The 70,133-nt window shown below is 49.7% G+C and overlaps 3 protein-coding genes across 9 annotated transcripts; 2 read left to right on the top strand and 1 right to left on the bottom strand.

Annotated features, from left to right (window-relative positions):
• Positions 1-5,618: 5,618 nt before the first annotated feature.
• Positions 5,619-26,138, top strand: GML (glycosylphosphatidylinositol anchored molecule like). Of its 7 annotated transcripts, none has more exons than XM_033202844.1 (5): positions 5,619-5,829; positions 6,664-6,778; positions 19,722-19,816; positions 20,425-20,532; positions 25,685-26,138. In XM_033202844.1, the coding sequence occupies exons 3-5, from the start codon at positions 19,744-19,746 to the stop codon at positions 25,978-25,980; spliced, it is 477 nt and encodes a 158-aa protein (XP_033058735.1). In that variant the 5' UTR covers positions 5,619-5,829; positions 6,664-6,778; positions 19,722-19,743; the 3' UTR covers positions 25,981-26,138. The 7 variants fall into 7 exon arrangements, with proteins under 7 accessions (XP_033058735.1, XP_033058736.1, XP_033058737.1 ...); XM_033202845.1 differs by lacking the exon at positions 5,619-5,829 and adding an exon at positions 6,363-6,380; XM_033202846.1 differs by lacking the exons at positions 5,619-5,829; positions 6,664-6,778 and adding an exon at positions 7,839-7,925.
• A 15,314-nt stretch (positions 26,139-41,452) lies between these two features.
• On the top strand, positions 41,453-47,422 carry LOC117079172 (cytochrome P450 11B1, mitochondrial-like). Its single transcript, XM_033202839.1, is given in 5 exon segments — positions 41,453-41,691; positions 42,079-42,234; positions 46,329-46,528; positions 46,672-46,875; positions 47,162-47,422. Coding segments are annotated over 5 exon segments (981 nt in total). The 3' UTR covers positions 47,344-47,422.
• Positions 47,423-60,685: 13,263 nt separating this feature from the next.
• Positions 60,686-68,456, bottom strand: LOC117079174 (cytochrome P450 11B1, mitochondrial). Its single transcript, XM_033202849.1, has 9 exons — positions 68,179-68,456; positions 67,636-67,791; positions 65,136-65,335; positions 64,789-64,992; positions 64,347-64,501; positions 63,807-63,977; positions 63,339-63,416; positions 63,065-63,262; positions 60,686-62,603 (listed from the first exon to the last, which is right to left on the bottom strand). Exons 1-9 carry the CDS (start codon positions 68,415-68,417, stop codon positions 62,490-62,492), a joined length of 1,515 nt encoding a protein of 504 aa, XP_033058740.1. The 5' UTR covers positions 68,418-68,456; the 3' UTR covers positions 60,686-62,489.
• Positions 68,457-70,133: the final 1,677 nt, after the last annotated feature.

Consider the following 70,133-nt stretch of genomic DNA (forward strand, 5'->3'; position numbering starts at 1 on the left):
GAGGCAGGGATACGTTTGTTCCTCAGTGTGGGGTGCGGCTGGTATTTTCCAGGAGCAAGGAGGTGGCAAACTAGATAAACAAGGGTGTCTAGGCTTCCCTCTCAGCTCCCAGCAGGCTTCAGGGCTCACCTGGGACAGCTCGGCTTGCCTTCCCTGCAGACTGGGGCTGAGCCACGGCTTGCTCCTGCAGGGCCTACAACTGGGGGCACTGGAGGTGGCCCCGGAAGGGTCATTAGGAGCTCACCAGCCAGGCAGAGAACATCCGCAAGGGCTTCTGTCTCCGAGCACACTGCCTTGAAGTGCTCTGCCCACGATGTGGGATGGAAATTCAGCACCCCCCTGACCACAGCCTGGCAGGCAGATAGATGAGTTACCCTGTTTAAGGTGGTGCCCAGGGACAGCCTCCAGCTCACCATCACTCAGGCTGCCTCTTGGAGCCCCCGCTGGCAAAGTGCAAATGTGGCTTGCAGAGTTGCCTCTGAAACCAAGTACAGAGGGTGGGAATGGAGCCAAACTCATAACTGAACCACCAGCACCCCCGCTGGGCAGCCCTGGCAGTGCACCCTCGGGGTCCTTCAGCCGAGAGGAGGAGCTGGCCCCACCTGCCAGCCCTAGGGTGCTCCCAACTGATGATGGGGCATGGCGGGGGCTGCTCCTCCGTGGCCTCCTCTTAGGGCAGCTTTGGCTGGGAGGTCTCAGGCTGGCTGACGTCTCAGAATGGCCCCGCCGTCCAGGAGGCCCCCCTCCTTCTGTGACTGTCAGAGCTATGCAGTGTCCCACAGCTCTCGCCTCCCACTCCTGTTCCCTCTCATCCTTCACAGGCGTTTCTGGCAAAATGTTCCTGCACATGGAATCCTGCTTTGGCATCTGGTGTGAACCACAGCATCCAGTACACCCCAAACCTCTCCACCACAGCCCCATCTGCTCTGCAGACGCCCCCGGCTTCAGCCCTGCACCTCTTCCTCCCCTTCCTGTCTCACACGCATATACAATACATACACACACACTCACATACACAGTCCAGACACACAGACATGTACTCACACACAAGCACAGGCACACACATACACATATACCCACAAATGCACACATGCACGCATTCACACAAAATACACACACACATTCACACACATAGACGTTACTTACACAAGCACATGCGCACATGTACACACACTCCTACACATGCACACACACACAGGCATGCACTCACAAGCATATGCATACACATGCACACATATACACACTTACAGATGTGCACTCACACAAAATACACACACAGACACACACGCATGCACTCACACAAACACACAGACTGCACTCACGTGCACACTCACAGACACATTCACAATAGACATACACACACACACAGGTACACACATTCCCGCACATGCACACTCACACACACAATGCATTCATACAGTACACTCACACACAGAGAAGCACTCACACAAGCATATTCACACGTACATCTACTCACACACGTACACACACAAGCACACTCACACATCACAGTGACACACACTGGCTCACATGTGCACTCACACATAACACATCCTCTTTCACACACTGACACTCAAACATTTACACACACACACGCACACATTTGCATTTACTCGCATACACTCACATTCACACATTTGCATGTGAATACACCTGTAAGCACATATACACTTGGGCACGCACCTGCACACTATTCAGACTGCACTCACACACCAACCCCGGAGCGCACCAGGCTTGGTCCAGCCCCCGAGTGCTGCCCCCACGACTGACCAAGGCTAGTGTGGGAGGGAGGGAGGAAGCTGTCCTGCCCCCAGAGGGAAGATGAGGGCCATTCCAGAGCTTAGCCACCCCGCTGCATCTCATCACGAGCAGGGCCAGGGAGGCCCAGCGGCTTTGGGGGGTCAGATTCAATGGACCAGGCAGGAGGAGGGTAGGGCCTGCGGCTCCCCTGCCATGGCCACACTGTGTGCTGAGATGCCTGGCTCTGGGCTCTGGCAGACCAGGTTTTTGCAGTGTGGGCTGCGTGGCCATCTCCTTCCTCTCCTTAGCACTCTTCATCCATGAAGTGGGGATCATGATCCCTCCAGCCCCAAGTTGTCCCCAGAATTAAAGGGGCATGTGTGTGTCTGGCAGAGTCCTGGGACCAAGGAAAACCCCAGAGAAACAGAGGAACAGTGCTGTGAAGAGGAAGTGTTGGCTGTGGGGGCCTGATCCAAGTCACCTAGGACAACAGGGGGCAAGAGGGACCCGGGCCCAGGGAGCCGTGGAGCCGGGGAAGATGGGGAGAAGGAGGTTTGTGGCTGGCTGGCTTCACTGGGCACCCCGCAGAGCCTCCTCTGCTGCCCGCCCGCTGCTCCCCGATACTGTGCAGGACCTGGAGTTTCCTCACCTGCAGGATGGGACCATCGCACCTGCCTCTGCTTGCCTCTCCCTCTCGTTCCCAAACTGCGCGGCTCTCGGCACCCGCTTTGTACCACTCCCAGCACCCAGAAAACACATCTAGAAGAGCAGCGCAGCTCACGGGCCCTGGCAGGCTGTGGGGGCTGTGACGGGGCCCAGCAGACCGTGGGGACCATGAGCATCATCCGAGAGTAACCTGCAACCTGGCCATGCTCCGTCCTCCTGGGGACCCGACTGGTGGTTCTCGGTCTCGGTGGTTCTGGGGCCCACAGGCTTCAGATCTGGCCCCAGTCTCCCATCTTCCACTCTTCTCCACAGACTCACTTTGCCTGAAAAATAGGCTAATGCTGCCTGCTCTACTGGCCAGCCAGGGGGTTCTGTTGGTGAAATGAGAGCCCATAGGCTGGAAAGTGTTTGAAACTTTTGAAGGCCCAAGTCTGGAGGGCAGGTCCCAAAGTCCACTCAGATCCTGAGTTCACTGGGTCAGCCTCGGGGTGGGGCTCTCGGTCCCGGAAGGGGAACTGGCTGGTGAAGCCCAGGGCAGTGGATTCAAGTCTAAGTCCACCCCTGTGGATGTGGGGCCTGAGCGAACCACTCAACCCTCTCAGAGTCCCTCATGAGGCTCCCAATTTCTGGCCTGCCAGGGCATGACCTCCCTGGAGACCCTCACTCCAGATGCCTAGAAGTCAGTGACCCTGCAGCAAGAGGGAGAGGAGCCTGCAGCCAGGGTTCCCCTGGTGGATGCCACAGGGCCGTGCCGACACATGGCCCAGACTCCTTTTAGCAAAGGCCTCCTCTGGATGTGTTTGCCAAGTGCTGGGGGTGGTAAGAAGGGGGTGCCAAGAGCTGTGCAGTTTGGGAGTGAGAGGGGGTGGGAGAAGAGAGAGGGCCTGGGTGCCAAGGGGAAGTTGTACTGAGGGGGAGGCTGCCAATAGCGCTGGGCCCCAAAGCCTCTGCTGGGCTTCCGGGAAGCAAACAGCTAAGTGTCCTGCTCCCCCTAGCCCAGCTAAGAAAGACCCTTGAGGGCTGCAGGCAGCCGCAGAGGCTGCACAGGCTTGGGGCCTGAGGCACAGCCCGGGCAGGCCAGGACAGTCGCCGTGCCCCTCACAGGCCTGGGGAGGGTAAGGCGCAGCCCAGCAGGCTGTCCCCAGAGACCCCAGCTGCCTTCTGGGCCAGGAGACAGGACTCGCAGTCCTTGTTTCCAGGTTGGCTGGGGGACGCCCTGGGGGAGGTGGGCAGGAGGAGGACGTGGCTAAGAGATGGGGTGGGGGCTGTGGCCTCTCCAGGAGTATTCCCGAGAGAAGTCCCCAGACTGAACCGGCTTTGTGAGGCCACCCACTCTTGCTGCCTGTTGGGGACCCCTGGAGTGGCATCCCACCTCGCACTTCTGTGGGACCCTCAGACACAGCTGTCACCGTTGCTGAATGAATGTCCCTGGCCACACCGGCAGCTGGACCATGGCCACACCTCACCGAAGGCCAGAGGTACAACTCACAGGAGGGGCAGAGGCGGGATGCTGCGCACTGGTGGGAGGAGGGTACGGAGATGGACTCTACCCAGTTGCGACAAATTCAGGAGTTTCCCGAAGGGACTAGGGACTATGACTTCTGTAGACAAGGCCAAAACATCTAGGGGAGGCCAGGTGCACACCCCTTGGATCAAGGGTGTGACCCAGGGCAGGCAAGTGGGTACCTGGGCTGGGTCTGCAGGCTGAGAGCCAGCCCTGTCTGCTGAGGGCCCTGAGGGCAGGAGGTGGTCTGCCTGACAGCACGTCTGCCCACAGAGGGACCCCCTCAGGAGGGCTTTCTTCTGCACAAGGTGCTTCTTGTCCTGAGCACCTTGGGGAAACTGAGGCAGGAGGTAGTGTGGAGCGGTGAGTAGCTTGGCAGGGGTGCCTCTTCACCAGCTCATGCCACAAAGCCTGCCTACCCCAGCCTCCAGCTCTCATGGGCCTTGGGAACCCTCCGGGCACTCCCACAGCCCACCCCCAGGAAAGCCTGGCTCACAGGTAGTAACCAGAGCACACTCCTATTACAGTGAGTCCCACAACACCCATACCTGGATGCTGGCCAAGCTCAGGTGCCTGCCACTGCCACTGACTGTGCCCTGCCTGCAGGTCTCCCTCATTCTACCCTCTCCTCAGATTCTCTCCTCTGCCTCCTCCAGGAAGCCTCCCATGACACCACCCAGAGCCCTCTTGTCCCTGAATTCCTGGGGTTCTTTTGGCTTTGAGGATAAGTAGGTGCGGAGTTGTTATGCCCTTAGGTGCAAGCTGTGCCAGTGCCCAGCCTCCCCAATGGCCTTCCTAGGGCCCACCCTGCAAACCTCTGCTGTATCTTCCAGATACAACCTCACCCATGAAGGGAAGCCACGCCTGCAACCCTTAGGGTCAGAAACCAAGATGCCCTGCAGGCTCTGCACCTGGCTCTGGAGCCTAAGATCCCTCGAAGCAGGGCAGTGCTGCCTCTCTACAGCTTGGTCCTGCCCATGGTGGGTCCTTGGTTCAGTCATTCATTCATTCCCTCCCCTCCCCACTGCCCCATGTCACAGACAGGCTGGCTGGGCTCTGTGCCGGGGCTGGGCCAAATCCTGCATGTGCAGAAGGACCCCATGAAAGCCTGCCCACAGCAAGGTCAGTCAGAAGGGATGGCTGAGGCACAAGGGGTGGGGCTTACAGCCCAGGTGGGGGCAGCAGCATAGGGTGCAGGAGCCCAGAGGGAGGGTACGGGGCCATCGAGCAAAGTCAGCCTGCAGAAGGCCGTTCCTGCCCAGTCCAGGTGCAGAGCCTCACTGGGACCTGGGAGAGCAAAGGGACAGGCAAGGTCACGCTTGCGGGCGGTGTGGGGCTTCTCTGTTGGGCCTAGACCTTGAGTTCACACCCCTTTGCCAGGTTGGGAGAGGGCGTAGGCTGGGGACAGAGTGGGTCGAGCAGGTGTGGGATTTCCCTTGGATCTCTTCCTCCTGCAGCTTGGAGGATGCCAGCAGGGGCCGGCGTTGAGGAGGCCCTCGGGTGGCATCACCAGCATGGCTCTGAGGGTCTCTATTTCCAGAGCTCTGCATCTGTGAGCTCAGGTACCCATCCCAGTCAGCGAGGGAGAAGGCAGGCCGCTTTTCAGTGGACACACGCCGGTGGCCTCGGGTCCCACTGCTCCACCTCTCCCAGTGGAAGGCCACTCCCAATGTGCTGAGTCCACTTGGCAGAAAGGAAGCACTTTCCCTGAGCCTGCAGGACTCCGCCCAGAGCCTGGTGCTTGGAAGGCTCTGGGACCATGTGGGCCCAGGGGGCCTGCAGCTGCCTCCGGAGGCTGGAATGCCTGGGGGAAGCACCACCGTGCTGGTTCTGCTGCAGAGGCTGGGCTGGCATGTGGGCTGGGGCTTGTCCTAACACTGGGACCCTGGCAGGTCTCTGGGGTTGCAAGCAGGAAGCAGGTAAGGCTCCTACACTACAGCCTGTATGAGGTCATATAAGGTAAAGCATTCATTTATTCATTTGTTCTGCAAGTATTTATTTACTTCCTACATGCTGGACACTGTGCTGGGTATTCGCCACAGTAGCCTTGACTGGCATCCAGAGGGCCAGCAGCTTTCACAGGAAGGGCACACAGCTTGGGGGCCATGGGGGTGATAAGAATGTAGGCCTGAGATGGTGGGAAATGGCTCCTGCACAGAAAATGTGCTTCCCGTAGTCCCAGGCAGCGTAGAAGGCCTACTGAGGAGCGCTGGAACAGAATCCTGCTCCTAAGCCTGGCTGTGCTCTCCCAGTGTGAGGTCTTTGGTTGCCGTCCAGGTCACCGTCATCCTCCTTACAACAGGGGCCCTGGGCAGCCAACCTTGGCAATACTCATGCAGATCTAATAAAACCATGCCAGCAGAAACCCTCCGCCCCCCTGCCTGGCCACCTCATGCCGGTGCCTGGTTGGAGGCTGCACATCTTTGGCTGGGGTTTGCTCTCGGCCTGGATTCCATTTTCTCCCAGCAAGGTAGGTGGGCGTCAGGGTGTGCAGAGGGGGTGTTTTTCTAGCACTGATGCAGTGGCTGGCATGCTTCTTCATACATGGCATGTGGCATCAACAATTTAAATCTCCACCTCCGGGTGTGATTTTTAGCATTAAAATGAGGAAGGGGTAACTCCAGGTTGGAATTTAAGTCTAACTACATACTCAGGGCTTCAGGTAAGTCCCTAGCCCCCTACTTCAGGGGGCTGATTGACTGAAAGTCAGGTGAGCTAGAGCTTGAGTAAGGGGCTTTGTTCTTCTCCCTTAGACCAGGTCACCACAGGAAGTCAGCCAACCTGCTTCATTGCCCCTGAGACATTTCATCTTCATCTTAAGGGATTTTGGGCAAACGTCTCTTCTTCCGGAGCTACTTCCTGCTGAAGGCAAGTGTCATTCCTACACCTTTACCTTTATCTGAGAGGAATGGAACTCTCCTGCAGCTTAAGGGGCCGATGTGCTAGGGCTGAGGGCTTCTGGAACACACTGGAAGCATGCACGGTCAGTAAAGTTGTTGCAATCTAGAACACAAAAGGTTTCCCAGGAAGTTAAACAAGCATGGTCCAAAAATCAAAAGAAAGATAACTGCCGACGGTCCTAAGGAAGGAAGAAACCAGCTTGTAGAGAGAGAGGTGCTGAGGCAGCAGTTGGAACTGACTCCTCTGCTGGGCCCCGTTGTCTGATGGTAGATTGCTTGGCTGTTCACCTCTGCTTGCCCTGTAGTATTTATCTAAGCACAGCAGGAGGTGTTCGTGACTATGCATACATCTCCTTGTTCTGCCGGTAGGTAACCCAGGGCCAATGGTTATCCAACACCGCATTATTGAGAGAATTGAGGGAGGGCTTCACGCCTTCTAGAGCCTGCCCAGTCTGGTGCACTACATGACCAATCTGTCATGTCAGGTCTCTCCAAGGGGCTGCTAGGCCAATAGTCAGGCCTATTCCTGCTAGCACCATGCCAAGGCCTTGCCTTGCTTAGACAGAGGCCTGATGTTGGGGAGTGCAGTTGTGGTTACTCCATTTATCCCTATCAATCCCAAGGCACATTTATCTGTGAATCATACATTGTCTCTGCAAGAATAGGCCTGAGCCAACAGAGGAAAAGTATAGGGAAAGCAGGCAGTGGACCACAGGAGGTTATTAGGGTGGCCTCAAGGGAAAACAATTCCAAGAGGAGCACAAATTCGAATGTCCCCTGGTGTCATTGAGAATGGTGAGGTTCAGGTTATGAATTGTGCAGTTGGTGGGCAGCAAGCCAGGGTCCTGATGATAGTCTGCATATGCCCTGGTATATATCATTTATATATGGTATATATCATTTATATATGGTATATATGATTTATATATGGATGTTACTTAACCATTGCTGTCTTCCAGAGGCAGCTTCTTGAACAAATACTTGGGGTCCTCTACAGGTTTACAGGAGTAGACTGTTTTCTCCAAGCAGGCTTGTTGTCCATTGGAAGCAAAAGATTTCATTCTAGAGACAAGTCCTTCCAACTGTACAGCTGTTGCAGTGGCCAAGGAAACCTGGTATGATGGACTCTTTCATCTCTCAGTAAACTGAGCCTCTGGGCTTCCTTCTCGCCATGTCTTGAGTAGGACCTGTGCACTTGGGCTAGCGGGGAAATGATCTGAAACTCCATGACCTGGCTGAGGTCACATCTTATTATCATATCGGGAGATCGCCTGCTGAACTTGTCCCAAGTTAATGATGTATTTTACAGCCTGATTTAAGTCTTTGTCTAGAAGAAAATGGCTAGGAAGAGGCTAGTAACAAGAGGAGCAGGTTGGGTAGATTTGTTCTGTCCCGGCTTCTCAGGATGGAATGAGCAGTCCCTTTCCCAGTGCCCCTCCTTCCTATAGTGGGAACATGGGTTACAGGAGCCAAGGGGCCAAGCCACTCTGTCTGAGCCGCCTGTTTGGCAGCTTCACCAGCTCAGCTGTCTCCTTGGCTGGTTAAAGAATTGCCTGCTGGGGCCCTTCATGGTGCGTGACAGCTACCTGGGCAGGGAGCTGAACTGCCTCAAGAAGGGACAGAATCACTTTTTTATGTTTTGTGGGGGAGCTCCTAGCACTCCACAACCTCCTCTTTCCACACACTAGGAATCCATACTCAGAGGCAAGATATACATTAAGTCTTTTTCCTTCCCTGAGTTAAAGAGCCCTGACTAGGGATCTGAGCTCTGCTTCCCGAGTGGAAGTGCTTGGGGCAAGGGCTTTTGCTTCTACAACATGGTTCAGGCCAACAGCAGCATAGCTTGCCTTCTGGACTCCATTTTCTACAAAGCCACTCCCAGATGTAAACAATTCTTTGTCTGCATTTTCTAACGGGGAGTCCTGCAGGTCCATTTGGCTAGAATAGGTCTGGTCTAAAGTGTCCACACAAGTGTGTTTGTGTCTCTGAAGTGGGTGAGGGAACTGGGGCGGCAGGATTCAAGGTCTAACACACCTTTAAGGCTCAGTCGAGGGTGTCTAGCAGCAGGGCCTGCTATAAAGTTGGGCTTCCCCAGCCAGTGGGGCTCTTTTATTTCTAACACATTCGGGACCTGGTGAGGAGTGTCAGCCTGAAGGGGTTGGCCTCATGTGAGTTGGGAGGCCTCTCTGACCAGGAGGCTGGTGGTCACCACTGCCCTAAGTCTGCTGGGCCTCCCCTGGGCTACTGGTCTCATTGCTTTGAAAAGTAACCACTGGCCATTGGATGGACTCCAGATTCTGAATTAGGACATCCAGGGCTGGCCTGAACGTTTAATATACAGATAGGAAGAAAGGCTTCTACAAATCTGGGAGTCCTAGGGCAGAGGCCTTCTTAACGCAGATTTTAGGGTTTCATATGCTTGCTGACAGGCTTCTACCCAGTGGGATGGTTGGTTTTCTCCGCACTTGAGTGGGTTTAAGTATGAGGCCAAAGTTTAGGATCTAAACCCAGCAGAAGCCAGCCATCTGCAGAAATCCATGCAGCTGTCTTCTACTACCAGGGACTAGTAGTGAAGTGATGGCCTGCTTTCAGTCTGGGGCAAGCATCCTGGCTTCTGGGGTAAGTATGTACCCTGGGTATCAAACCTGTGTCTGGGAGATCTGGGCCTTTAAGGAGAAGACCTTATATTCCCATTCAGCCAAGAAATGTAAGGTTTTAATAGTATGTTCTTGAAAACTTTGGAAGCCTTCACTAGCAATAAGCAAATCATCCACATATTGCAGTAAGGTTCTACTCGTAAGTGTAAGATCTCTGAGGTCTTTTGCCAGGGCCTGCCCAGAGAGGTAGGAGCTATCCTGAGACCCCTGGGGTAGCACTGTCCAGGTATATTGGGAAGTTTACTGGGTCTCTGGATACTTCCATTCAAAGGCAAAAATGTAGGAGAATTTGGGATTCAATGGGATACAAAAGAAAGTGTTCTGTAGATCCAGCACCATGTAGAACTGAGTGTGCCCAGGGATCTGAGAGAGGAGTGTGGATAGATTGGGAATTATAGGATGACTGGGAACAACTGAGTCATTCACTGCCCTAAGGTCTTGAATAAACCAGTACTCCCCTTTTGATTTCTCCACAGGCAGCATTGGGATATTACAAGGTAATTGGCAGGGCTGAATAGGCCTATGCTGTAGGAATTTTCCCAGGAGGAGCTGTATTCCCTGTAGGTCTTCTGTCCTCAAAGGGTATTGGGGCTTGCATGGGTAGGGTATGCTTGGCTTAAGTTTTATCTTAATAGGCTCTGCAGTGATGGCTTGTCTCAGAGTACTGGCATCCCATATAAATTTTGTCACTTGAGATAATATCTCTCCCAAGACAGGAGGCAACTTCTGACCTTTGGGAGCCAAAAGGGCCAGTAAATGGATTCTCTTCTCAGAGATACTGAGATTTATATTGCATTCCCCTGGAGGGAAACTGAGGCTCCCAGGTTGGATAATAAATCATGAGCTATTAAAGGAAGAGGACACCCAGGGTCATATAGGAAAGAATGAGTAATACCCTTAAATCCAATTTCACAAGTCAAAGGAAAGGCAAATCATTTTACCTTATCCTGGCCATCTATTTCCATCACCGTACAGTTGGCATTGCAGAGGTCCCACAAGTTAGGTCAGGACAGAGTAGATGGTCCCAGTATCCAATAGTTATTTAAGTTTCCTGCCTGCCACATTGAGAGTGACCTGAGGCTTTGCAGTGGTGATGCCGACAGAACGCTTGACTGCAACTGGGAGAGCACTTGGGCTACATCCAGCAGAGAGGGTGGCCTTTTCATGCAAGACTCTAGCATCAAGAGGAGTGGGTTGGGGAGATTCATTCTGTCATGACTTCCCAGGATGGAATGAACAGTCCCTTTCCTGGTGCCCCTCCTTCTTATAATAAGCACATTGATTGTGCCTCAATCCTATTGCTGCTAGTTGAGGTCTGGTCATCCCTTGTCTGGACTGTTTCTGTTGCCTAGGGTCACCTTGAGGCAGACCTGTAATTACGGCAGCCAAAATTTTTGCCTTCTTTTTCATTCTCTCATCATTTTTTTCCTCCTCTGCCTGGTCCTTACTGTTAAAAACCTTAAAGACCTCCACTATCCATGTCACCTGAGGCATCTTGGGGTAAGATTCTAGTTTCTGCTTTCTCCAAGTGTCTGGTGCAGCTTGGGTTATGAAATGTATGGTAGTTGCATATTCATTTTTATAAGAAACCTTCAAACTGTTTTCCATAGTGGCTGTACCATTTTAACTTTTCACCAGCTGTGTGTGAGTGATCCAGTTACTCTGCATCCTTTTCAGGATTTGGTGTTGTCACTATTTTTTATTCTAGCCATTCTCATAGGTATGTAGCAATATCTCATTGTAGCTTAAATTTGCATTTTATGAAGGACAAGGATGTTGAATATTTTTTAACGTGCTTATTTGCCACCCATATTTGCTTGCTGATGAAATGTCTGTTTACATGGCTGGCCCATATTTTCATTGATTTTTTTTTTTTTTTTTTTTTTTTTTTTTTTTACTGTGGAGTTTTAAGAGTTCTTTACATGTTTTTTATATGTTTTAGATAAACCTTCTTTGTCAGATTGTGGCTTGTAAATATTTTCTCCTAGTCTGTAGCTGTTCTTTTCATCCTAATAACAGAGTCAATAGCAAAGCAAAACTTTTAACTTTGGTGAAGTCCGGTTTATCAATTGCTCCGTTATGTAACTTTAAGAACTTTTTGCCTAGCCTTAGATGTTATCTTTTTATGTTTTTAAATTTAGAGATGTCCTCTTTTAAATTCCTGCTATTGATAATTTGTGTCTTCTGTCTTAGTCATGATCAGTCTTTCTAGGGATTTATAATTTATAAGTTTTACTATCCATTTCACTGTACACTGTTGCTTTAGGAAACTTTCTTTCACTGTCAGCTCACTCTTGAATTCTTTCCTGGGTGAAGACAAGAACCCTTCCAAGCTAAGTCCCCATGTGGGGGTTCACTGGCATCAGTTGCCAATTATTTGGAGTGACCCTTCAGGATGACATGATGACTGCCTGTTGCCTGGAGTAAAGGCAAGGGGCCCACCGGCTGGCCCTGCACCACACCCTGCTCACCGCTGAATGGAACAACCCCAGAATCACTGGTCATGCCCCAATTATGGGAATCCAAGGCCGGGTTTATGATGACCCAGTCAGGTCCATTGTTCCAGATGGTGGCCGATGTGCATGGCTGGACGTTCCTGGTCATGGCACCTCTTCAGGACGCAGCCATCAGTCACCACTGGCAGTCAGACAGCCAGCAACGATGCACATGGACCAGACGGTGGGGGAAAGCTTCCCGCCTCTAGATAAAGCCGAAGCTATGGGGTAAATAAGGAGGCAGGAGAGGGTAACTTACCTAACTGGATGAGGATGTTGACACGGCTCCTGAAGAAGGAGATGGAAGAGGCAGATGTGCCAGGGGCCCCAAAGCTGCCACAGCACCCACCTCTGCAGGGTAGGGAGCCTCTATAGCCCCAACACAGGCCTCAAAGGGTCAGATCTTTACTATATGTGCCAGCCTGGAGGAACCAAACTGCAAGTATGGATCGTAATTTCAACTGGGGAATACTGGAAGTGGGCCAAAGGTGGGGCGGTGGATGAGTCTCTTGGTTAAAGGTATTGAATCTGAAGGAAATTTCTGGAGGACCAGTATCTATTCCCTCACTCCTGCTGCAGGACTCTCAGGGCTTTTGCCATGATGTGGGCGAGTGAAACGGGCTGACAGTAGAATGCAGAACTTTTTAGGATTGCCAGGTATGGACATTCAGCATATAATGATCCTGCTGGCCAGGCCCGAGTGGATCTGGGAAGGGAGGGAGATCAATCCACAGAGTTAAAGGTCACATTTGAAAGGCCTTTGGACAGATGTGAACTCGCCAAGGCCTGCATGAACTGAAATTCCGAAAAGGGCGAAAAGCGTGGCAGATCCCAGGAGACAAAGTGCCCCTAGAAGGAGCCTGCCGCAGTCACACCACTGGTCTCCATCATAAGCCAGTGGCCCGGGAGGAACAGGTGTGTGGGATGGGTTCAAGGGGAAAGTCAAAGCCTAGCATGGGGAAACCGTCCGAGCTGAGGATTCGGTGTGACCGGTGTGAGGGACTAAACATACTGGGTCACCCTTGTCACACCCAACTAAATTAGAGTGTCGAGTGGGGAGACCATTAAGCACTCAGGGTAGAAAACGTTGCTCCAAGAATGTACTTCTCTGAGGCCTGGCTACTGAGACCACCTGCTGCAACTCTGAGCCTCGGTTTACCCACTGCTGTCATTCATTCACTCATCAACCAGAGATTGCCAGCTCCCCAATCCTACTAGTGCCAATGAAACTCAGACAGCAATATGTACTGTTTCTCCTCTTCTTTATAAAAAAGAGACATAGTTTCTCTCTCTCTCTTTTTTTTTTTTTTTTTTTTTTGATAGAGTCCTGCTCTGTTGTGCAGGTTGGAGTGCAACGGCGTGATCTCGGCTCACCACAACCTCCACCTCCCAGGTTCAAGCAGTTCTCCTGCCTCAGCCTCCTGAGTAGCTGGGACTAGAGGCATGCACCACCATGCCCAGCTAATTTTTGTATTTTTAGTAGAGACGGGGTTTCACTATGTTGACCATTCTGGTCTTGAACGCCCGACCTGGAGTGATCTGCCCGCCTCAGCCTCCCAAAGTGTTGGGATTACAGGCGTGAGCCACTGCGAATTTACAAAAGCCTTTTCTTTGTTCTTTGGACATCCTGAAGGCCAGCCAGTCTGCCCCCATGCCCCTCATTGCAGTTATTTTCTCCCAAATGAAACATTTCAAGACTTCGACCAGAGACAAGCCACCCTGTGCAGGAGATGCTCGCGTGAAGCCAGCGGTCCCTGGCCACACACAGCTTGAAGGCAAAATGGCAGGAGCTCAAGCCACAGCCAGGCAGGTCTCCCCTTGAAACCTCTGGACAGGTGGGCGCTGGCGGGGCTGAAGGGCAAGGGCACCGCTCAAGCTGGCTTCGGTCAGGGTTAGGGACAGGACCAGCTCCAGAGGCGACGGGGTCACACCCTGAGCCCCGAGCGGAGGGGCTCCCGGGGTCCCCGGGGTGATGGTGGTGGCGGGACCACCTAGAGGGAGGGTCCGGGAAGAGGTGCGCGGACTGGGACCTTGAGGGCAGGGTGGGCCTGGTGGTGCCTACAGGCTGCCAGCGGTGGCCGCTGTCCCGTGTCTCCAGCAGCCAGGGGCGTGGGCTTCTAGAACATTCCCCGTGGCTTTCCTGAAGGGCGTGTGGATGGGGCCCGGGGGTGCAGATTTCCGGGAGAAAGAGTTTCCCCGGAGCCCCCAGGGCACGCTGCCCGCCTTTGAACGCGGGCGGACGGGCTGGAGCCTGGGGCGGGGGCTGGAGCCTGGGGCGGGGGCCGGGCAGGAGGGCGGGGCTGTGCGGCCGCGGAGCCCGGAAAGTTCCAGAAAGCGGGTGGGGCGGCCGGCGACGGCGGCGCGGTTCGCGGGCGGCGGCGGTCACGACAGGGCAGGCCCCGAGGGACGCAGGTCGGTTTCTGAGGCGGGTCCGGACCCAGGCGTGAGACTGGAGCCTGCCCGGGGCCCAGCGGAGGCAGCGCGGCCGGGAGCCTCCCCCGCAGCTGCTCGGGCCGCCCGGACGCCACCTGGGGGTGCGCCGCCTTCCTGGATGGGGTGTCCCCGCTCCCCTGGGAACTCCACCCCCCTCAGAGTCCCGGGGAGACCCCCGAACCCAGCTTCTCTCAGGGGGACCGGGGGACTCCCTACTCCACTCCCGTCAGGGTCCCGGGGGGACCCCCGAACCCCCTCCTCTCAGGGATACCAGTGAGAGGCCCCCAACTCCACTCCCATCAGGGTCCCAGGGAGGCCCCCCGAACTCCACTCCCGTCAGGGTCCCGGGGAGTCCCCTTGAATTCCACTCCTCTCAGGGTTCCAGGGAGACTCCCCGAACTCCACTCCTCTCAGGGGTACCAGTGAGAGGCCCCCAACTCCACTCCCATCAGGGTCCCAGGGAGGCCCCCCAACTATGCTCAGGGGTCCCAGGGAGATGCCGGCACCCCAAGTTCACTTCCTTCAGGGGTCCCAGGATCCCCCTCCCCTTGGAGCTCAGCTTCCCTGGAGAGTCTGGGGGTGGGGGCCCCATTCAGTTTACGAGCCCTCTCCCTCGGGGTGTCCCGGGGCCGCCCCACCCCCACACCGTCTGTGATTCCCCAAGGCGGGGGTCTCGGGACCGCAGCCCTTTCCACGTTCTGCTCCTCGTTCTTTTCTGGCTCCTTGGTTTCGAAGGAGAGGAGGAGGCCTTCGTTTCCAGTCTTTTTTCCTTTTCTGATGGAGCTCTGCTTTTCCTTCCGTGTCCTTTCGGGCTACTTCTGCCAGGTTTCTGTTTTTCATTCTTTATCATTACTTGGCCCAAAATATTCTTGACTTCTATTGAGAAGGATTTGGGGGTCCATTTCTTATTTGGAAGTGTGTTCTTAATTTCCAGACAGATGAGGATTTTCCAGTTAATCCTTCTGGGGTGACTTATTGCTTAATGCCGTCATAGTCAGAAAATGGACTCTGAGGGTCGGAAACTGCATTCGGCTCTGAAGTATCTGTCCGTGTTACCTCTTGCAATGTTTTTTGCCTAGAAACCTGCGCTCGCCAACGCTGACGTAACTGTTTCTGCCTTTCAGTTCTACAGCCTCCTTTGCTTTGGGATATTGTCATATATTTTATTTCTATATATGTTATAAAGTCAATATTTCTTGTAGTGGGTGTGCTGGTAATAAAATATTCCAACTCTTTTTGTCTGAAGCCATCTTAAGCTGAAACCTTGTATTTGCCCCATGCATCTCTTTGATGGTTCCTGAGTTGTCACCTTTGTAATAAATTGGTAATAGTAAGTAGACTGTTTTCTTGTGCTCTGTGAGCTGTTCTAGCAAATTATCTAGGAGGAGGAGGTCTTGGAAACCCTTGATTTATAACTGGGCAGTCAGAAGTACAGGTGGCCCAGACTTGTGGTTGGCATCTGAAGTGGGGGCAGTAGGGTGGGCCTGAGCCCTTCACCTGTGGGGTCTGCCCTACTCAAGGCAGTGTCAGAATTGAACTGAAATGTGGGACAGTCACTTAGTGTCCAGAGAGTTGGAGAACTGGTTTGTGTGTAAAAACCCACATATTTAGGGTCAGAAGTATGATGGTGTAGAAATAATTCATACTGTAGTCCCTTATTTCTGCCTCCTACACATCCAGTTATTTTTAAATTTTTTTCATCTTTAAAAAATCAGTTTAGTAAATAATTTTGTAATCTTTTTCTCTTTCATGCTCTCATTAGAATTTTTAAAGCACTTGTATGCTAATGTCAATATTTGAGTGAAGTGTGGGTTTATTTCTATTGTTGTTTTATTGATTAGCAATAATTTATTCCTGATTCTTACATATCCTCTGATGTTTTTATTGAATGTCTTGCGTTGTGTACAAAATAGCTGGAAGGATTGGAGGTGGTTGCATGTTACTACTGGGGATGTGCACCCTCTCCTCTCTCCAGGAGCCTGTGGGAAGGCCTGGCCTACTGGCTTGCTCAAAGGTGGAAGCCAGTTGGGATGCTTGCAGCTTCAACCTGACCCTGGCCACCTCTGGAGCCGGCCCTGTCTCTAACCCTAACTGAAGCCATCTTGAGCCGTACCCTTCCCCTTCCCCCACAGAGTGTGGCAACCCTGGAGGTGGAGGTTGTAGTGAGCCAAGATCACGCCATTGCACTCCAACCTGCACGACAGAGCGAGACTCCAAAAAAAAAAAAAAGAGAGAGAGAGAAACTGTGTCTCTTTTTTATAAAGAAGAGAAATAGTACATATTGCTGTCTGCTCTCTGAGTTTCATTGGCACTAGTAGGATTTTGGGGAGCTGGCAAGCTCTGGTTGATGAATGAATGAATGACAGCAGTGGGTGAACGGAGGCTTAGAGTTGCAGCAGGTGGTCTCAGTAGCCATCAGATAAAACTGATTTCAGGTTACCGCAGGCAGTTTCAGCAGCCAGGCCTCAGAGAAGTACATTCTTGGAGCAATGTTTTCTACCTTGAGGGCTGAATGGTCTCCCCACCCGGAACTCTAATTTAGCTGGGTGTGACCAGGATGACCCAGTTAGTATGGTCAGCCTTCACACGGAATCCTCAGCTCAGACAGGTGTCCCTTTCTAGGCTTTGACTTTCCCCTTGAACCTCATCCCACGCACCTGTTCCTTCCGGGCCACTGGCTTATGATGGAGACCAGCGGTGTGACTGTGGCAGGCTCCTTCTAGGGGCACTTTGTCTCCTGGGATCTGCCACACTAGGGGGGGATTCTACTTGGCCTTCTCTGACTCCCCAGGGTCCCTCCCACCACGGCACTTGGAGGCCCTTCCATGCGAAAACTGGCTTGATCTTTCGGGTACCTGGAGATTCTGGGCCACTTTGGTCCCCTGTGAGCCAAGACAGCACTGTGGTTTGCATTCCTTACTGGAGTCCCTGCCTGTAGCCAGCCTGGCTTTCAGCTGGTGCCCAAACTGACAAATGTATCTGGAATGACAAAGGGTACCCTGGGAAGGGCTTGCCCTCTTTGGAAGTTTGGTTTACGTTAGCCTTGGTGCTTCCATATCTGTCCGAGGGCCTTTCAAATGTGACTTTTAACTCTGTGGATTGATTTGCCCGGTTGTCACGTTCTGATTAGCCACAGCCTACTGCATATTCCATGTAGAAGTGGAAATGACAAGATTTTTCCTGGCTTCTTAGCCTGTGTGTTTCCATTTGCATGCAATCATTCCTATATGGGAATTCCTCGGGAGTCTGACGTGGAGATTTTGTTTCTTCTGCTGTTGCTCCTGGGGGCTTAGTCACTTCTGTGCCTCTGGTTGTCTGTGGCACATTTGTATTTGTCATTAGTCAACCGGAGGCTGGGGGTCTGAGTGGAGGGTATGTCCCCCTCCAGTGATGGTTTCTGTTGGCTTCCCAGGATGAGGATGACTCATGGCCACTCGTAAGTGGTTTTTCTGTCTGGGGTTTGCGATCACACAGTCATATATGTTCTAACTCCAGCCTGACTGTTGAGAAAGCCTCTGGGTAAGGAATTCCCAGGAAACACACTGTTTTCATGCATCCTCTGGAAGATGAGGCCCAAAGTTACCAGGGTCTCTGTTTGCTGATGCTGATGATCCGCATTTTCTAGCCCACTCTGCTTCTCTGACACTTTCGGTCTTGAGGATCCATGCTCTGTGAAGGAATCCAAGCTCTCATTTCCCACTCACCTCGGCCCTGGCTCTGTCTCTAGAACCTGTTCGACTACAAAATCCTAAAGCTCTGGGCTCTGGGCGTCAACCTGTGCCCCAGGAAATCATGCTGTTACTGTGGACTTTCCAGCTTGGTTTCTTTTAGTGTTCCATTGTAGCTCTTGGGTATTTTCCCATCTGCCCCAAGATCCAGCTGGAAAGCAGTGAACACATCTGATGTGAGTTTTCCTGCCTATGCTCTGGGCATTGACAGTGGAAGGGTGTTCAGAATGTCTGCTGTGCCCTCATGGAGGAAGACAGCCTCCGTGTACATGCTCTGCGTCAGTAGGTACCCTTGAGCCCAGCTTTGGGAGCAAGTGTTGAGTGAGTGAAGGAGGCATCCAGTGAGAGCAGGCAGGACAGAGTGGAGACAGGGCTGCTGGGTCTCAGGGGAATGGGCATGGAGTGGGTGGGAGATCCACCTAGGGAGGCTGACTGGCCGGGCGAGTCAGGAGCCCGTTCCAAGGGTGGACACTGACAGGCCCTCAGTCTTGGTCTCCTGCATCCCAGAGGTACCAGCCCATCTTTCTTCCCAAACTTGATGACCTAGGGCTAGGGGCATTTTGAATCTCAGCCTTCCCCACTGGAGCTGGACTTAGTACACAGGGTGGGGCAAAGTGGGTACTGGATCCTGATCATCCCTATCCCTGGGTTGTGGCTTCTTGCTGCACAGTCAGTTTCTGGTTCTGTGGCCCCAGCTGCTCCTGCGGTGGGGGGAGCTACACATTAGGCTCTGACCCCATCCAGGTGGGGCCTCAGCATGAGGGGAGTCAGCAGCCGTCAGCAGCTGTGCCCAGGGAGTTGCCCCACTGAGCACTGAGGACGGACCTGCTCCGAACCAGGGAGATGGAGCTTCCCCCTTGAGTCAGGCTGCTGAAGGCAGGTAGGGGATGGAGGCAGTGCGTTTGCAGGAATAAGGGTGCAGTTGTGTTCCTGCGAGAAAATGTCTCAATTGTGGCAACTGATTGGTGACCTGGGGGACGTTTCTGAGCCCACAGTGCTGGCATCAGGACTCAGGTGTGAGGTGCCCCAGATCCTCCCCTTGCCAGTAATTAACTGATGGCTCAGTGATGCCCAGGGTGGAAGAAGACTAGATTTTGGGGGGGGGAGTTCTGTCGTAATGCCACTGAGGATGCCTTCAAGTTGGGCTTGTGGCATGTTTTGTCCTCGCTCCCCTCCTGTAGTCACCTCAGCCCTCATGTTGCTGAGTTGCATGTGAGAGCGGGAAGCGTGTCAATGGGCAGTATTTGAGAACGTTTCACAAGTCGCTTTTGAGGTTCAGAATCAACCAGTAGATACAGAGAAATATTTTGAAGCATGGGGACCCTTAGGTGAGCTGCCACACGAAGCAGCCCCAGGACCTCCCTGGCTCGAGGAGTGACAGCGAGTTTGTCTGAGGTGAGGGCACAGGCCTGGCAAAGACTTGTGTGTGGGTCAGACCTGCCTGACCCCAGTGCCTTACCCAAGGAGCTGCTGGCTCAGTGGGGGAGGCATTCAGGTGGGCAGAGTCAGGGAGACTCATGAGACCATTGACGCCAGGGACATAGAGCTGGCCAAGGAGCCATGTCACTAATGTGTTGTCTGGGTCTTCTTACCTTCAGGTCTAGGCTCCTGCGTGAAGTGATGCTCCACTTTGTCTTACTCCTAGCCGTGGGGCTCCCACTGGTGGCAGCCAATGTTACTGTTGGTCATCAGTGTAAGTATCATTCCCTCTCACTGTCCTGGAGAGGACGAGAACTCACCTGGGGCTGCTGGGGGTAACTGGAATGATTGGCTGCAACGTGGAGCACGTCTCAGCCAGCTGGGGCCTGCATTTTCTGTGTAATCAGGGGTGGGCACTAGGGCAGTCCAGGAGCAGTCATGAGCAAGGAGAGGGTTAGGATGGAAGAGCAGCTGACTGGGGACCAAAGGGGAACCTTGATGTGGTCCTTCCCCATCAGGGCCAGGCAGGAGGGGTTGTGTCCAGGGAAACCCAGGAGGACGCTGGACCCCTGTGAGTATCCAGTCTTCCTTGGTGAGGTGGGCCAGGTCTGCAGAGCATAGCAATCCCATATGTGACCACCAGTGGCGCTCCCTGGAGCCTGCGCTGGAGAGCAGGGAAAGCTCTCCTTGTGCCTGACCTCCCTCCCAGGAGCTAGTCTGGGCGAGACTCAGACTGCACAGAGAGCTGAGCTGTGCAGGTTAGGAGAAGTCCTTGGAAGCAGAGGGGAAGGGCTGGCCATTGAGGGAGGGTGGAGTGAGCTGGTAATGGGTGGAAAAGGCGTGGTGGAGCAGAAGCCTGAAGCCTGCTTTCTCCCCTCTCAGGGACCTATAGTTTGAGATGCCATGACTGTGCGGTCATAAATGATTTCAACTGTCCCAGCATTAGAACATGTCAGTATCATGTTAGGCGCTGTATGACAATCTCCATCCGTAAGTACCTTTTTGTCATTCTGACACATTGTTGATTAGTCTGCTACCTGGATAGTCTCTGGGGGCAGGGCCAGTCTGCTTTCTTCTCTGAACCCAGCTCTGTTTCCCCTTCCCTCATGTCTTCCCATTTTGAGTGCGTCTCCATAGGCCTTGGTCTCAGCCTCATGATAGGCCAGCATGCATCATCTTGTAAAGCCAGGTACTCTGCAAAGTGGTACAGTCTGTCCACACATCTGCAGTGTCTCCAGAGGGTGAGAGCATTGCCGGACCTCAGAGCCTCTACTGTCCCTGGTGGTGTGTGTTGACACCCCATGCTGCCTGAGCGAGTCCTCACTGGCCATTCAATTTCTGGTAGTCTAGAGAGTGCTTCCAGCTCGGCAGGTCAAAGCAGTGGATGGGCCATGGACTGCCCTCAGAGAAATGCCTGCCACACACAGATGGGAAGGTCAAGCATGAGGTCAGGGCAGAGCCTGCACTTCCGGGATGCTCTTGCTTCCTCCTCAGAGGCCTCTGGTGCTCTGAGGAAGGTGCCCCCTCTCCCCAGGACCCTAACCTGCAGAAGATGAAGATGTATGGCCAGAGGCCCAGTGACCAATGGAGCAAGCAGGGAGGGTGCAGCCAGTGTACATCCTGGTGTACAGGTGGAGGCCTTGCCTGGGGCCCTGCCCAGGGCCTTTCTTCTAGCCGTTTTGTCCCCAGTTTCTGTGGTTGTGCTTGCAACTTCACATATCATTCTGTGTTCTAAGCTTTGCGCAAAAACAATCCCCTGATTACCACCTGGATGTGATTTGGCTATGTTCCCGCCCAGATCTCATCTTGAATTGTAACTCCCATGATCCCCACATGTCATGGGAAGGACCTCATGGGAGGCAGTTGAATCATGCGCGTGGTCACCCTCATGCTGTTCTCATGATAGTAAGTGAGTTCTCACAAGATCTGATGGTTTTATAAAGGCCTTTTCCCCGGCACTTCTTCCTGCCATCATATGAAGGATGTGTTTGCTACCCCTTCTGCCATGATTGTTAGTTTCCTGAGGCCTCCCTAGCCATGCGGAACTGTGAGTCAATTAAACCTCTTTCCTTTATAAATTGCCCAGTCTCGGCCAGTTCTTTATAGCAGTGTGAGAAGAGACTCATGCACACCTCTTCTTCAGACCAACTGCTGATTTGGGACGTGGGCAGGAGGCTGAGAATCTGGGCTTTGTCTCCAGAGTGGCCACTGCTGGGGACCTTGATGGCATGATTACTGCCTCTAAATGAGTCTGAAAACTATCTTTCCCATGAATCCCTCATGGGGTAATAGTTGGCAAAAAGAGGAACTTGAGTGAGATTTGCAAGGTATGGGTGAAGCAGAGATCACTCTTCTGGAAGGTCACAATGGTTTTGTGCAGTGATGGACACTGGCGGACTCCAATTTGTCCTCCTTCATGTCCACCCCATCTTCTCTACTTTTGAGCCTTTGACTGAAAGCAATTCCTAAGATGACAGCAGGTATTTGGCCACTGGCCTGCCTAGGTGATGGGTACTCCAATGGAGCAGTTTAAACATCTCTGCAAGAGCCTTACTTGAGAGGATAAAGGTACATGGCCTTTGATATTGCCGTGCAAAATGGGGCTGTTCCAGCCTGCCCCAGTGTAAGTGACCTAGCTCTGGACTGTTCCTCTGATCTTCAGCCTCACCTGACTGACTTCCTTTCTTGGCTTCCCCATGGTCATGGCAGCTGTAACACTTGTATTTAATAACTTAGACCTAGACTGTTTTAAGGGCTCCATTTTCCTGAATGAACACTGTTGGATATTAGGACAAAGAAACTGGGAATGCTGGAATGCTGGGACATTTTTCCTTTCAAGAGATTTGCTGATTTCTGGGGCTGTGCAGGATGGTAAGCGAAAGACCTCTACGGAAAGAAACATAGGCGGTGTGCTGAGACAAGGGGCCTGGGTATGAGGCATATAGGAACTCTGCACTATCTCTGCAACTTTTCTGAAAACCTAGAACTATTTTAAAATAAAAGGTTCATTTACACACACACACACACACACATTCCACAACCCCACTACCTTGTGGATTCAATAACAGAATTGCAATGTGGTTTACAATTTTAAACCCATCAGTTTAATTCACCATATTAACAAAGAAAAGGGCAGAGATGATTGTAGATGCTGAAATGTTTTGATAAAATCCAACACCCTTTCCAAATCTCTGAGGGAAATGTCTACCATCACCACTTCTATTCCCAATGGAACTGGAGCTCTTAAGTAGTTTAGTTGGGCAAGAGGAAGGATGAAGTCTCATGGAGAGCAGAAAGAAAGAATTTATACTGCTTACTAGTCATCAGAGATAATAAACTGCAAATAACAAATATCTTTAGGAAAGATCCTGGAAAAAGATAAGTATTCAAAAATCAGTTTACAAAATCACTTGTCTTTTTGTACATCAAGAAACAGATTGAAAATGAAATCCAAGGAATGCTGCTCTTTAAAGTATCACAAAATCAAGTACGACAAATCTAACTGGATTTGTGCAAGATTTCAACACTCAAACTGCAGAAACACCTATTGAAGACTTAAAACACCATGAAAGACTTAAACACATGGAATTGTACACTATACTTATGGATCATGAGACTCAACAGAGGAAGGATATCTTTTCTCCAATTAACCTACAGATCCAAAAGAATTTCAGTCAGAGTCTCAGCAGAGGTGTGTTTGTGTTTTGACAAGCTGGTGCCTAATGCTTTTTGAAAATATGAAGGGCTAGGAAAGCCAAAGCAGTCTTGGGGAAAAAGAAAAAAGCTCGAGGACTTGTGCTCTGAACTATCAAGATTATTCATATAGTTTTCTTAATCAAAACAGTTTGGTGTTGGATCCTGTGGTCAGGATTGAAAAATACAACACTAGAAGAGAAATAATTCAGAAAAAGCCACATACATCCGGTTTCTTGATCTCTGACGAAGTTGACTGTGCAGTGCAGTGGGTAAAGACACTTCTCTGCACTAAGTATTGGTGGATATGTTAGGTATTTGTACACAATATTTGCACCATACAAAAGAAGCAGTTTTAGGTGGTTTGTAGATCTCAGTGTAAATTTTAAACCAATAAAGTTTTTAGAGAAAAATGTAAAATGCTGTATTTGTGACTTTTAGGAATTAAGAATTTTAAAAATTGAGCAAAATAGTACTAGTCACATAAGAATGAAATTGGTAGGTTGATTTACCTTTAACTTCAAAACTTCTGTTCCTAAGAAGATACCTGTGAAATAGTAAAACCGCAAGCCACAGATCAGGACAAAGCATTTCAAAACATGTATCTACTAAAATACTTGTATTCATAATATAATGAACTTCTTCCTATGAATTAATAAAAAGCTGATCATCCAGTGGAATTTTAAACAAAAGGCTTAAAGGGAATTTACCAGAAAATGGTGTCTGAATGTGTAACATATATAAGAAAAGTTGTTCAATGTCATTCTTCTTGAAAGAAATGCAGCTTAAAACCACAACACGATAACGCCACAGGAAATGACTCAATATCCTAAAAGGATCATACCAAGTGTTATCAGGGTTCTGAAGTGTGCACAATCCCTCAGACTATAGATAAGTTCAGCCCAGTGTAGAAAACTCTTCGACGTTGTCTGCTAAAGCTGCATATCAAACACTGAGACTCAGCACTTCTAAATAGGTACATAGCTAATTTAATAAAAGCTTATGCAGGCTCACCTCAAGGCAAATACAACGTAACAGTATTCATCGCAGCGCTGTTTGGAGTAGACAAAAACCAGAAACAACCTTAATGTCCATCAACAATAAATTGTGATATGTTCATCAATGTAATGCTGTACAATTATGAGAATGAACAATATACAACAGTGTGCAACAATAGGGATAAATTTCATAAACACAGAATAGAGCAAAAGAAGCCATCCACAAAATCAGACATAATGTATCATTTCATTTCATAAAGTTCAAAGCCAAACAGAACTAACCTATAGGTTTAGAAGCCCATACATTTCCTATCTTTGGCCTGGGCTGCTTACAGCAGTGTCTGTGTGGAGGAGCAGAGTGAAGAGTCATGGGGCCGTCGTGCAGCTCTGTGTCTGGTGCTGCATGCTGAGTACTGGCTGTGGGCACTTAGGGAAAATCCACTGAGTTGTGGACTTATGGTCAGGCACATTTCTGTAGAATGTTGAACTCCAATAAACGTTTTAAGTGGAAAATAACAGAAAACAAGTGACTGGTTCGTATTCATCAGTTGTTTCTGGTGTTATAGAGGAGACAAGACCCAGATCCATGAATAGATAAATCAATTATGGTAAGTTCCAGAATAAAGTGTTTGTGTAAACACTGGATAGACTTCAAGGGGAATGGAAGTAGTGATGAGGGCCAAGGTATTTAACCCAGGGATTCTTGAAGGAGGTGTTAGATGGAGCTTTGGTCAGGTAGCATTGGTCAGCTGAGGCCACTGGACAAGCCCCATAGTGACGATTATTGATCACATTAGTCGTGATCACATTAGTTGCTATTGATAGCCTTCACCAGAGGGCTTGTCCATCGGGTAACATGTACCTAGTTGGAATGCTGCATCAAGTCTGTGCTGGGGAGGAGGTTGGCACCAAGCGCTCAAGAGCATTTATATGTTGGTCCAGGAGACTGAAACACCAGGCTGAGGGTCCCAGGAAGGAGTTTACCCTAGAAGGGTCTTGCCAGCTGCAGAAAATCTGGATAATGCTACATTAATATGGACACCTCTGTTAAAGGTCCGTGTGATCTCTGGACCGTAAGTGACACATGACTTCTTGTCTGCATTTGATTTCTGGAGCTCTAGAATTCTTACCACAAAAAATGAACAGGACATTTCATTGTGCGTAGCTACATAACAAGGTACCATGATATTATTTTGGGAGGGCCAGAGGCCTAAAGATGGCAGCTTAGATAGAAAACTATCTCCAGAAGTAGTTGTTCTTGGAGTGATGAGACCCGTTAGTGTACTTGGATATTCTCTCTCAGTCAAGTATTCTAGACAATGTTGTCACAGCTGGGAGTATAGAATGTGTACATGGAACTAATTATGGTTGAATGTGAGGTGTATGTGCTTCAATATTTACAAGCAGAAAATGTGAAATCAGTTATTTTCATTGCTGCTGTTTTTTTTCAGGCATAAACCCTTGTGAGCTACTTGTTTATAAGAACTGTACATACAACTGCACGTTTCTATATGCAGCTCAGCAGCCTCCTGAAGCCCCAAGAAAAATCTTCAAAACTAATAGCTTCTACTGGGTTCGTTGTTGTAATAGCATGGTTTGCAATGCAGGAGGACCTACTAATCTTGAAAGGGACATGTTACCCGATGAAGTAATTGAAGAGGAGCTTCCAGAAGGAACTGTGAGGCTGGGGGAGTCAAAACTGTTCCTGAGCTTTGCCTCTATCATAGTCAGCAATATATTGCCATGAGGACCCCTCCTTGGAGGGTCTGACCATCTTCACCCATTCCACAGAGAAATGTTGCTTTCCATTATTCCCTTGTAAGTCAGAGACCCTTATCCACTGCTCTTCTAGGTGGCCCATTTATGGTTTGTTGTAAGAGAAAAATAAAAAAAAATTATTGTTTAGTGAAGATGTTCATGAGCATTTGTTTGCCGGCATGTACTTGAGCACTCATAGTGGAGTCTCCATTCATATCTGTTCTTCCTTCACTCGCTCTGTATTCAGGGATTACTCTGTGGTTTTATTATAGTATCAGTTGCTGTAATTGATTTTGGTAGTTTCATCTTTGCGCTTCATACTAAAGTTATGTGTGGGCTGCACACTGCAATTATAGCATTGCAATATTTTGGTTTGTCTGTGTACTTAATTTTACCCTGGGTTTTATACTTTCAGATATTTTCTTTTTATACATGAGTGTTTTTTTCTTTCAGTTTGAAGAGCTCCCTTTAGCATTTCTTGTAAGACAGATGTGGTGGTGGTGAATTCTCTCAGCTTTTGTTTGTTTGGGAGAGACTTTATTTCTCCTTCACATTTGAAGTACAGTTTTGCTGGATACATTATTCTTGGATGACAGTTGACGATTATTATTCTGTTCAACACTTTCAAAATGTCATACCACTCACTCCTGGTCTGTAGAGTTTCCTGTAAGAATTCTGTTGCCAGATGAACTGGAGCTCCTTTGTGTGTCTATTTGCTCTTGCCACTTTTAGGGTCCTGTCTTTGTCCTTGACCTTTGATAGTTGGATTATTGTATGTGTCAGGGTAGTCCTCTTTGGGTCAGATCTCTTTGGTGTTCTCTAACTTTCCTGTACCTGAGTATTTATCTCTTCCTCAAGTTTTGGAAATTTTTCTGTTATTATTTTTTGATCAGCTTCCTACCCCTGGTGCTTGCTTAACTCTCTCTTGAACACCAGTAATTCTTAGATTTGGTCTTTCGAGGTAATTTTATATATCTTATAGGTTATCTTCATTTATTTTCATTCTTCTCTCTTTTTTCTCCTTTGTATACTTTCAAATAGCTGTCTTCAGGCTCACTGATTCTTACCTCTGCTTTATTTATTTTGCTGTTGAGAGCCTGTAATGAATTTTTCAGTTCAGCAAATACATCTCTCAGTTCCAAGGTTTCTGATTGATTTTTTAGATTATTTCAATGTCTTTGTTAATTATTTCTCATAAATTTCTGAATTGCTTTTCTTTGTTATCTTGGAGATCACTGAGTTTCCTTAAAACTACTATTTTGAATTCTTGGTCAGATAATTCACATATTGCTGTCTCTTTAGGGTCAGTTACCGGTTCCCTGCCTTGTTCAGTTGGGGAGGTCATGGCTCCCTGTTTGCTGTCGTTTCTTGTGAATGTATGTTCATGTCCTTGCACAGAAGAATTATGTATTTATTTCAGACTTTTCTGTCTGGCTTCTTTTTGTTTCTTTGTTGTTTTGTTTGTTTGTGTGTGTCTGTGTGTGTGTGTGTGTGTGTGTGTGTGTGTGTGTTTAAAGACAGGGTCTCACTCTGTCACCCAGGCTGGAATGTAGTGGTGATCATGGCTCACTGCAACTCCACCTTCCAGGCTCAGGTGATCCTCCTACCTCAGTCTCCTGAGTAGTTCAGACCAGCTAATTTTTGTATTTTTTTGTAGAGATGAAGTTTTGCCGTGTTGCCCAAGCTGCTTTCAAACTCCTGGGCTCAAGCGATCCTCCCACTTCGACCTCCCAAAGTGCTGGGATTACAGGTGTGAGCCACCACACCTAACCTGATTTTTACTGGGTGTGTTTTATTAGAGATCTTTGTAATTTATCTGTTTCTTTTCTTTTGTTTTTTTCCTGCTAGGTTGCTGCCTCCTTTTCTGCACTAGGTGGCAACTTAAGCCCAACTTTGCCTTGGTTCTAGGCAACAGTAGAGTGCTGCCAGTCCCAAAGAGAGAGGCCCCAAGGGGATATCCTGGTCATGTGGGAAGGCTGACCAGGGCTGCATGCCTGGGAGCCTGTGAGACTTACCTCGTACAACGTAGCACTGTGAACAGTCACTCTGATTTGGTGTCTCCTTTGGCTGAGTTACACAGCAGAGTTTTCAAGGGTGGGATGGGAGTCCCATTTCCCCTTTTGTCTCTGACTTTCCTCAGAGTTATTTTTCCCTTCAGGCACTCCTGATGATACCCCTGGGTTGAAGCAGGAGCAGGTCTCCTGCCAGGAAACCCAACATGGGAAGGAAGCTGGTTGTCTGCCCCCATGTCACTTTGTCCAGTGTAGAAATGGGAGTCAGGGAGAAATGTTCTGCACATTTGGTGCTGAGCAGACTGGGGAGAGGGACATTGTGGGCATGTAAATTCCATTTTCTTACATCTGGTCTAGGAGTTTTTTAACTTTTCTGTGGCCCCAGGAACTCTCTCATCCTCATATTTGAGTTCTGGGATATTGCTGGTGATAATCTCAGTGCTGTGTATTTGGTTTTGGTTTTCTTTGAGATGGGAGGGAAGTCAGCTTGCTTGTACACTGCCATCATGGAAACTTGGACTTGTGTTCTCTTAGGTATATTCCTAGTAGTGGAATTGTCGGGTTCTATGGTAACTCTCTATGTAATTATTTAAGAGACTGAGACTGTTTTCCAGAGTGGCTGCACCATGTTACAGTCCCACCAGCCATGTATGAGGGTTCTAGCACTTGTTGTTCTCTGATGTTTTTGATTTTAGTCTTTCTAGTAGATGTGAAGTGCCGTCTCATCGTGGTTTTGATTTGCATTTCCCATATGACTGATGACATTGAGTATCTTTGCCTGTGTTTTTTGGCCATTTGTTTATCTTCCTTGATTGTAAGAGAATTTTATATACTCATGATACAAATCCCTCGTCATATAGATGAGTAGTAAATACTGTCTCCCACTCTGTGGGTTGTTCTTTCACTTTTGAGAGTGTCCTTTGAAGCACACGCTTTCAATTTTGGTGAAGTCCAAACTATCTATTTTTTCTTTTGTTGCTAATATTCTTGGTGCCATGACCTTTGCCAAACCCAAGGTCAGTAAGGATTACCTCTATGTTTCCTTATAAGACTGTTACTTTTTGCTCTTATGATTAGATCTTTGATCAATTTCAGATTAATTTTTATATGTGGTCTGAGGTAAAGACCCAACTTCATTCTTTTCCACATAGTTATAAAGTTTCAATACCACTTGTTTGAAAGATTATTCTGTCCCCAGTGGATGGTCTTGGCACCTTTGTAAAAAAAAGTCAGGTGACAGGGGTGGTGCATTCCAAGATGGCCGAATAGGAACAGCTCCGGTCTGCAGCTCCCGGGGTGGTCGATGCAGAATATGGGTGATTTCTGCATTTCCAACTGAGGTACCTGGTTCATCTCACTGGGACTGATCAGACAGTGGGTGCAGCCCATGGAGGTGAGCCGAAGCAGGACGGGGCATCACCTCACCTGGGAAGCACAAGGGGTCGGGGGATTTCCCTTTCCTAGCCAAGGGAAGCTGTGACAGACTGTACTTGGAAAATCGGGACACTGCCACCTAAACAATGAGCTTTTCCAACAGTCTTATCAAATGGCAGGAGATTATATCCCGTGCCTGGCTCAGCGAGTCCCACGCCCTCAGAGCCTTGCTCACTGCTAGTCCAAGATCGAACTGCGAGGCAGCAAACTTGGCTGGGGGAGGGGCGTCCGCCATTGCTGAGGCTTGAGTAGGTAAACAAAACGGCCAGGAAGCTCGAACTGGGTGGAGCCCACTGTAGCTCAATGAGGCCCACCTGCTTCTGTAGATTCCACCTCTGGGGGCAGGGCATAGCTGAACAAAAGACAGCAGAAACTTCTGCAGACTTAAAAGTCCCTGTCTGACAGCTCTGAAGAGAGCAGTGGTTCTCCCAGCACGGTGTTTAAGCTCTGAGAACAGACAGACTGCCTCCTCAAGTGGGTCCCTGACCCCTGTGTAGCCTAACTTGGAGACACCTCCCAGTAGGGGCCAACTAACACCTTATACAGCTGGGTGCCCCTCTGAGATGAAGCTTCCAGAGGAAGGATCAGGCAGCAATATTTATTGTTCCACAGCCACTACTGGTGATATCCAGGCAAACAGGGTCTGGAGTGGACCTTCAGCAAACTCTGACAGACCTGCAACTGAGGAACCTGACTGTTAGAAGGGAAACTAACAAACAGAAAGGAATAGCATCAGCATCAACAAAAAAGGACATCCACACCAAAACCCCATCTGTAGGTCACCATCATCAAAGACCAAAGGTAGATAAAACCGCAAAGATGGGGAGAAACCAGAGCAGAAAAGCTGAAAATTCTAAAAACCAGAGTGCCCCTTCTCCTCCAAAGGATTGCAGCGCCTCGCCAGCAATGGAACAAAGCTGGGTGGAGAATGACTTTGATGAGTTGGCAGAAGTAGGCTTCAGAAAGTCGGTAATAAACTTCTCTGAGCTAAAGGAGGATGTTCGAACTCATTGCAAGGAAGCTAAAAACCTTGAAAAAAGATTAGATGAATGGCTAACTGGAATAAACAGTGTAGAGAAGACCTTAAATGACCTGATGGAGCTGAAAACCATGGCACAAGAACTACGTGACGCATGCACAAGCTTCAGTAGCCGATTCAATCAAGTGGAAGAAAGGATATCAGTGATTGAAGATCAAATCAATGAAATGAAGTGAGAAAAGAAGTTTAGAGTAAAAAGAAACAAGGCCTCTAAGAAATACGGGACTATGTGAAAAGACCAAATCTGTGATTGATTGGTATACCTGAAAGTGACAGGGAGAATGGAACCAAGCTGGAAAACACTCTTCAGGATATTATCCAGGAGAACTTCCCCAACCTAGCAAGGCAGGCCAACATTCAAATTCAGGAAATACAGAGAACACCACAAAGATACTCCTTGAGAAGAGCAACCCCAAGATACATAATTGTCACATTCACCAAGGTTGAAAAGAAGGAAAAAATGTTAAGGGCAGCCAGAGAGAAAGGTCGGGTTACCCACAAAGGGAAGCTCATCAGACTAACAGCCGATCTCTCAGCAGAAACTCTGTAAGCCAGAAGAGAGTGGGGGCCAATATTCAACATTCTTAAAGAAAATAATTTTCAACCAGAATTTCATATCCAGCCAAACTAAACTTCGTAAATGAAGGAGAAATAAAATCCTTTACAAACAAGCAAATGCTGAGAGATTTTGTCACCACCAGGCCTCCCCTACAAGATCTCCTGAAGGAAGTACTAAACATGGAAAGGAACAACCAGTACCAATCACTTCAAAAACATGCCAAATTGTAAAGACCATTGAAGCTAGGAAGAAACTGCATCAACTAATGGGCAAAATAACCAGCTAGCATCATAATGACATAATCAAATTCATACATAACAATATTAACCTTAAATGTAAATGGACTAAATGCCCCAATTAAAAGACCCAGACTGGCAAATTGCATAAAGAGTCAAGACCATCAGTATGCTGTATTCAGGAGACCCATCTCAGGTGCAGAGACACACATAGGCTCAAAATTAAGGGGTGGAGGAAGATCTACCAAGCAAATGGAAAGCAAAAAAAAAAAAAAAGCAGAAGTTGCAATCCTAGTCTCTGATAAAATAGACTTTAAACCAACAAAGATCAAAAGAGACAAAGAAGGCCATTACATAATAGTAAAGGGATCAATTCAACAAGAAGAGCTAACTATCCTAAATATATATGCACCCAATACAGGAGCACCCAGATTCATAAAGCAAGTTCGTAGAGACCTAAAATGAGACTTAGACTCCCACACAATAATAATGGGAGACTTTAACACCCCACTGTCAATATTAGACAGATCAACGAGACAGAAGGTTGACAAGGATATCCAGGACTTGAACTCAGCTCTGCACCAAGCAGACCTAATAGACATCTACAAAACTCTCCACCCCAAATTAACAGAATATACATTCTTCTCAGCACCACATCGCACTTATTCCAAAATTGACCACATAATTGGAGGTAAAGCACTCCTCAGCAAATGTAAAAGAGCAGAAATCACAACAAACTGTCTCTCAGACCACAGTGCAATCAAGTTAGAACCTAGGATTAAGAAACTCACTCAAAACTGCACAACTACATGGAAACTGAACAACCTGCTCCTTAATGACTACTGGATAAATAACAAAATGAAGGCAGAAATGAAGATATTCTTTGAAGCCAATGAGAACAAAGACACAGTGTACTAGGATCTCTGGGACACATTTAAAGCAGTGTGTAGAGGGGAATTTGTAGCACTGAATGCCCACAAGAGAAAGCAGGAAAGATCTAAAGTTGATACCCTAACATCACAATTAAAAGAACTAGAGAAGCAAGAGCAAACAAATTCAAAAGCTAGCAGAAGGCAAGAAATAACTAAGATCAGAGCAGAACTGAAGGAGATAGAGACACACACACATTAAAAAAACCCTTCAAAAAATCAGTGAATCCAGGAGTGACTTTTTTGAAAAAATCAACAAAATGGATAGATCACTAGCAAGACTAATAAAGAAGAAAATAGAGAAGAATAAAATAGACACAATAAAAAATGATAAAGGGGATATCACCACCAGTCCCACAGAAATATAAACTACCGTCAGAGAATATTATAAGCACTTCTATGCAAATAAACTAGAAAATCTAGAAGAAATGGATAAATTCCTGGACACATAACACCCTCACAAGACTAAACCAGGAAGAAGTTGAGTCGCTGAATAGACCAATAACAGGCTCTGAAATCGAAGCAATAATTAATAGCTTACCAACCAAAAATAGTCCAGGACCAGACAGATTCACAGCCGAATTCTACCAGAGGTACAAAGAAAAGCTGGTACTATTCCTTCTGAAACTATTCCAATCAATAGAAAAAGAGGGAATCCTCCCTAACTCATTTTATGAGGCCAGTATCATCCTGATATCAAAGCCTGGTAGGGACACAACAAAAAAAGGGAATATTTAGACCAATTTCCCTGATGAACATCGACGTGAAAATCCTCAGTAAAATATTGGCAAACCGAGTCCAGCAGCACATCAAAAAGCTTATCCACTAAGATCAAGTTGGCTTCATCCCTAGGATGCAAGGCTGGTTCAACATACACAAATCAATAAATGTAATCCATCACATAAACAGAACCAAAGACAAAAACCACATGATTATCTCAATAGATGCAGAAAAGGTCTTTGACAGAATTCAACAGCTCTTTTTGCTAAAAACTCTGAATAAAGTAGGTATTAATGGAACGTATCTCAAAATAATAAGAGCTATTTATGACAAACCCACAACCAGTATCATACTGAATGGGCAAAAACTGGAAGCATTCCCTTTGTAAACTGGCATAAGACAGGGATACCCTCTCTTACCACTTCTATTTAACGTAGTGTTGGAAGTTCTGGCCAGGGCAATCAGGAAATAGAAAGAAATAAAGGGTATTCAGTTAGGAAAAGAGGAAGTCAAATTGTCCCTGTTTGCAGATGACATGATTGAATATTTAGAAAACCCACCATGGCCGGGCGCGGTGGCTCAAACCTGTAATCCCAGCACTTTGGGAGGCCGAGACGGGCGGATCATGAGGTCAGGAGATCGAGACCATCCTGGCTAACACGGTGAAACCCCGTCTCTACTAAAAAATCTAGCCGGGCGAGGTGGCGGGCGCCTGTAGTCCCAGCTACTCGGGAGGCTGAGGCAGGAGAATGGCGTAAACCCGGTAGGCGGAGCTTGCAGTGAGCTGAGATCCGGCCACTGCACTCCAGCCTGGGCAACAGAGCAAGACTCCGTCTCAAAACAAAAAAAAAGAAAACCCACCACATCAGCCCAAAATCTCCTTAAGCTGATAAGCAACTTCAGCAAAGTCTCAGGATACAAAATCAATGCGCAAAAATCACAAGCATTCTTATACACCAATAACAGACAGAGAGCCAAATCATGAGTGAACTCCCATTCACAATTGCTTCAAAGAGAATAAAATACCTAGGAATCCAACTTACAAGGGATGTGAAGGACCTCTTCAAGGAGAACTGCAAAACACTGTTCAATGAAATAAAAGAGGATACAAACAAATGGAAGAACATTCCATGCTCATGGATAGGAAGAATCAATATTGTGAAAATGGCCATACTGCCCAAGATAATTTATAGATTCAATGCCATCCCCATCAAGCTACCAATGACTTTCTTCACAGAATTGGAAAAAACTACTTTAAAGTTCATATGGAACCAAAAAAGAGCCCGCATTGCCAAGACAATCCTAAGCCAAAAGAACAAAGCTGGAGGCATCACGCTACCTGACTTCAAACTGTACTACAAGGCTACAGTAACCAAAACAGCATGGTACTGGTACCAAAACAGAGATATAGACCAATGGAACAGAACAGAGCCCTCAGAAATAATACCACACATCTACAGCCATCTGATCTTTAACAAACCTGACAAAAACAAGAAATGGGGAAAGCATTCCCTACTTAATAAATGGTGCTGGGAAAACTGGCTAGCCATATGTAGAAAACTGAAACTGGATCCCTTCCTTACACCTTATACAAAAATTAATTCAAGATGGATGAAAGACTTAAATGTTAGACCTAAAACCATAAAAACCCTAGAAGAAAACCTAGGCAATACCATTCAGGACATAGGCATGGGCAAGGACTTCATGACTAAAACACCAAAAGCAATGGCAACAAAAGCCAAAATAGACAAATGGGATCTAATTAAACTAAAGAGCTTCTGCATAGCAAAAGAAACTACCATCAGAGTGAACAGGCAACCTACAGAATGAGGGAAATTTTTGCAATCTACTCATCTGACAAAGGGCTAATATCCAGAATCTACAAATAAGTTAAATTTAAAGAAAAAAATCAAACAATCACATCAGAAAGTGGGCAAAGGATATGAACAGACACTTCTCAAAAGAAGACATTTATGCAGCCAACAGACACATGAAAAAATGCTCATCATCTCTGGTCATCAGAGAAATGCAAATCAAAACCACAACGAGATACCATCTCACACCAGTTAGAATGGTTATCATTAAAAAGTCGGGAAACAACAGGTGCTGGAGAGGATGTGGAGAAATAGGACACTTTTACATTGTTGGTGGGAGTGGAAACTAGTTCAACCATTGTGGAAGACAAGTGTGGTGATTTCTCAAGGATCTAGAACTAGAAATACCATTTGACTCAGCCATCCCATTATTGGGTATATACCCAAAGGGTTATAAATCCTGATGCTATAAAGATACATGCATACGTATGTTTATTGTGGCACTATTCACAATAGTAAAGACTTGGAACCAACCCATATGTCCATCAATGATAGACTGGATTAAGAAAATGTAGCACATATACACCATGGAATACTATGCAGCCATAAAAAAGGATGAGTTCATGTCCTTTGTAGTGGCATGGATGAAGCTGGAAATCATCATTCTGAGCAAACTATCGCAAGGACAGAAAACCAAATACTGCATGTTCTCACTCATAGGTGGGAATTGAACAATGAGATCACTTGGACACAGGGTGGGGAACATCACACACCGGGGCCTGTCGTGGGGTGAGGGGCTGGGAGAGGGATAGCATTAGGAGAAATACCTAATGTAAATGACGAATTAATGGGTACAGTAAACAAACATGGCACCTGTATACGTATGTAAGAAACCTGCACGTTGTGCACATGTACCCTAGCACTCAAAGTGCAATTTAAAAAAAAGTCAGGTGACCATAGATGTATGATTTTATTTCTGGACTCACAATTGTGTTCTGTTGATCTGTATATCTGTCCTTGTGCCAGTATTCCACTGTTTTGATTATTACTACTTGGTAGTACATTTTTAAATTGGGAAGTGTGAGTCTTTCTACTTTATTCTTTTTCAAAACTATTTTGGCATTTGTGGGTCTCTTGCAATTCCATATGAATTTTATAATCAGCTTACCAATTTCTACAAAGAAGAGATTCTTTGGGGATTCTTTGAGACTGTGATAGGGATTGCATTGGATCTGCAGATTGACGTGAGGAGCCTCGTCATCTCAGCAGCATCACGTCTTCTGACCCATGAACACGGATGGGATGCTTTTTCAGTTATTTAGATCTTCGGTTTTCTTCAACAGTGTTCTGTAGTTTTCAGAGCCTAAGTGTTGAACTTCTTTTGTTAAATGCATTCCTAAGTATTCTATTCCTTTTGATGGTATTGAAAATGGAATTATTTTCTTCATTCCTTTTTCAGATTCTTCATTACAAGTAGAGAAAATATAAATGATTTTTGCATATTGAGCTTGTATCCTGAAATCTTGCTGAACTACTTTTGTTAGAAATAGTACTGTTTTTACTGGGCTTCTTAGGGTATTCTATATAAAAGATCATGTGAAGTTTGAAGAGAGGCAGTTTTACTTTTTCTTTCTCCATCTGGCTGATCTCTGTTTATTTTTATTGCCAACTTGTTCTGGTTAGAACCTCTAATACAGTGTTGAATAGCAGTGGTGAGCAGATGCCCTTGCTCCTGATCTAACTTAGGAGGAAAGCAGCTAGCTTTTACAATTAAGGGAGAAGTTAGCTGTGAGGTTTTCATAAATGTATTTTATGAGGTTGAAGAAGCTCCTTTCTATTTGTAATTTGTTTAGTATTTTAAAGTGAAATTGGTGGTAGATTTTTCAAACGCACTTTCTGCATCTATTGAGATGAGAATGTGATTTTTGTTTCTTTATTCTGCTGATACGGTTTATTGCAATCATTAATTTTGGAGGTTAAACCAGTTTTTTTTCCTGGAATAAATCTTACTTGTCCATGGTGTATACTTCTGTTTATATATTGCTGGATTCAGTTCACTAGTGTTTTACTAAGGGTCTTTGAAGGAAGCTGATGGCGGGGTGGGGTCTGTGTAGGCCCAGATAATTTGCCAGGGCGGAGGAGATGGGGCTGGGACAATGCAAGGCGCCAGGAGAGGACTCCTACTTTCTCCACCATCCTCAAGGTATGAACACACAGTAGGGATATTCTTGCAGAGACTCCCCAAAGGAGTGGCGTTTGCATTCCCTGCATTCTGTGCTCCATCCATGTCTCCCCGCTCATTGCCCTGCCCTGCCTGGCAGCCACTCCACCTTGCCGGCCCTGGCTGGTTTCTCTCAAGGAAGATTTGCTTGCTGACAAAGTGTCCTCCTAGCCATATTGACACACACCACCTCATGTGCCTCCATGAGATGCACCTCTGTGAATTTTGACCTTGTTCTAGCCCACACCACCGCCTCTGGCAGCTCCCACAGTCCTGACTCCTTGCAGACGTGGCAGGAAGTCTTCAGATCCCCTCTGCAGTTGATTTTTCCTTTGCGTGTCTGCTCGGAGCCCTGCTGGATCTCCCTGTTGGTCCTCACAGCCACTGACGAGCTGGCAAGCGCCCTCTCCTCTGCAGCCCCACACGCTGGAGGTGGGGGAGGCCACGCCCGTTGATCAGCACTGCTAGGACCAAGTCTGTTGGACCAGCCAGGTTGTCCACACGTCGCTGTGCCACACCACTGATCGGGGGCCTCCAGACTTGGCATCCTGCTGCCTTTTCCTAGACCCTATCTTCGAGACGTCACAAACACTCCACCCAACCCAAGCCCCGCCACACAGGCAGTAAGTCCCACCTCCTCCACGTTCACAGAGACCAACCCTCCCACCTCCCCAGCACAGGCACCCACACCCAGTGTTCTCTCTCTGGCCTTTGCTGCTTCTGTAAGCGGTTCACTGAATGCATGTGAACCACATGGGACACAGTCTCCCGACATTCCCTCTTTCCCTTCAAGGCTGCACCGTGGGTCCCTGCACTGTTGATCACCCTCATCTTCATGTGAGCCTGAAAGAATTCATTTCCACAGTGGCGAAAACTCACCTCGCGTGTGCGTGGACCACATGGGCAAAAACGTTCTCCAGTCAACAGGCATTTTGGTTGCTGTTTCCTCCATTTTCGATTTCTTCCTTTTGCTTCTTTGTCTGGGTTTTTGGTCTCAGTCTGTCACCCAGGCTGGAGTGCAGTGGTGATCACAGCTCACTGCAGCCTCAAACTCCTGGGCTCAAGCGTTTCTCTCGCCTTGGCCTCCCGAGTAGCTGGTCTGGAACGCTTGGCTTCAAGTGATCTTCTGCCTCAGCCTCCCAAATGGCAGGGATTACAGGTGTGAGCCACCGCACCCACCCATTGCTCTGTTTGTGTTGCGTTTTTCTGTTTGTGTTAGTGACACCGCTGTCACTAATGCCAAGGCCCTAGGAGTAAAACTGCTGCAGTAAAGGAGATATTATGTGCAAGGCTACAGACGAGGGACTGCTGCTTTCTGCACCAGCCCTAACACTCACAGTCCTCTTGGCTGGGATCAGGAGACACAGCTGCAGGTGGACAGCCCCACTGCTCCAGCCACTGCTGGGCACACAGGCTTCTGGCCAAGGGCTACTGGAACTTAGCCCAGGGCAAGCGGATGGAGCATGCTGGCTCAGGGCTGAGGTTTGAGTTGCTTGTCAGAGCTCGGGAGGAACCTGAGAACTTTTCAAACTATCATGGAGTGCAGGCTTGGACATTGGGTTTGGGGCCAGAAAGGATTGTAATGAGCAGGACCCACAGACCCAGGGGAGGTGGACAGTTCTGCTGCAGGCCTGAGGGCTGGCCCAGCCTGGTTCACAGGAGAACCTGAAAGCGGGGGCCTGGTCCGTCCCCAGAGAGGGAGCCCCTATTCCTCCACAGTGCACCTTGGAGGCGTCCAGCCTATTCGAGGACAGTTGCTCTGGCCTTGCCCCATGACTGCAGCCCCGGGATCTCCAGGCAGCCCTGACATCCCCCTATCCAGGGAAGAACATCAGGGTGGGGGCTCCCGCACCACCAGGGTGCCCTCTGCCTGCCCCTCTCTGCTGCCTCTGGGCCCTCACCCTACAGCTGAGTTAGAGGAAATGTCCCAGGTCAGCCTTATCAAACCATTTCCTCCCCAGGAGGCAGACTCCAGCGGGGTGCGACCAGACCTGCGGGCAGAGAGAGGGGCCCGGAGGCGAGGTGGGCAGGGGCCCTTGGGACCTGCACCTCTTCACTACGTCACATGGTGACATGACCGAGGCCTTGCAGGAAGTGAGTTACGGGATTTGCTTCCAGGTTTCAAGGTCAGGGCATGTGGGAAGCTGCAGAGTCTAGAGCAAGTCCAGGGTGCTGGTTCTGGCACCTCCATCCCTCAGCTGCACCCACAGTTCCCTCTGGATGGGAGGGGCCTTCTGGGGTCCTCTGGGGCCCCAGCCTCCTTGTGGGTGGGCTGAGGAGGGACGGGAAACGCTGGTTCATGGCCACAGGCCCAGAAACTCCCAGAACAGATGAGAACAGACCCAGCCGATGGGAGAGGGGAGGGTGCACACAGGCAGGGTCAGGCAGGAGGACTGTCCAGTGTGCCCGGGCAGACTGCACCACCACACCAAGGACGTGCTGGGAAGTCCAATGGCATCAGCCTGCCCAAGGCCAGCTCTGACACGACAGCGGGAGGCTCACGGGGACACACAGCACATCACAGCTGCTGAGGGGCCGAGACCTTTGAGATTCCTGAGGAAGAATGGGGAGTGGGGAACTGATTAAAGTAAAATGAAAAATAACAAATGGATCTTTGCCCTCCCCTGTGAAAACCCTCCCAGCACCTCACCTGGCTCCCTGCAGCCCCCAGCCCAGGCCTCACGCCCCCTTGCTGCCCACCCGTGGCCAGGCCTGTACTCCTGTGTCCCGGGCTGGAACCCCCTTCCCCCGACTACACTGCGGCTGTCCCCGGCTTCCCCTTCAGCTTCGTCTCCAGTCAGTTCCCCACTCAGCCTTGCGGTGCCCGCCACGGCCCCTCCTGCAGTTGGAAGGACTTGACTTGGTGTTAAAAACATAATCAGAAGGCAGAGGCCACGGTCTACACGTTCCCCAAGCAGCCACCCATAGGCACCCTCCAAAACTTAAGCCATCTTCATGTCCCCACACCCTGGCTCCAGACACCAGCAAAATGCACAAGGGGGCCTTGGATGTCCCTGTGAGCATGACCCAGAGAAAAGGAGCCAACCGGCGGTCCCCAAGTTAGCCTGCAAGCTCTGCAGCCCTTACGAGAATGCGGAGGGGTGACTGCCCGTGAGGGGACAGACGCCGCACTTGCTCCTCTCTGCTTTCCGGGCCACGCGGTGGCTGCGGCCAGGTGGCATCACCCACTCGGCTAGAAGTCTCCCACCGCGGTCGGCCCTTTCTGCCTGTGGGATGGTGCGAGTTGAAAGGTTTCCTAACTCGGTCCCACTTCATCGGACACAGGCGAGATGATGGGGTCCACGCAGACACTGTCTTGCTTGTGAGAGCTTTGCCCGGGAACTCTGCAGTGCTGTGTGGGGTGGGACGCACACCCTCCCTGGGCCCGTGGAGTCCTGGGGACGCGTGGCTGTGTGAGCAGTGAGAATGAAAGGCCCCTTCCTCCAGGCTGGCCCCAGGCCACAGCTACCACAGGGCAGTCCAGCCTCAAACTCGCCTCGACTGGTGTGGCTGTGCAGGCTCTGACCTGCCTCAGGGTGCCCCAGGGCGCCATTCCCAGGGCATCAGGAATCCGGTCGTCCTCCCCCATGGCCAGGTGCCACCCCCCTAGACTTGAAGTGAGTGCCTTTCCAAGGGACGGTGGACAGGCAGTGCCGGGTCCCACTGATCTGTCCTCCCAAGGGGAGGCGGGGGCCCTGCCGGACAGCATCAGCGAGGGGGATGGGCAGCTCAGGCCTGGCAGGGCAAGCGACCAGGCGTGTTCCCCTACCCAACTCAACGCAGTCATCATAGGCCCCTCATGGCTCTATGAAGCTGAACTACCAACAACACGTTTCAGGATGGAAAATGGGGATGTGAGCCGCTGTCACAGGGCCCCTGCCTGGACAAGGACAGACGCAAACAAGCGCTGCTCATCTTCCAGCCTGGGTGTGGCTCCCAGCACACGGCCTCTCGTGGTCTCCTGGGTATTCCCAGCTCCTTAGCTGGACCAGTGAGGTCAGCCCAGACCCGGCCTCGGACATGTTTTCATCTCCTTCTGCACCACCTTTTGCCCCTGGGGACTCACGGAATTGCCCTGAGAGGACTGAGCTCCTCACTGGGAGGGACCCGTGCGGGCTCTTGTTCCTGCTCCATGCACCCAGCATAGGGCCTGGAAGAGGAGGCGAAATGCCAGTGGGTAATTTGGGAAGTGCAGCCCTCCGCCCTTCCTTCCTGTGTGGGACCTTGCTCCAAGGAGATGAGTAATCCAAGGCTCTTGGATAAGATAAGGGCCCATTCATCTTGCTCCTCTCCACCCTGGAGGAGGAGGGAGGGGACTCTGTCCCCTGATTTCTGTCTCCATGCACCCCTAATCCGTCCCCACCTACTGCCCAGACCTCTGCCCTCGCTTTCTCAGGCAGGTCCAGCGCCAGTTCTCCCATGACATCATCTGTTTCCAGGGCAGGTTCCAGACAAGATAAAAGGATTTAGGCTGAGCAGGGTGCAGGGGGCATTGGAATGGCACTGAGGGCAAAGGCAGAGGTGTGCATGGCAGTGCCCTGGCTGGCCCCATGAAGGGCACAGGCACTGGGCACCAGAGCCACCCGGGTCCCCAGGACAGTGCTGCCCTTTGAAGCCATGCCCTGGTGTCCAGGCAACTGGTGGCTGAGGCTGCTGCAGATCTGGAGGGAGCAGGGTTATGAGCACCTGCACCTGGAGGTGCACCAGACCTTCCAGGAACTGGGGCCCATTTTCAGGTAAAGCCCTCCCTGGTCCTCACTGGGAACACCCAGAGCCCTGCCCCTGCTGCCCAGGACCCTGTGGGGCACACAGCACTGCCGTTCCCAGCAGGCCCCGGCACTCTGCATCCTTTGGAGGATGGGGAGGGAGTGCAGCATGTGCTGGTCTGTGGCTCTGCCAGTATAGGGGATGGTGCAGAGCAAACCCCAGCTCGCTGCAGAGAGGGCAGGACTCAGAGGCACTAAAGTTGGGAGGTTTCCGGGAGCCAGCAGAAGGGCTTCAGCTGTGAAGCTGCTAATCCCAGAGCGGCATGGGTAGACAGGAGACACTTTGGATTGGGACTACAGACTGGGGTCAGTGGGGACATGACCCCATCCAGCAGGGCCTTGTGCTTGGCCCCACAGGTACCACTTGGGAGGACCACGCATGGTGTGTGTGATGCTGCCAGAGGACGTGGAGAAGCTGCAGCAGGTGTACAGCCTGCATCCCTGTAGGATGAGCCTGAAGCCCTGGGTGGCCTACATACAACATCATGGGCACAAATGTGGCGTGTTCTTGCTGTGAGGGGCGAGTCAGGAGCTGAGAGCTGGGAGCAGGGTGGGCAGCCTGGGCATGGAGAGGAAGCAAGAGAGGCAGGACTGGAAAGCACATCCACCCCGGGCATGTGTGGTGGGCTGTGAGGGTGAGCACCCAGCCTGGAGGATGGCCATCCCATGGGGTCACGTCTGCCCTGTGGGTTGGGGAAGCAGGACAGTAGTGGAGAAATGGGCACGGACACCTCTGCAGAGGAGAAGATGCAGAGCAATGAACCCTTCTGTGTAGCGAGAACCCGCTCTGCACTGACCTCGGCGGCTTTCTCTTGCGGGCTGAGGACTCTCCTTCCCACGGGTCAGAAAACTGAGGCCATGGGAAGGGGACTCCCACCGGCCCAGGTCACAGGCTGTGAGTGCTGAGCCTGGTGTTCACCGAGGCTGCAGCCGGCCCCAGGGCGCTCATGGTCCCTGCTGTTCCAGCAAACTTTCTTGATGGGGACAGTCCCGGGCAGGAGGCAGGTGGGGACGCAGGTGGTTGGTGGCTCCATTGTTCTCAGAAGCAAGGCACGAGGTAGGGCGGTTGATGGCACTGGGGAGGATGTTACCTGGCCTGTGGAGAGGGTGGCGCCTGGTCAGGTGGACAGGGAGAGGCTGGTGCTTGAAGTCGGTCACCTGCAGGGATGTTGCCATTATGATGGGGGAAGGACTGGATGAGGATGTCACAGTGGCGACAGCCCCCACTCCATGGCAAGAAAGGGATTCTCTTGGGAAAGCGGGATTTAGGTAAAAGGGCACCCAAGGGTGGGGATCTTCAGTGAGGCTGGCCTATAGACATCTGAGAGGGAGTCAGGACCCAGGAAGACAGCTCCAGGAGGCTGTGTGCGCATAACGGAGGGAGGGGAGCACACCTGCGTGTGTGCGTGTCTCGCATCTGTGCACATGCTGTGTGTTCCTCTGCACCTGCATTTGCACATGTGTGTGCATGTGCGTGTACCCAAGTGTCTGTGTGTGCATGTATGAGGTGTGTGTGTGCACGGGTGTCTCTGTGTGTGCATGTATGAGGTGTGTGTGTGCACGGGTGTCTCTGTGTGTGCATGTATGAGGTGTGTGTGTGCACGGGTGTCTGTGTGTGCATGTATGAGGTGTGTGTGTGCACGGGTGTCTCTGTGTGTGCATGTATGAGGTGTGTGTGAGCACGGGTATCTCTGTGTGTGCATGTATGAGGTGTGTGTGTGCACGGGTGTCCCTGTGTGTGCATGTATGAGGTGTGTGTGTGCACGGGTGTCTGTGTGTGCATGTATGAGGTGTGTGTGTGCACGGGTGTCTCTGTGTGTGCATGTATGAGGTGTGTGTGAGCACGGGTATCTCTGTGTGTGCATGTATGAGGTGTGTGTGTGCACGGGTGTCTCTGTATGTGCATGTATGAGGTGTGTGTGTGCACGGGTGTCTCTGTGTGTGCATGTATGAGGTGTGTGTGTGCACGGGTGTCTCTGTGTGTGCATGTATGAGGTGTGTGTGTGCACGGGTGTCTCTGTGTGTGCATGTATGAAGTGTGTGTGTGCACGGGTGTCTGTGCATGTATGAGGTGTGTGTGTGCACGGGTGTCTCTGTGCATGTATGAGGTGTGTGTGTGCACGGGTGTCTCTGTGTGTGCATGTATGATGTGTGGTGTGTGTGCACGGGTGTCTCTGTGTGTGCATGTATGAGGTGTGTGAGCACGGGTATCTCTGTGTGTGCATGTATGAGGTGTGTGTGAGCACGGGTGTCTCTGTGTGTGCATGTATGAGGTGTGTGTGTGCACGGGTGTCTCTGTGTGTGCATGTATGAGGTGTGTGTGTGCACGGGTGTCTCTGTGTGTGCATGTATGAGGTGTGTGTGTGCACGGGTGTCTCTGTGTGTGCATGTATGAGGTGTGTGTGCACGGGTGTCTCTGTGTGTGCATGTATGAGGTGTGTGTGTGCACGGGTGTCTCTGTGTGTGCATGTATGAGGTGTGGTTTGTGTGCACGGGTGTCTCTGTGTGTGCATGTATGAGGTGTGTGTGTGCACGGGTGTCTCTGTGTGTGCATGTATGAGGTGTGTGTGTGCACGGGTGTCTCTGTGTGTGCATGTATGAGGTGTGTGTGCACGGGTGTCTCTGTGTGTGCATGTATGATGTGTGGTGTGTGTGCACGGGTGTCTGTGTGTGTGTATGAGGTGTGTGTGTGCACGGGTGTCTCTGTGCGTGCATGTATGAGGTGTGTGTGTGCACGGGTGTCTCTGTGTGTGCATGTATGAGGTGTGTGTGTGCACGGGTGTCTCTGTGTGTGCATGTATGAGGTGTGTGTGTGCACGGGTGTCTCTGTGTGTGCATGTATGATGTGTGGTGTGTGTGCACGGGTGTCTCTGTGTGTGCATGTATGATGTGTGGTGTGTGCACGGGTGTCTCTGTGTATGCATGTATGAGGTGTGTGTGTGCACGGGTGTCTCTGTGTGTGCATGTATGATGTGTGGTGTATGTGCACGGGTGTCTCTGTGTGTGCATGTATGAGGTGTGTGTGCACGGGTGTCTCTGTGTGTGCATGTATGATGTGTGGTGTGTGTATGGGTGTCTCTGTGTGTGCATGTATGAGGTGTGATGTGTGTGTGCACGGGTGTCTCTGTGTGTGCATGTATGAGGTGTGTGTGTGCACGGGTGTCTCTGTGTGTGCATGTATGAGGTGTGATGTGTGTGTGCACGGGTGTCTCTGTGTGTGCATGTATGAGGTGTGTGTGTGCACGGGTGTCTCTGTGTGTGCATGTATGATGTGTGGTGTGTGTGCACGGGTGTCTCTGTGTGTGCATGTATGAGGTGTGTGTGCACAGGTGTCTCTGTGTGTGCATGTATGAGGTGTGGTGTGTGTGCATGGGTGTCTCTGTGTGTGCATGTATGAGGTGTGTGTGTGCACGGGTATCTCTGTGTGTGCATGTATGAGGTGTGTGTGTGCACGGGTGTCTCTATGTGTGCATATATGAGGTGTGTGTGTGTGTGCACGGGTGTCTCTGTGTGTGCATGTATGATGTGTGGTGTGTGTGCACGGGTGTCTCTGTGTGTGCATGTATGAAGTGTGTGTGTGCACGGGTATCTCTGTGTGTGCATGTATGAGGTGTGTGTGTGCACGGGTGTCTCTGTGTGTGCATGTATGAGGTGTGTGTGTGTGCACGGGTGTCTCTGTGTGTGCATGTATGAGGTGTGGTGTGTGTGTGCACGGGTGTCTCTGTGTGTGCATGTATGATTGTGGTGTGTGTGCACGGGTGTCTCTGTGTGTGCATGTATGAGGTGTGTGTGTGCACGGGTATCTCTGTGTGTGCATGTATGAGGTGTGTGTGTGCACGGGTGTCTCTGTGTGCTTGTGCAGGTGCCGGCATGGGTGTAATGTCTGCACACGTGTACATGTGTCTCTTCACACATGTGTATTGAGGTCTGCCTGTCACCACTGTCAATTCGGGACAGCAGGCAGCTGGACATAAACAAAGGAGTTTTGCAGGAATGTGGCTGAGAGGGGAAATTCCTTCCCACCATTCCCTGGGGGCATCTGTAGAGCCCCAACACACTCTGGGTGTGGGTGAGGATGGCATGAGGCACAGAGCTCGGTTCCTGCCCTGCAGAAGATGCAGATACTTCACAGAGACAGGCAGAGGCTGCTGCCCCAGAGGCACTGTGCCCAGGGCAGGGAAGGGTGGGGAGGAGAGGGCAGCGAGGGGCTCTCCCCTCAAGACACAGTGTGGGTGAGGTGGGCAAAGCTTGACAATAGGGGTTACCTCCTTTCTTGGAGAAAAGCCCTCCCCCGCTACTACAGGGAGGGCCTGCATGGGTGAGGTGGTGCCAGCCTTGGGGCACCAGGTCCCAGGAATGACCTCAGTTACCCTGTCAGCACCTGTGGGCAGAAGCTACCGTCTCACCACTGCTTAGACCTGAGTGGCCTTTGCCCAGCACCTGGAGGCTGCTCTGAGAAAAGGCTGCAGCTCGAACACAAACAGGCAGCTTCCGCCAGGGCCCCCAGTCAGCTCCCTACAGGCCGATTCCCCTCGGGGACAAGGAGGATGGGTCAGGGCCTGTGTGTTTCTGGGGCGGCCTCACAAGCTCTGCCCTGGCCTCTGTAGGAATGGGCCTGAATGGCGCTTCAATCGATTGCGGCTGAACCCAGATGTGCTGTCGCCCAAGGCCGTGCAGAGGTTCCTCCCGATGGTGGATGCGGTGGCCAGGGACTTCTCCCAGGCCCTGAGGAAGAAGGTGCTGCAGAACACCCGGGGGAGCCTGACCCTGGACGTCCAGCCCAGTATCTTCCGCTACACCATAGAAGGTGTGGGCCAGGTGGGAAGGTCCAGCCTCAGAGACCCTGGAGTGGCCAGGGACGGGGACAGGGGGCTGGAGGGAGTCGAGGGAGGCAGCCAGGAGAACTCCCCAGGAGGTTTCCTTGTGCTCAGCAGTGCATCCTCCCCGCAGCCAGCAACTTAGCTCTTTTTGGAGAGCGGCTGGGCCTGGTTGGTCACAGCCCCAGCTCTGCCAGCCTGAACTTCCTCCATGCCCTGGAGGTCATGTTCAAATCCACCGTCCAGCTCATGTTCATGCCCAGGAGCCTGTCTCGCTGGACCAGCCCCAAGGTGTGGAAGGAGCACTTTGAGGCCTGGGACTGCATCTTCCAGTACGGTGAGGCCAGGGACCCAGGCAGTGCTACGGGGAAGGAACACCATGGGCGCCCAGTTTCTCCCTCTCCACCACCCAGCGGGGAATGGAGGCCACAGGGAGGGGCCGGGGGTTCCTCACCGTCCTGCCAGGGAGATCGGTGTGAGTCTGGGGCTGGGCTGCGCCGATTCGGAGAATTTGGTGTGAGAGCGAGGAGACTCGTGTGTTGGGGCAGGCTGGGCAAGAGGAAGACACTGAAGGACGCTTCCCAGCACCAAGGTCTGAGGGCTGTCTCCTGCTCCCCGGACAGGTGACAACTGTATCCAGAAAATCTATCAGGAACTGGCCTTCAGCCGCCCTCAGCAGTACACCAGCATCGTGGCGGAACTCTTATTGAATGCGGAACTGTCGCCAGATGCCATCAAGGCCAACTCTATGGAACTCACTGCAGGGAGCGTGGACACGGTCAGGCCGGCAACCAGCCCCACCTAGGGAGAGTGATGCCAAGTCTGGTTCCCAAACACTGCCTGCCAATGCCACATGGCACCCACGTGCCCCATCCCCAGGCTATGGGCCCCACATTTCTTCCTTGAGATTGTGATGTGATAAACACATTTGCAGGTTGCCTTGGTTGGAATGGGGGTTCCTTTCTCTAGAGGACTCAGGGAAAGGGGTTTGGATGGGAAGTGGGATTTGAAGTCTTGGGTCCCAGGGCTCTGTTGTGCTCAGGGCATGCATGTCTCCACCCCTCACAGGGAGGTTGTCCTAGGTGGTTTTAATTTGTCCTGTGGTTTCAATTTGCATTTCTCTGATGATTAGGAATTTTCAGCATTTTTTTCATGTGTTCATTGGCCTTTTGTATTTCTTCTTTGGAGAAATATCTGTCCATATCCTTTGCCCAGTTTTCAATGGTGTTGTTTGGTTTTTTTCTTGTTGGGTTGTTTGAGTTTCTTGTAAATATTACTCCTTTGTCGGAGGCATAATTTACAAATATTTTCTCTCATTTTGTAGGTTGTCTGTTTACTCTGTTGATTGTTTCTTGTGCTGTGCAGAAGCTTTTTAGTTTAAGTAAGTCTCATTTGTCTTGTTTTGTTTTTGTTGCATTTGCTTTTGGGGTCTCCATCATAAATTATTTGCCTAGGCATATCCAGAAGGGTTCTTCTAGGATTTTTTCTAAGGTCTTTATAGTTTCAGGTATTACATTTAGTCTTTAATTCATCTTAATTTAATTTCTTTATAATATCTGGTGAGAGAGCTGGGCGCGGTGGCTCATGCCTGTAATCCCAGCACTTTGGGAGGCCAAGATGGATGGATCGCCTGAGGTCAGGAGCTCCAGACCAGCCTGGACAACATGGCAAAAGCCCGTCTGTCTCTACTAAAAATGCAAAAAATTAGCTGGGCGTGGTGGCAGGCTTCTGTAATCCCAGCTACTTGGGAGGCTGAGGCAGGAGAGTTGCTTGAATCCAGGAGACAGAGGTTGCAGTGAGCCGAGATCATGTCATCGCACTGCAGCCTGGGCAACAAGAGTAAAACTCCGTCTCGATATATATGGTGAGAGTTGGGGGTCCAGTATTATTTTTCTGCATGTGGCTATCCAATTTTCCCAGTACCATTTATTGAATAGAGTGTCTTTTCGCCATTGTTTATTTTTGTCAGTTTTGTCAAAGATTAGTTGGTTGTAGGTATGTGGCTCTATTTCTAGGTTTTCTATTCTTTTTAATAGATCTACGTGTCGATTTTTGTACTAGTTCCATGCTGTTTGGTCACTATAGTCTTGTAGCACAATTTAAAGTCAGGCAATATGATGCCTCCAGATTTTTCCTTTTGCTTAGGATTGCTTTGGCTGTTTGGGCTTTTTGTTGTTGTTCCATACGAACTATAGACTTTTTTTTCCTAATTTTGTAAAAAATGGCATTGGTAATTTGATAAGGACTGTGTTGAATCTACAGATTGCTTTGGGCAATATGGTCATTTTAACAATGTTTGTTCTTCCAATGCATCAGCATGAAATGTTTTACCATTTGTTTGTGTCATCTATGATTTCTTTCATTAGTGTTCTGCAGTTCTCCTTGTAGAAATCTTTCACCTCCTTGGTTAAATGTATTGTAGGTTGTGTGTGTGTGTGTGTGTGGTCTATTGTAAATGGGAATGAGTTCTTGAATTGATTCCTGGCTTAAATGTTACTGGTGTATAAAAATGCTACTGATATTTGTATGTTGATTTTGTATCTTGAAACTTTACAGAAGTTGTTTATCAAGTCTGAGAGTCTTTTGGAGGAGTCTTTAGGGCTTTCTAGGTACACGACTATGTAATTGGTGAACAGAGATAATTTTACTTCCTCTTTTCTTTTTTCTTTCTTTCTCTTGCCTGATTGCTCTGGCTAGGACTTTCAGTGTTATGTTGAATAGGAGTGGTGGAACAAAGAATGGACATCCATTCCAAGACACGGAACAAGGAATGGACATCCTTGCTCCAATTCTTAGGGGAAATGCTGTCAACCTTTCCCCATTCCCCATGATGTTTAGTGGCTGTGGGTTCATCATATATATTCCCCATTCAGTGGCTGTGGGTTTGTCATATATGGCTGTTATTACTTTGAGGTATTTTTAAATGCCTAGTTTGTTGACAGTTTTTATCATGAAGGGATGTTGGCTTTTATCAAATGATTTTTTCTACATGTATTGAGATAATCATATGTTTTTTGTTCTTAGTTCTGTTTATGTGGTGAATCACATTTATTGATTTGCATATGTTGAGCCATCATTGCATCCCTGTAATAAAGGGACGAATTATCTTTTTGATGTGCTGTTGGATTCAGTTTGCTAGTATTTTGTTGAGAATTTTGGCTTTTGTGTTGAGTGATGCTGGCCCATAGTTTTCTTTGTTGTGTGCTTGTCTGATTCCTCCCTAACTCATTCTATGACACCAAAATTCAACAGTGCATCAAAAAGACAATTTATCACAATTAAGTTGATTTTATTCCAGGGTTGGAAGGATGGCTCAGCATACACAAATCAATAAATGTGACTCACCACATAAACAGAACTAAGAATGAAAACCATGTAATCATCTCAATAGATGCAGAAAAAGCATTCCATAAAATCTCTCCTTCTAGATTGTTTGGAATAGTTTCAGTTACTTTGGTCCTAGCTGTTCTTTGTACATCTGGTACTATTTCGCTGTGAATATGCCTGATCCTGTGCTTTTCTGTTGTTGTTGGAAGATTTTTTTTTTTTATTATGGGTTCAATGTTACTACTCCTTCTTGGTCTGTTCAGTAGTTCTGTTTCTTTCTGATTTAATCTTAGGAGATTGTGTGTTTCTAGGAATTTATCCATTTCCTCTACATTTTCTAGTCTGTGTGCATAGAGGTACTCAGAGTACTCTCTGGTGATCTTTTGGGTTTTTTTTGTGGTATCAGTGGTGATGTCAGCTTTATCATTTCTGATTGTGCTTATTTGAATCTTCTTTTTTTCTTGGTTAGTCTAGCTAGTGGTCATTAATTTAGTTTATCATTTCAAAGAACTAACTTTTCATTTCACTGATCCTGTGTGTCATTCTGTTTGGTCTCAGTCTCACTTAATTCTGCTCTGATGCTTGTTATTTCTTCTCTTCTGCTAGATTTTAGCTTGGGCAAGCAGCCAGGGGAGCTCAGAAAAGAGCTAGGTAGATCCTGCACCCAGTGTGCCTGGGCAGCCCCTTAAAAGTGTTCTCAGACTCAGACTCTTGTTGTTCTAGTTCCTTGAGGTGTGATGTTAGGATGTTAATTTGAGATCTTTCTTTTCAATGTAGGTGTTTAATTCTATAAAGTTTCATCATAGCTCTGTTCTTGCTGTGCCACAGAGGTTTTGATATGTTTTATCTCTACCTTCATTTGTTTCAAAGAATTGTTTTATTTCTGTCTTAATTTTGTTGTTTACCCAGGAATCATTCTTAAACAAATTGTTTAGTTTCCATGTACTTATGTAGTTTTGAGAGTTCCTCCGGATATTGATTTCTAATTTTATTCCACTGTGTTCTGAGGATACTTGACATGATTTTTTTAATGTTGAGACTTGCTTCATGGCCAAGCATATGGTTGATTTTGGAGAATATTCCATGCATAGATGAGAATGTATATTCTGTGATTATTGGGTAGAATGTTCTGCTGATATCTATTAGGTTCATTTAGTCTGTAGTCCAATTCAAGTCCAGTGTTTCTTGATTTTCTGTCTCAATAATCTGTCCAGTGGTGTCAATGAGGTGTTGAAGTCCCCACTATTATTGTATTGCTATCAACCTGTTTTTTTAGGTCTACTAGTATTTCTTGTATGAATCTGGGTGCTCTGGTGTTGGGTACATATATATTTAGGAGAGTTAAGTGCTTTATCTTACATAATGCCCTTCTTTGACTTTTTTAAAACTGTTTTTGGTTTAAAATTTGTTTTATCTGATATAAGAATGGCTATTCCCGGTTGCTTTTGCTTTTCATTTGCATGACATATCTTTTTCCACCTTTTAACTTTGAGTATGAAGGTGTCTTTAGCCAGTAGGCCAGTCTCTTGTAGGCAGTAAATGATTGGGTCTTTTTTTTTTTTTTTATCCAATTTGCCACTCTTTATCTTTTAAGTAGAACACTTAGTCCATTTACATTCAAAGTTAATATCGGTATGTGAGATTTTATTCCTATCATAGTGTTGTTAGCTAGTTGTGTTAGAGTTTAAACTGTGTAACTGCTCTATGGAATCTGTGAGTTTTGCACTCATATGTCCTTCTATGATGGCAAGTATTGTCCTTTTGTCTCCATGTTTAGAACTCCTTTGAGTATTCATTGTAGTCTAGTGGTAACAAATTCCCTTAGCATTTGCTTGTCTAGAAAAGACCTTATTTCTCCTTCATTTATGAAGCTTAACTAGCCAGGGTTATACAGTTCTTGGCTGGCATTTTTTTTTTTTTATTAAGGAAGCTAAAAATAGGCCCCCAATCTCTTCTGGCTTGTAGGATTTCTGCTGAGAATTCTGCTGTTAGTCTGATGGATTTTTCTTTACAGGTGATTTGACCTATTTTTCTAGCTGCCGTTAAGAGTATTTTTCTGGTATTGGCATTGGATAGTCTGATGACTATATGCCTTGGTGATGTTTGTCTTGTATAATATCTCACAAGTGTTCTCTTAATTTTTTGTATCTGGATGTCTACCTCTTTAGCAAGTTTAGGGAAATTTTCCTGAATTATTCCCTCAAATATGTTTTCCAGGTTGCTTAGTTTCTCTTGTCTTTCAGGAATGCCTATAAGCTGTAGGCTTGGTCACTTTACATAATCTCATATTTCTCAAGGGCATTGTTCATTTTTTATAGTTCCTTTTTCTTTATTTTTGTCTAACTGGATTAATTCAAATGAACTGTCTTCAAGCTTGGATATTCTTACTTCTGCTTGGTGTACTCTATCGTTAAAGTTTCCAGATGTGCTTTGAAATTCCTTAAATGACCTTTCCTTTTCCACAAGTTCTGTTGGGTTTTTGTTTCTAAGATATTTACTTTTTTCTTCATTTCCTGGAAGGCTTTGTCTTTCACGGTTCCTTTGTGTTGGTTTTCAACCTTCTCTTGGATCTCATTGAGCATCCTTACAGCCCATACTTTGAATTCTTTACCTGTCATTTATGAGTTCTCATTTTGGTTGGGGTCCATCGATAAAGAGCTAGTGTGATCCTTTGGTCACAACATTCTGATTTTTCATGGTGCCAGAGTTCTTATGCTGGTTCCTTCTCATTTGGAGAAGCTGACACTTCTTATTTTTGAATTTATTTTCATTCTGATTTTTTTTCTGTATTATTCCTCCCAACTCTTGTGGAGGTGACTGTGAAGTGCATTGGGCAGGGTCTTTTGGCTTACCTTCTATAGCCCTCTGCACCTTGGTCAGCAGGTTTTTTTTTTTTTTTTTTTTTTGAGACGGAGTCTCGCTCTGTCGCCCAGGCTGGAGTGCAGTGGCCGGATCTCAGCTCACTGCAAGCTCCGCCTCCCGGGTTCACGCCATTCTCCTGCCTCAGCCTCCGGAGTAGCTGGGACTACAGGCGCCCGCCACCGCGCCCGGCTAGTTTTTTGTATTTTTTTAGTAGAGACGGTGTTTCACCGTGTTAGCCAGGATGGTCTCGATCTCCTGACCTCGTGATCCGCCCGTCTCGGCCTCCCAAAGTGCTGGGATTACAGGCTTGAGCCAGGTCAGCAGGTTTTATAGTGAGCTGTGCAGTTTGACCTGCAGGCCAGTAGGTGGTAGTTATGGGTAAGAATTGGCTGCAGCACAAGTGGATGGGTATGAACCAAACCTTTGTCTACTGTGAGGCACTCTCTGTTGTTTCAGGTGATGGGCTGGACAGTGGAGTGCCTGGCGCCCTGAGCTATCTGTTCAGTGGATGGGGGATACAGCTAGGCAGAGGTGGATCCCCTGGCTTGCCCATAAATACCCCAATGGCAAGCACAGGCACCTGGGGGATTGCACCAGCTCTATGTCCTGGATAGGCAGGAATGCAATCTGTGTCCCTGTCATACCCCTGTGCCAGGGCTCATGACTTTCAGTTCAGATGCACACTGTTGTCTGTCTCCGGGCCACTGCGTAACAGCCACAGAAATGCCTGTCCCACGGCTCTCTGCGGGAGTGGTTTTGGGATAAAACCTCCACTCAGCCCGATACCGACAGCTTTGTGGCTCACCTGTTCCCCAGGATGGTAACTGCTGCTCTTCCACCTAGAGATGGGCAGGCAGGTGAGGAGGGCCTCTGCCTTTCAGCCTGTGTGGGTGGGTTTCAGTTGCAGTGATGTCAGCTGGTTGGGTCAGCCCACCTCAGGCCCTGGGGGAGTGGTCAGGTACCAGCAGTGCCACAATAGGCTAGGTAATTATCTAATTCCTAGATCCCTAGATGGCCTGTGAATGGCATATATGAGTGCTGACGGGACTGGACCAGGATCTGGCCGGCCCAGAGTTCAGGTGCTGGACGTGATAGGGAGGGGTAGGCTGGTCCCTGGTCACCAGCCAAACTCTCAGGTGTGAGCAGGCAGAATGCTCAGGCAGTGAGAGCCTGAGGGCAGATAATAGGCCTGTGGGGGCTGTCAGAAGGGCTCCAAGCTGCAGCTGAAAAGGTCAAGCGAGAGCTGATGCTTGTGCTGTGGCTCTTTCACTAGGGAAGGCAGACCCCCCAAGCTGGGACACTGGAGACTGGCAACTGCAGAGTGCGTGACCCATCGCACTTCCCTCCCACAGAAGCAGCGCTGGATTTTGCTGTTTGGGGCATGTGCAGGTGCCTGGCCTCCCTGCTCCCTCCCTGGACCATGGGAGGCAGGGGTGGAGGCAGCTGTGGCAGTGACTACTGCGTGATCCACAGGGCTTATCAGTGGTTTCTGGGGTTTGGGATCTCAGGGAAACGCTGAGCTATGGGGTGGCTGTGCTGGGACCCTGTTGCCAATGCAGGCACACCCCATTTGGTGGGGAGCGGCAGCCATGCAATGCGTAGTCTGCCTGCTCCTCCATAACACGGTTGCAGCATCTGTCTTTGGGGAATGCAAAAGTGCCCAGCCTCCCTCTCTGGCATGGCAACAGCAGCTGGTATTAAGCTGTTCAGGGATCAAAAGCCTGTGGGAATCCACACAGGTTTGAGGGGTGCCTCTGTGCTGCCTCCAGGCAGCTCCCTGGAGATCTGGGGGACTTGAGTGGGCTCTCCCACGTCTAGTATTTTAAAGGTCCATGGCAGAGGTGTGGACACCTGGGGTCTCTCACTTGCCCACTACTTGCCCCACATTAGGGCGCCTCTCCCAACTCTGTGCCCTTACCAGCTCGGAGGGTGCCATCTTCACTCTCCTAGCCTGTCTGTGATTCCTGTCATTTCTCTGTTGAATTTCAGTGTGCTCTCTTAGATGATCTACTTGAAGTGTAAGTGTTTACTCATGATTTTGATTCCTCTCTGGGAGAGAAGTGCCCAGTAACTGATTGCAGTCAGTCATCTTTAAGCACTTTATATTTTGAGGACATTAGCACTTTATCTGTTATGCATTTTGCACATATTTTCTACTAGTTCATCATTTGTCTTTTGATTTGTTTACATTTTTGCCATGCAAAAGACTTTTTTGTGTTGTCAGATTTATCAAGCTTTTTGATAAAGCTTTGATAAGCTTTAATTGAAAAGCCTTTTCCTATATCCAAGTGTATTAATTTGTTTTCACACTGCTATAAAGAACTGCCTGAGACTGGGTAATTTATAAAGAGGTTTAATTGACTCACAGTTCTGCGTGGCTGGGGAGGTCTCCGGAAACTTACAATCATGGTGGAAGGTGAAGGGGAAGCAAGGACCTTCTTTGCAAACCAGCAGGAGAGAGAGAGAAACAAGGGGGAAGCACCAGACACTATCAAACACCTGCATCCTGTGAGAACTCACTCACTGTCATGAGAACTGCATGGGAGAAACTGCTTTCATGATCTAATCACCTCCCACCAGGTCCCTCCCTTGACATGTTTGGATTACAATTTGAAATGAGATTTGTGTGGGACACAGCCAAACCATATCACCAAATGTATTGGTGAAAGTCCTCTAGAGAAACAGAAGCAGTAGTTCCAATGGATCTCTCTCTCTCTCTCTCTCTCTCTCTAAATATATACTATTTGTGTGTGTGTGTGTGTGTGTGTGTGTGTTTGTACATGATTTGGGGGGCTGGTAAGTTCAAAATCTGTAGGCCAGGTCAGTAGGTTGGAACCTCTTGGGCAGGAGTTGATGCTGCAGTCTTGAGATAGAATTTCTTCTCCAGAAAACATTAATTTGGCTTTTAAGCCCTTTCAACTGATTGGATAAGATCCACCGCATTTTTTAGAGTGATCCTAATCTTCTTTACTCAAAGTCAATTTACTGTTGATGTTAACCGCATCTGCAAAATACCTTCACAACACAGAGTGATATGGTGTGGCTGTTTTCCCATCCAAATCTCATTTTCAGTTGTAATCCCCCATGTTGGATGTGGGGCCTGGTGAGAGGTGACTGGATCATGGGGGCAGAGTTCCCATGAATGGTTTAACACCATCCCCCCTTGGTACTGCACAATGAGTGAGTTCTCATGAGATCTGGTTGCTTAAAAGTGTGTAGCACCTCTCCATGCTCTCTTACTCCTGCTCCAGCCATGTAAGACTTGCCTGCCTCCTTTTTACCTTTCACCATGATTGTAAGTTTCCTGAGGCCCCTCCGGAAGCTGAGCAGAAGCTTCTATCCTTTTTGTACAGCCTGCAGCACCATGAGGCAATTAAACCTCTTTTTAAAATAAATTACACAGTCTCAGGTATTTCTTTATAGGAAGGTAACAACATACTAATACTCATAAATCATGTTCGATTGAGTTACTGGATACTGTATCCTACTTAAGTTAACATTTACAATTATCATAGCCATCAGGACAGAAAAGTTGTATGCTGATTTTGCCAGCTGAAAGCAAATTACTTCTGGTGGTCATTACTAATAGAAATTTAGAAAAAAAAGCATTTGTCAATCAATACCTGCATAATAGTGTCTTAGTCTATTTTCTGTTGTTTATAACAGAATACCTGAAACTGGGTAATTTGTAAATAAAAAGAGATTTATTTTTCACAGTTATGGGGTCTGAGAAGCTGTCAGCTCGAGGTGAATATGGTGAGAGTCTTATTGCTGGTGGAGACTTTCTGAAGGGTCCTAGGATGGCATAGGGCATCACACAGCGAGGGGCTAAGTGTGATTGTGTGTGCTAGCTCAGGTCTCTCTTCCTCTTCTTATAAAGTCACCAACTTCCCTTGCATGACAGCCCATTAATCCAGGAATGGATTAATATATTAATGGGGGCAAAACCCTTCATAGTGTAATCACCTCCCAAAGGCACCACAAATAAACACTGCCACTTCTGGGTCATGTTTCAACATGAATTCTAGAGGGGACATTGAAATCATAGCAACCAGGTACCAGGAGACATACTAATTTGCTATAATAATGAAATGATATCGGGCACAGAAACTGCACTTGGAGTCACCATCTGGCTAACTTTACCGTACTTTACTGTCATTCTAGAAGATTCGTCTGTCTTCTGCACAGCCCAAATAATCTAGTTGAATGGGAGTATGGTGGGAATCATCATCCCTCCACTCTTCAAGTCCTTGATAGTGACACCAACATTTGTAATTTTTTCTGCAAATGCAATATTGTTTTTATTTACTGTTCTCCTGGGCAGAAGCAATTTTAGTAGCTTCCATTTGGCTCTTTCTACAGTAATAACTCTTGCTTCACAGGTCAAGAGACCCTTGTGGGAGTTTGTTCAGGACCTGAGTACGTCTGTTCCAATAATGCATTCTGAACTGAGGGAAATAAGCACTGGATGGGTTTCGGGACCCACTGGATCCACAGTGAGATGGGCCTGAGCTAAAATTCCATTAATCATCTGAGTTCTATAATCCCTTTTATTTGGGGTCTCCTGAAATTAGTGTCAATTCAGAGCCTGTATTTAGAAATTCCTGAGAAGTCTGATGATTGCCTTTTCCCCAGTGCAAAGTCACTCTGGTAAAAGGCTGTGAGTCTCTTTGGGGCAGGATGTGAGAAAGATTAACCGTATAAACTGTTGTCAGTGTCGTGGGGTCTTTCCTCAAGAGGAACTGGCCTACTCTTTCATTCAAGCGGTTCTGGGTATGTAAACTGGCTCAGTGTGGGAATTGATTCAGGGACCATGACTCTGCTTTTATGATTCTGGCTCAACTTCTGTCCACTTGACTCAGAACTCCTGTGCTTATACAGATCAAATAAGGATTTAGTTGACTCCATATCTATTTATTTGGCATCTTGGAACACCATGATCAACTAGACAATGCCATTTGCCTCTGCCAGGCAGACTCTTCTGAGTGCAGCTTTGATCATGCTGTTCATTACTGCAGCCATACCAGCTTATCTGGTTATTAAGGGTTGCCACATGGCCCTGCTGAACCCCTCCCACTGCAGTTATTTCCACTGCCTTTAAGGACCTGAGTTAAGCGACAGCAGTTACCACTATAATGCCTGACCTACAGAGAAGAGTGCCCACAGAGCTCTTCAAGGATAAAAAAAAAAACTCCCTTCTCAAATTTATTTCTGACAGTCATGGTGAAAGACGTGTCCTTGGGCCTCCAGGGATGGGTGACCTCCGTGGATTGGCACAGATCTTGTATGATCAATCTGCTTTATCATTTCGATCTCCTTCAGGCTTTGGATATGTTCCTCTACGGTGAACTAAGATTGTCCTGGCGTTCATTTCATGTGGGCCATCTTTTGTTCATATTTCAGCCAACCAACCAAACTATTAGGGTCCATTTCTAACTCTCAAGCTATCTAGAAGCTCTGCTTGGAGGGCCCATATCAATTAATTCAGCCTGAATCTAACTTTTCTTTTGTTCAACCATGATCCCACCCACTTAATATTCATTTCCATTTGTGTTCCCCTGATGCATCTGCATGTTTGGAAATGGGACATGGTTGTTTTAGAGTGTAGCACGGCTCCTCCTGGGTCACACTTTTACCTCATCTTTTGGGGCCTGCTGGTACTTAAGTGAAGCTTTAGGTCTAGAAGGAAAGAGAGATGGTGGAGAAGGTTCTGAGACAAATCAACAGTGTCTTGCAAGGCAGCTCCCTCAGGGATGCCATTACAAGTTCTTCAGGCAAAGCAGAGTTTCTGCAATCCTCAGGGACACGTTCCCCTGTGCTGCCTCAGGCTTGTGCTCTTCTCCACACAACACTCACACACCTTTACCTAGGAGAGTGAGAAGGCTTGAGCTGGGGAATTCTTTTCCAGCCAGAGGTGGACATCTCCAAGGATAACTCTTAAGGAAGAAGAGAGACCAACAGTCCCTCTCTATCAGTAAAAGGGCTGAGATTTGTGAGCAGGGCTCTTTTCCAAAAAAGACTGTGCTCTTTTCCAAAAAAGTCCCTGCCTGCTATGTTGGATATCTGGGTCCTGGCTCCTCCAAACCCTATTGCCAATCCTTTTTTTTTTTTTTTTTCCAGAAATTCCACTGCTGGATACATGTACAGGAAAAATTTCAGAATATGTGCAAGGAAAACTGCAAAATGCTATTGAAAGTGAAAGCACCCATACCAAAGAGTCCCCAGAGAGCTTCTTTATTTCTTTCCATCATGTGAGGACACAATAAGAATGTCCTATCTGTGAATCAGGAAACAGACCCTCCCCAGAGACCAGATCTGCCAGCACCTTGATCTTGGATGTCTCAGGTTCCAGATCTGTGAGCAACAAATCTCTGTTGTTTCCGAGCCACCCAGTCTGTGGTACTTTGTTATAGCAACTTGAATAAACTAAGACAGAAGATTGGTACTGAAAAACGGGGGTGCTGCTGGGTAATTGGGTAGAGGCTAGAAGGGTTTTGAAGTGCATGCTAGAGAAAGCCTATGTCATCATGAGCAGGCCCTGAAGGATGCTTCTGGTAAGGGCTCAGAACAAGAGGAGGAGGGCTGTAGAGAAAGCCTCCATCTTCTTAGAGAATATGTAAGTGGTCAGGGACAGAATGTTACTAGAAATATAGATGATAAAAGCTGTTCTTATGGGGTCTCAAACAGAAATAAGGAACATGTTATTAGAAACTGAAGGAAAGGTAGTCCTTGTTATAAAGTGGCAAAGAACTTGGCTGAATTGACTTTATGTCCTAGTGTTTTATGTAGAGTAGAACTAGTGAGTAATTAAATAAGATATTTGGCTGAAGAAATTTCTAAGCCAAGTGTTTAAGGTGCAACTTGATGCTCTTGAATGTTTATAGTAAAATAGAAGAAGCGAAAAATAAATTGAAGATGGATTTTTTATAATCAAAAGGGAAGCAGAACTTAAAGATTTGGGGAATTGCCAGTCTGTTCATATTGCAAAATATGAGAAAGCATGTTCTGGAGAGAGCACCAAGGGTGTAGCCAAGGGACCATTTGATAAGATTATTATAGATCAGCCACATGTTGTTCACCAAGACAATGGAAGAATGACCCTGGAGGCATTTTAGAAATAACTGGGGCTGCCACTCTCACCACACACCCAAAGCGCAAGAGTCTGGGGGGACAGAATATTTTCAAAGGATGGACTGCATTTTTCTGTAAGACCTTGGCACTCACTCCCTTGTGCTACCTCAAGGGTCTGCTCCCCAGATTCTGGAGTTCTGCTTATTGACCACCTCAGGTGAGCTCCAGTGAGCTTATGTGTGTCATGTGCCACAGTGGCTGCCCCTCCAGAGGGCACAGGTAGTAAACCTTGGTGGTGTCAGCATAGGATCATTTCTGCTGGAGTGAAGGTTGCATGAGCTGTGGGGTGTGGAAGCCTTCACCTGGATATCTAAGGGATGGAGTGGCCCAGAACTTCAGGCACAAGACTGAGGCAGAGGGCTGCTGTGAAAGCCATGCCTAGTGGAGCCAGCAGAGCAGGACAACCCGGGATCCCAGGCAGGTGGAGCTACCGGTGCCTGATTCCAGTCTGGGAGACCTGCAGGAATGCAACTCCAACTCAGGAGAGCTGCACTGCGGGCTGCACCCAGCAAAGCTGTGGGGGCAGAGCATCCAGAAGCCCTGGGGGAAACAATCCCTGCGCCACTATGTTCAGAAGATGGAAAATCCAGTCAAAGGAGATTATTCTTGAGGCTTAAGGTTTAATGCTGTTGGTCACATTCAATTTTGGAGTTGCTTGAAACTTGTTACTCCTTTCTTCTTTCCTGTTTCTCCTTTCTGGAATGGGAATGCTTATTCTATGCCTCTCCAACCATTGTATTTTGGAAGCACATAACATGTTTGATTTCATAGGTTCACGGCAAGAACAGTTGGACTCAGGATAAATTGTACCTTGAATCTTATCCATATTTGACTCAGATAACATTTAAGTTACACTTTGGACTACAACTTTAAAGTTGATGCTAAAATGAGTTAAGATTATTTGGGGTTATGGGAGAGAAATGCATGTATTTTGTATATGAGAAGGATGTAGATTTTAGAGAACCAGAAGCAGAATAGTTTAATCTGAATTTTTGGGTCTGCCTCCAGAATCCATAGGTTGAAATCTAGTCACCAAGGTGATGGTAATAGCAGGGCAGGGCCATTGAGAGGGGAAGGGAATGCAGGCAGTGGCCTCTTGAATGGAATTGGCATCCTTATAAAAGAGGTCTCCTGGAGCTGTCTTGCCCTTTTCCACCATGTGAGGAAACAGCAAGAAGCTTTTACCTATGAAACAAGAGGTGGGTCCTCACCAGACACAGAACCTGCTGATACCTTGATCTTAGCTTTCTAAGCCTTCGGAACCATGAGAAATAGAATTCTAATGTTTGTCAGCAACCCAGTCTATGGCATTTTCTTAGAACAGCCTGAATAGATTAACACCAAGAACTCTACCTAGGTGTGCTCCCAACTTGGAGCACTTCCTCTCCCTGTACTGACAGTCCTGCAGGGCATCCTGAAACTACTGACCACCACTGGAATGATGCCACAGGGGTTTCCCCTATCGTGGGGGAACAAACGCTCTGATCCTCATCAACCACCAGGAGCTGGCTGCGGTGATCTTTACCCTGATGACAGTCCTTGGAGATAAAGACAGTCTGGCTGGGCGCACACTCAACCTGGGCGCTTCCTCTCCCTGCACTGGAGCACTGCGGAGTGGCCCGTTCAGGAGGGGTCAGCTCTCTCTGCTGGATGAGGAGCACATGAGGCCCAAGGCAGGTCCATGTTGGGAACAGCAGCCTCCCTGTGCCCACCCCAGGTCGTGGCACATGGCATGGCTCCGTATCAACCAGAGAAATGAGTGAATAAAAGGCATCTGAGTCCTTGTTGGCCCAATCCTGTCTCTCCTGTTGCCAGAAACATTTCTGGAACCACACCCAAGATTCCCACCCCACATGACCCTTCCATCTCCTCACAGCATCCTCAGGACCTTCCCCAGAAGACAGCATGGGAAGCAGAGGACCCAACACTCGCTGCTGGAACGAGGCCTGGTCCATGAAAGACGAGGCCTGGGGCATGAGGTTGACACGATCAGCTGGGAACACACGTCCCTCGAGACTCACTTGTATCACTTGAAAGTGGGGATGTGTCAGGACAAGTGACCACAGGGGCCTTTTTACTCTACCCTGTAGGACCCTGTTCCAGGTGACAACTTTCAGAGAGCTTGGGGCATGCTCGAACTGCTGGGGAGGCAGGCTGCAGGAGGGAGCTTGACTGCACTCTGAGATGCTGGGATCCCGTGTAATGACTCTGACACAGTCTGCACAGAGGCCGTGGCCAGGGGAGAGGAACAGGGACATGTGAGAGTAGGCAGGAGGGCAAGGGACAGAATCACAGTGCCCTTGCATGGCCACACGAGGAGCCTGGAGCCAGCGCTGGGAGGGGTAGAGTCAAGCAGTCCAGAGGGCACTGCTTGCTGGAGAAGGGGCCAGGTGGGGCTGGGGACAAGGTCAGGCCCTGTCAGAAAGATCCTCCCCAGCTGGGCCCTGGCCTTGCTGCTTAGCCTGGCAAACTCTGGTCCTGGAGGCCCTCAGGAGTTCCATTTGCACTGGGGCCGGTTAGACAGAGGGGTGGCTCAGGATGCTGTGTGTGTGGGAGAGAAGAAGGGTGGCCTGGGGTCAGGCAGAGAGGGAGGCTGGTGGCCAGGCTGGGACCCTGGATGCAGAGATGTGATTAGTTGATGGCCCTGAAGGTGAGGAGGGGGAACGTGCTGGGCCTCAATATGAAGCTGTAGACCATCTTTATATCCTCTTGGGTTAGTGTCTCCACCTGGAGGTGTTTCAGCACCTAGGACAGAAGCCGGGTTTCCATCTGGCCTGGTCCACAGCCCATAGACATGGTGCAGCCTCCTCAGACCCGCAAAGTTGCAGGGATTATGCTGAAGGGGGAACAGCAGCCTGGGCCCCAACCTGTTTCATTCCTGACCAGCCCCATCTTACAGCCCAGACCCAGAATGTATCCAGCCCAAGTATTGCCCAAGCCCCACTATCCTGTACAGGCTCCACCCAACTTCCCCAGTTCCCACCTGACTCTGTTTAGCAGCAGCCTCATCCAGATGGTACCCTCCTCACCATACCAACTTCTGCCCAGGACCTACACAGCCTCAACCGGGCTCCCAGTAACCCCTGCCCAGTCCAGGAAACATGCAGGCCACGCCCACTCCACCGAGGCCACTCCCACATTGCTCAAACCCCTCCCATGCTGCCCAGACCCCGCCCAGGCCCCCTCCTCAGCCCGGGCCTGCTCACATGGTGCAGCAGCAGCAGCATCTCCGCTTCTGCCAGGCGCCGCCCAAGGCACTGGCGCATGCCAAAGCCAAAGGGAACATGGTAGAAGTTCCTGCCGGAGCCCCTGATGTCTAGCCAGCGCTGGGGATTATAGAGCTCAGGCCTCGGGAATAAGGCGGGGTTGCGACCCAGCGAGTAGAGGAACACGCGCACCAATGTCTGCGGACGCAGAGCGGGGTTCAGGGAATGATTGGGGAGGGAGGTTCTCAGCTGGAGGGGTGTGGGGCTCACTCACCCCAGCTGGGATGTGGTAGTTCTGAAGCACCAAGTCTGAGCTCACCACTCGCTCCAAAAACAGACCCACAGGTAGAGCCTGGAGGTGGGGGCATCCACAGAAAGGGTCCTCAGCTGGACGGGGCTTCCCGTGCCCTCTGCAGCCTTCCTACCCGAGAGCCCGCTAGAGGTCCCCGGCCCACGGGAAGCCCAGGTCGTGAGGAAGTGCTTCCTTGCACCTGCGGAGCCGGCCAAACCTCCCCTAACCTGAGCAGGCCCAAGCCCAGAAGGACACGCCCCACGTTAATCCCAAGGCTTGAGAGATTCCAGCGGAAGAAGAGCTCCCTGTCCTTGAGGGAGAGGAAGAGCAGGTGCAGGGGGAATGGGCTGCTGGGTGACGCTGCTTATCAGCCCAGCTTCTGTCTGCCACCACCCAGTGGGGGCTGCTCTCCAGCAGGGGCCAGGGCAACAGGGAGGGCTCAGCTAGCACCCACCTCAAGGTCTCCTTGAGGGCCGCCCGCAGCAAGGGCAGCTCGGTGGTTGCCTTCTGGGGATGTTCACTGATGCTGGCTGCGGCGGCCAGGCTCTCCTGGCGCAGGGCCTGCTGCACGTTGGGGTTCCGAGCCAGCTCAAAGAGTGTCATCAGCAACGGAAACACAGTCTGCAGGAGCCACGGCTGCAGGGTCAGACTTTGCACAGGAGGACTCAGCCCCCAGGACACCCCTCCCAGGACAACCTCCCTGTGAGGGGTGGAGACATGCATGCCCTGAGCACAACAGAGCCCTGGGACCCAAGACTTCAAATCCCACTTCCCATCCAAACCCCTTTCCCTGAGTCCTCCAGAAAAAGGAACCCCCATTCCAACCAAGGCAACCTGCAAATGTGTTTATCACATCACAATGTCAAAGAAGAAATGTGGGGCCCATAGCCTGGGGATGGGGCACGTGGGTGCCATGTGGCATTGGCAGGCAGTGTCTGGGAACCAGACTTGGCATCACTCTCCCTAGGTGGGGCTGGTTGCCGGCCTGACCGTGTCCACGCTCCCTGCAGTGAGTTCCATAGAGTTGGCCTTGATGGCATCTGGCGACAGTTCCGCATTCAATAGGAGTTCCGCCACGATGCTGGTGTACTGCTGAGGGCGGCTGAACGCCAGTTCCTGATAGATTTTCTGGATACAGTTGTCACCTGTCCGGGGAGCAGGAGACAGCCCTCAGACCTTGGTGCTGGGAAGCGTCCTTCAGTGTCTTCCTCCTGCCCAGGGCTGCCCCAACACACGAGTCTCCTTGCTCTCACACCAAATTCTCCGAATCGGCGCAGCCCAGCCCCAGACTCACACCGATCTCCCTGGCAGGACGGTGAGGAACCCCCGGCCCCTCCCTGTGGCCTCCATTCCCCGCTGGGTGGTGGAGAGGGAGAAACTGGGCGCCCATGGTGTTCCTTCCCCGTAGCACTGCCTGGGTCCCTGGCCTCACCGTACTGGAAGATGCAGTCCCAGGCCTCAAAGTGCTCCTTCCACACCTTGGGGCTGGTCCAGCGAGACAGGCTCCTGGGCATGAACATGAGCTGGACGGTGGATTTGAACATGACCTCCAGGGCATGGAGGAAGTTCAGGCTGGCAGAGCTGGGGCTGTGACCAACCAGGCCCAGCCGCTCTCCAAAAAGAGCTAAGTTGCTGGCTGCGGGGAGGATGCACTGCTGAGCACAAGGAAACCTCCTGGGGAGGCCTCCAGGCTGCCTCCCCCGACTCCCTCCAGTCCCCCGTCCCCATCCCTGGCCACTCCAGGGTCTCTGAGGCTGGACCTTCCCACCTGGCCCACACCTTCTATGGTGTAGTGGAAGATGCTGGGCTGGACGTCCAGGGTCAGGCTCCCCCGGGTGTTCTGCAGCACCTTCTTCCTCAGGGCCTGGGAGAAGTCCCTGGCCACCGCATCCACCATCGGGAGGAACCTCTGCACGGCCTTGGGCGACAGCACATCTGGGTTCAGCCGCAGTCGATTGAAGCGCCATTCAGGCCCATTCCTACAGAGGCCAGGGCAGAGCTTGTGAGGCCGCCCCAGAAACACACAGGCCTTGACCCGTATCCCATCCTCCTTGTCCCCAAGGGGAATCGGCCTGCAGGGAGCCGACTGGGGGCCCTGGCGGAAGCTGCCTGTTTGTGTTCGAGCTGCAGCCTTTTCTCAGAGCAGCCTCCAGGTGCTGGGCAAAGGCCACTCAGGTCTAAGCAGTGGTGAGACGGTAGCTTTTGCCTGCAGGTTTTGATGGGGTAACTGAGGTCATTCCCAGTACCTGACACCCCGAGTTGGGCACCACCTCACCCATGCAGGCCCTCCCTGTGGTAGGGGGGAGGGATTTCCTGCAAGAAAGGAACTGACCCCTGCTGTCCAGCTTACCCTCCTCACCCACGCAGTTTCCTGAGGGGAGAGACTCTGGCTGCCCTCTCCTCCCCACCCTTCCCTGCCCTGGGCACAGTGCCTCTGGGGCAGCAGCTCCTGTGAAGTGTCTGCATCTTCTGCAGGGCAGGAACTGAGCTCTGTGCTTCATGCCATCCTCACCCACAGCCCAGAATGCGTTGGGGCTGCATGGTTCCCCCCAGGGAATGGTGGGGTAGAATTTCCCCTGTCAGCCAACCTTCTACAAAACTGCTTCATGTCCAGCTGGCTGCTGTCCCGAGTTGACAGTGATGACAGGCAGAAGACGCACATGCACACGTGTGCTCATGCAAGACCTCAACACACATGTGTGAAGAGACACATGTACACGTGTGCAGACACTACACCCATGCCGGCACCTGCACATGCACACACAGAGACACCCGTGCACACACACCTCACATCATACATGCACACACAGAGACACCCGTGCACACACACCTCATACATGCACACACAGAGACACCCGTGCACACACACACCTCATACATGCACACACAGAGACACCCGTGCACACACACCTCATACATGCACACACACAGACACCCGTGCACACACACCTCATACATGCACACACAGAGACACCCGTGCACACACACCACACATCATACATGCACACACAGAGACACCCGTGCACACACACCACACCTCATACATGCACACACAGAGACACCCGTGCACACACCACACCTCATACATGCACACACAGAGACACCCGTGCACACACACACCTCATACATGCACACAGACACCCATGCACACACACACCTCATACATGCACACACAGAGACACCCGTGCACACACACACCTCATACATGCACACACAGAGACACCCGTGCACACACACCTCATACATGCACACACAGAGACACCCGTGCCACACACCACACATCGTACGTGCACACACAGACACTTGTGTACATGCACACACAACACATGTGCATATGCAGGTGCAGAGGAACACACAGCATGTGCACAGATGCAAGACACGCACACACACAGGAGCACTCTCCTTCCTTCTGTTATGCGCACACAGCCTCCTGGACCTGCCTTCCTGGGTTCTGACTCCCTCCCAGATGTTGTCTATAGGCCAGCCTCAGTGAAGGTTCCTACCCACAGGCGCCCTTTTACCTAAATCCCGCTATTCCCAAGAGCGTTATCCTCCTGCCGTGGAGAGGGGGCTGTCGCCACTGTGACACCGTCTTCCAGTCCTTCCCCCATCATAATGGCAACGTCCCTGCAGGTGACCCACTCTAAGCACCAGCCTCTCCCTGTCCACCTGACCAGGCGCCACCCTCTCCACGGACCAGGAAACATCCTCCCCAGTGCCATCAACCGTCCCACCTCGTGCCTTGCTTCTGAGAACAATGGAGCCACCAGCCACCTGCGTCCCCACCTGCCTCCTGCTCAGGGCTGTCCCTATCAAGAAAGTTTGCTGGGACAGCAGGGACCACGAGCGCCCTGAGGCCGGCTGCAACCCCGGTGAACACCAGGCTCAGCACTCACAGCCTGTGACCTGGGCCAGTGGGAGTCCCCTTCTCAGGACCTGTTTTCTGACCTGTGGGAAGGAGAGTCCCCAGACCGCAAGAGAAAGAAGCCGCCGAGATCGGTGCAGAGTGGGTTCTCACTACACAGAAGGGCTCATTGCTCTGCAGCCTCTCCTCTGCAGAGGTGCCTGTGCCCATTTCTCCACCACTGCCCTGCTTCCCCCAGCTGCAGGGCAGACGTGACCCCACAGGATGGCCATCCTGTGGGCTGGGTGCTCACCCTCACAGTCCATCACAGAGGCCCAGGGCGGATGTGTTTTCAGGTCCTGCCTCTCTTGCCTCCTCTCCGTGCCCAGGCTGCCCACCCTGCTCCCAGCTCTCAGCTCCCGACTTGCCCCTCACAGCAAGAACACGCCACATTTGTGCCCACGATGTTGTCTGTAGGCCACCCAGGGCTCCAAGCTCATCCTGTGTGGGTTCAGGCTGTCCACCTGCTGCAGCTTCTCCACATCCTCTGGCAGCATCACACACACCATGCCTGCTCCTCCCAAGTCATACCTGTGGGGCCAGGCACAAGGCTCTACTGGACAGGGTCGTGTCCCCCCTGACCCCACTCTGCAGTTCCAACCCAAAGTGTCTCCTGTCCACCCTCCCCGCTCCTGGATTAGTGGCTTCACAGCTGTAGCCCTCCTGCTGGCTCCTCGGCACCTCTCACCTTTAGTGCCTCTGAGTCCTGCCCTGTCTGCAGCGAGCTGGGGTTTGCTCTGTACCATCCCCTGCACTGGCAGAGCCACAGACCAGCACGTGCAGCACTCCCTCCCCATCCTCCAAAAGATGCAGAGTGCTGGGACTTGCTGGGAACGGCAGTGCTGTGTGCCCCACAGGGTCCTGGGCAGCCGGGGCAGGGCTCTGGGTGTTCCCAGTGAGGGCCAAGGAGGGCTTTACCTGAAAATGGGCCCCAGTTCCTGGAAGGTCTCGTGCACCTCCAAGTGCAGGTGCTCATAACCCTGCTCCCTCCAGATCTGCAGCAGCCTCAGCCACCTGTTGCCTGGACGCCGGGGCATGGCTTCAAAGGGCAGCACTGTCCTGGGGACCCGGGTGGCTCTGGTGCCCAGTGTCTGTGCCCTTTGTAGGGACAGCCAGGGTGCTGCCATGCACACCTCTGCCTTTGCCCTGAGTGCCATTCCAATGCTCCCTCCACCCTGTTCAGCCCCAGTCCTTTATCTTGCCTGGTACCCTGCCTTGGAGAGGGATCACGTCATGGGAGAACTGGCCCTGGACCTGTCTGAGAAACCGAGGGCAGAGGTCAGGGCTGGAGGCGGGGACTGATTGGGAGTGCGGGGGGGGGGGCGGGCGGAGCAGTGGGGGAGAGGGGAGGAAGGACTCTCCCTCCTCCTCCAAGGCTGAGAGGAGCAAGACGGATGGGGCCTTTATCTTATCCAAGAGCCTTGGATTATTCATTTCCTTGCAAGGTTCATAGCAAAAAACAAGGGAATGAGTTGGCATTAATTGTATTAAACCACATGTATTTTTTCACTTTTTAAAATTTTCATTTCATTAACTTTTAGTTGACAAAGTGACATGCATCTATCCTGTACAACATGATGTTTTGGAATATGTATATTGAAGGGGTGGCCTGCCCCTCCACACCTGTGGGCGTTTCTCGTTAGGTGGAACGAGAGACTTGAGAAAAGAAATGAGACACATTTCTCTGATGGCCAGTGATGACGAGCATTTTTCCATGTGTCTGTTGGCTGTATGAATGTCTTCTTTTGAGAAATGTCTGTTCATATCCTTTGCCCACTTTTTGATGGGGTTGTTTGTTTTTTCTTGTAAATTTGTTTGAGTTCTTTGTAGGTTCAATATGCTGTTGAACTCAATTTGCTAGTATTTTGTTGAGGAATTTTGCATCTATGTGCATCGGGGATATTGGCTTGAAATTTTCTTTTCTTCGATGTCTTTGTTGAGCTTTGGTAGTAAGGTAATGCTGGCCTTGTAAATGAGTCTGGAAATATTATCTCCTCTTCAATTTTTTGGAAGAGTTTGAGAAGTTTGTTGTTGTTGTTGTTGTTGTTGTTTTTAAGGTCTCCTGGCATGCACCCAGACTGTAGCCCATGACATGTCCCCCAACCCCCATTGTTCCTTGCCAGACAAAGCTCACTGGCTTGGGCTTCCAGTACAGTAACCCCACTCCCGCCTGAACACTGTGGTGGGTTATTCCTCTGTGTTCCTCTGGGTCAAAACTCCCAGAGGTAACAGACAATGCTTGGCACCCTTGCATGCCCCCAGCAGTGAAGTTTAGCACTGCTTGGGTAGGAGGGAAGTGTCAGCATGCCACATATCCCACAGCCACCAGTCTCCGTGGACCCAGCTGAGGGGTCCTGTCCTCCCCAGTGAAAGGTCCCCCAGGGCATAGCTGCCCTGCCCCTGCCTGAACATTTTATCTGCAGCCCAGAGCCTTTCTGAAAACCCAGCCCCTACAGGTCTGTGATCTTCCTTCAGCCTCCCACCACCTAAGCATTCTGCCTGCCCCTGTCTGAGAGTTTGGCCAGTGACCTGGGAACCATCCTGTCCCCTTCCTTATCACAGCCAGCACCTGAACCCTGAGCTAGCCTGACACAGGTCCAGCCCCTACAGGACTCATGCATGCTGTCCAGTGGGCCATCCAGAGGTCTGGGAACTGGGGAGCTACTACTCCATTCCAACTCTGTTGACACCTGACCACTTCCCCCAAGGCCTGAGGTCAGACCAGCCCAACCAACTGACAACACCACAACCAACACTCACCCGCAGAGGCCCAAGGTGGAGCCTTTACAAGAAGCAGCAGCACTGCCACATGGAGACACCTCACTAACATTAGACAGATTATTAAAGCAGAAAACTAACTGAGGAATTCTGGA

Source organism: Trachypithecus francoisi, unplaced genomic scaffold, assembly GCF_009764315.1.
Source record: "Trachypithecus francoisi isolate TF-2019V2 unplaced genomic scaffold, Tfra_2.0 Lachesis_group7, whole genome shotgun sequence".
In the NCBI taxonomy this organism is placed as follows: Eukaryota; Metazoa; Chordata; class Mammalia; order Primates; family Cercopithecidae; genus Trachypithecus; species Trachypithecus francoisi.

Coding starts and splice junctions, on each gene's coding strand:
- LOC117079174 (XM_033202849.1), bottom strand. CDS start 68,417: ATGGCACTCAGGGCAAAGGCAGAGGTGTGCATGGCAGCACCCTGGCTG. Junction 64,993..65,135: donor CTTCCACTACACCATAGAAG/GTGTGGGCCAGG, acceptor TCCTCCCCGCAG/CCAGCAACTTAGCTCTTTTT. Junction 63,978..64,346: donor CTGCAGGGAGCGTGGACACG/GTCAGGCCGGCA, acceptor TGGCTCCTGCAG/ACTGTGTTTCCGTTGCTGAT.
- GML (XM_033202840.1), top strand. CDS start 18,351: ATGTCTGCTGTGCCCTCATGGAGGAAGACAGCCTCCGTGTACATGCTC. Junction 19,817..20,424: donor TGTTACTGTTGGTCATCAGT/GTAAGTATCATT, acceptor CTCCCCTCTCAG/GGACCTATAGTTTGAGATGC. Junction 20,533..25,684: donor CTGTATGACAATCTCCATCC/GTAAGTACCTTT, acceptor GTTTTTTTTCAG/GCATAAACCCTTGTGAGCTA.